This window comes from Callorhinchus milii, unplaced genomic scaffold, assembly GCF_018977255.1.
Source record: "Callorhinchus milii isolate IMCB2004 unplaced genomic scaffold, IMCB_Cmil_1.0 Scaffold6, whole genome shotgun sequence".
Lineage (NCBI taxonomy): Eukaryota > Metazoa > Chordata > Chondrichthyes > Chimaeriformes > Callorhinchidae > Callorhinchus > Callorhinchus milii.
This window is the reverse complement of record NW_024704747.1, coordinates 828149-897638: the sequence shown is the minus strand read 5'-3', so window position 1 is coordinate 897638 and position 69490 is coordinate 828149. Positions and strand designations below refer to the sequence as shown.

General features: G+C 48.3%; 6 protein-coding genes across 7 annotated transcripts; 4 read left to right on the top strand and 2 right to left on the bottom strand.

Annotated features, from left to right (window-relative positions):
- Nucleotides 1–536: 536 nt before the first annotated feature.
- Nucleotides 537–8693, top strand: LOC103172839 (desmin-like). The gene is made up of 9 exons (XM_042336043.1): nt 537–1317; nt 3102–3162; nt 3515–3610; nt 4265–4426; nt 4909–5034; nt 6791–7011; nt 7331–7374; nt 7919–8004; nt 8119–8693. Exons 1-9 carry the CDS (start codon nt 782–784, stop codon nt 8161–8163), a joined length of 1377 nt encoding a protein of 458 aa, XP_042191977.1. The 5' UTR covers nt 537–781; the 3' UTR covers nt 8164–8693.
- Nucleotides 8694–9609: 916 nt separating this feature from the next.
- Nucleotides 9610–11664, bottom strand: LOC103172841 (ferritin heavy chain B-like). Its single transcript, XM_042336046.1, has 4 exons — nt 11563–11664; nt 11036–11182; nt 10442–10567; nt 9610–9813 (listed from the first exon to the last, which is right to left on the bottom strand). The coding sequence occupies exons 1-4, from the start codon at nt 11662–11664 to the stop codon at nt 9658–9660; spliced, it is 531 nt and encodes a 176-aa protein (XP_042191980.1). The 3' UTR covers nt 9610–9657.
- Nucleotides 11665–14782: 3118 nt separating this feature from the next.
- LOC103189655 (transmembrane protein 198-B) lies at nt 14783–30644 on the top strand. 2 transcript variants are annotated; one of them, XM_042336044.1, is made up of 5 exons: nt 14783–14886; nt 27428–27702; nt 28027–28602; nt 28923–29083; nt 29900–30644. In XM_042336044.1, the coding sequence occupies exons 2-5, from the start codon at nt 27540–27542 to the stop codon at nt 30044–30046; spliced, it is 1047 nt and encodes a 348-aa protein (XP_042191978.1). In that variant the 5' UTR covers nt 14783–14886; nt 27428–27539; the 3' UTR covers nt 30047–30644. The 2 variants fall into 2 exon arrangements, with proteins under 2 accessions (XP_042191978.1, XP_042191979.1); XM_042336045.1 differs by having other exon boundaries at nt 28923–29119; nt 29900–29960.
- A 7356-nt stretch (nt 30645–38000) lies between these two features.
- Nucleotides 38001–43524, bottom strand: LOC103189656 (glial fibrillary acidic protein-like). The gene is made up of 8 exons (XM_007910118.1): nt 43196–43524; nt 42847–42907; nt 42137–42232; nt 41386–41544; nt 40240–40326; nt 39221–39414; nt 38325–38359; nt 38001–38098 (listed from the first exon to the last, which is right to left on the bottom strand). Exons 1-8 carry the CDS (start codon nt 43522–43524, stop codon nt 38001–38003), a joined length of 1059 nt encoding a protein of 352 aa, XP_007908309.1.
- Nucleotides 43525–45935: 2411 nt separating this feature from the next.
- Nucleotides 45936–50149, top strand: tmem169b (transmembrane protein 169b). The gene is made up of 3 exons (XM_007910105.2): nt 45936–46122; nt 47361–47719; nt 47930–50149. Exons 2-3 carry the CDS (start codon nt 47476–47478, stop codon nt 48550–48552), a joined length of 867 nt encoding a protein of 288 aa, XP_007908296.1. The 5' UTR covers nt 45936–46122; nt 47361–47475; the 3' UTR covers nt 48553–50149.
- A 3886-nt stretch (nt 50150–54035) lies between these two features.
- Nucleotides 54036–66983, top strand: xrcc5 (X-ray repair complementing defective repair in Chinese hamster cells 5). Its single transcript, XM_007910106.2, is given in 22 exon segments — nt 54036–54085; nt 54682–54795; nt 54943–55126; nt 55707–55755; nt 56172–56294; nt 56958–57073; nt 57076–57154; nt 57732–57846; nt 58643–58781; nt 59132–59244; nt 59976–60038; nt 60483–60620; nt 60933–61020; nt 61311–61438; nt 61938–62128; nt 62842–62929; nt 63767–63833; nt 64458–64567; nt 64735–64831; nt 65400–65467; nt 65912–65983; nt 66253–66983. Coding segments are annotated over 22 exon segments (2199 nt in total). The 5' UTR covers nt 54036–54043; the 3' UTR covers nt 66268–66983.
- The last annotated feature ends 2507 nt before the right edge of the window (nt 66984–69490 follow it).

The window sequence follows — 69490 nt, the reverse complement described above, 5'->3', positions numbered from 1 at the left end:
TTAATTATTATTAATATTATTACTATTCCACACTTGAGCCACCAGTTAATCCAAATTAGAATAAATGATCTGGAATCTAATCTGAGAGATCGAGGAGGAATTTATATATAGAATAACAGCCCCTTCCCCGCCTTACTCCCCCCCAGGAGTGAGTCACAGACCGGAACCTAACCTGGGTGTTGGGGGAGGGGGTTGTGTTATATATAGAATAACAAATATCCTTTATTCTTATTCAGTTACAAGTTTGTGAGTTGAGTTAACGAGTGCAACTTGTGAGTTTATATCTCGCATTCCCCGACACTCAACTCACAGAGGAAAGCCCTAAATCACCAGACAAAATCTCAGCCCATTTTCCTTGAATGTAACTCAGGGTTTGATGTCCACTCAGTAGACAGAGACTGAAATAAGATAACAGCGAGCAACTGGGTGGGAGGATTCAGTGCGAGAGACTGACAGCATTGAAGACCCTATAGTGTGGCTGAAAGGGGAAAGTGGGGGCGAGGAATGGAGTGGAGGTGGGAGGGGGGGGGCTGGGCTGTATTTATAGTAGGAGATTAGAGTTCTTCGTTGTCAGTCCATTCGGGGTGTTGAAGAGAGAGCAGGAGAAAGAGAAAGGCAAACAGAGAGGGGGAGAGAGAAAGAAAAAGAGACGTAGAGAGAGCGCGAGTGAGATAGAGAGACAGAGAGAGAGAGAGACGTTAGAGATAGAGAGCGATACACACAGAAGGATATTGTGGAGGAGGCAGTTTGATTGAACCCAAAGGTTTAAACCAGAAACATCATGTCTTTCGCCTCCAGCTCCAGCACCTCCAGCTCTTACAGGAGGACGTTCGGTGGGAACGTGATGAGTTCCCCCCAACTGTCCAGAGCTTCGTACTCCAGTGGGCGCTTTGGGGGGGGCAGCAACGCGGCCTCCAGGGTGGTGATGTCTAAGACCACCACTGGGTCACTGCCCAGCTACACCAGCTTCCGTGCCAAGGCTCCGGTCAGGAGCTACGAGGTGGTGGACTTCAACCTGGCAGACGCCCTCAATCAGGAGTTCCTCCATACCAGGACCAACGAGAAAGCAGAGATGCAACACCTGAACGACCGCTTTGCCAGCTACATCGAGAAGGTCCGCTTCCTCGAGCAGCAGAACAAGATGCTGGTGGTGGAGGTGAACAAGCTGAAGGGGCAGGACACGGGCCGGGTGGGGGACCTGTACGAGCAGGAGATGAGGGAGCTTCGCAGGCAGATCGAGGCGCTGACCAACGAGAAGGTCCGGGTGGAGGTGGACAGAGACAACTTGGCCGATGATCTGCAGAAACTCAAACAGAGGTAAAGCCAGGCCGCAGAGCTGTGCAGGGAGCCACCCCCCCCACCCCACCCTCCCTCCCTCCCTCCCTCCCTCCCCGCTCTCCACCCCCTCCTGATCCCAACCCCCAGCTCGGGTCCAAACCCCTGACTGTCCAGCGCCTTGGGACGTCCTCCCGACGTGAAGGTCAGGCGCTGTGTAAATGTACTTTGTGGTTGTTGTTTCCAATAACAACAATAATCCCGGCATTTGACACAGTGCCTTATCACGCCTTTGAGACGTCTCAAAGCGCTTCACAGGATACACCGTAAAGTGAATTGACTGCATTTTATGGGCGAAAAACAGCAGCCAATTGTGCACAGCGGCGTCCCCACAAACAGCCGGGGATTAAGTGACCAAACACACAAAAATTTTTTTTGGAGGGTTTATTCCCCTCGGAAAGCGATCCACCAATCGACTATTAAGCGGGTTCCTACTTACTGCTGGTAATCAAAGATGTGTGGAGTAAGGAAACTTGCCTGAGGTGTCGCCCCGCCCTGGAATTAAACCCAGGTCCATAAAACGGGCGGGGTGAGGGGTGAGGGGTGGTGGGGAGTGGGGGAGGGGGGAGGGGAAGTGCCAGTAATGAATCAATGCTCTCGTGACCCCCATTCATCAAGAGATAAAAATAACGAAAATAATCCTTGCCTTTGATCTGGCGCCTTCCCCCCTGTCAAAGCGTCTCAGAGCGCTTCACGGGATGTTATAGTCAAGTGTAGTGACTGTGTATATTGTGGGCGAAACGCGGCAGCCAATTGCGCATAACACTGCCCCACAAACAGGAGTGGGATTGAGGGAATCCACTTATATTGTGGAGTCTTTATTATCCGGAAAGTGATCTGACAATCGGCTAATACCCGAGTTCCTAATTACTGCTGAAAAACAGAGCTGTGTCTGTGTGTGTGTGTGTGTGTGTGTCTGTCTGTGTGTGTGTGTGTGTCTGTCTGTGTGTGTGTGTCTGTGTGTCTGTCTGTGTGTGTGTGTCTGTCTGTGTGTGTCTGTGTGTGTGTGTGTGTGTGTGTGTCTGTCTGTGTGTGTGTGTCTGTCTGTGTGTGTGTGTCTGTGTGTCTGTCTGTGTCTGTGTGTGTCTGTGTGTGTCTGTGTGTGTGTGTGTGTCTGTGTGTGTGTGTGTCTGTGTGTGTGTCTGTGTGTGTGTGCGTGTCTGTGTGTGTGTGTCTGTGTGTGTCTGTGTGTGTGTGTCTGTGTGTGTCTGTGTGTGTGTGTCTGTGTGTGTGTGCTGTGTGTGTGTGTGTGTGTGTCTGTGTGTGTGTGTGTGTGTGTCTGTGTGTGTGTGTGTGTGTGTGTGTGTGTGTGTGTGGTGTGTGTGTGTGTGTGTGTGTGTGTGTCGTGTGTGTGTGTGTCTGTGTGTGTGTGTGTCTGTGTGTGTGTCTGTGTGTGTGTGTGTGTGTGTCTGTGTGTGTGTCTGTGTGTGTCTGTGTGTGTGTGCGTGTGTGTGTGTGTGTGTGTGTGTGTCTGTGTGTCTGTCTGTGTGCCTGGTGTGTGGAGTGAGGAAACTTGCCTAAGGTTTTGCCCTGACCTGACCCGCCCGGGAATCAAACCCGGGTCCTCTGGCTTACGAGGCGAGTGTCTGATCACTGAGCGACAGGGACTCCACATTTTAAGACAGAAACGGATGCTCACCCGGTGTGAGGGGGGAGAGACGGGTGGGGGGAGACGGAGTGGGCGGGTGGGGGGAGGGAGACGGGGGTGGGGGGGGTGGGAATGAGAGACGGTTGGCTCAGTTGACGAGGCTGCGTTTGCGCCACAGGTTACAGGAGGAAATCCAGCTGAAGGAGGATGCCGAGGGCAACCTGGCAGCGTTCAGACAGGTGAGGTTCACGCTTGGTCATGGGTAACGTATGTAGCACACGGAGAGCCATGATCCTCTCGGCACCGGGTGGTCACGGATGGACGTCAGGTGATCCTGAGGCAAAGCGAAGACGGGGCTCGGTGTAAAGGTGGCCACATGGGGTTTGGGGTGGGGTTTGGGATGGGGATTGGGGTGGGGATTGGGGTGGGGTTTGGGGTGGGGATTGGGGTGGGGATTGGGGGTTGTTTCTAATTGTACCCGCAGTGGGTGGTACGGTCTCTGTGCCCTGTATCTCGCTCGATCGCTGACTCCCTGTGAAACCCGCCTCTCTCCCCCCCTCTCTCTCCCTCTCTCCCTCCCCCCCCCCCCAGGATGTGGATGCTGCCACCCTCGCCCGCATTGACCTGGAGCGTCGCATCGAGTCCCTGCACGAGGAGATCGCTTTCCTGAAGAAAATCCACGAGGAAGTGAGTGAGGGGGCAGAGTAGCGCATCCCCCCCACCCCCCCGGGCCCCCCCACACCTCCACTCCCTGCTCCTTACGGCCCCCCCACCCCACGTTGCACACCCTGCCTCCTGTCCTGTGTGGCAGCCTGGCACAGTGGGTAACGCTCTCTCTCTCTCTCTCGCGCTCGGTGTCCTGGTCGACAATCCCCCAAATAAAATCGGTCGCTCGCTCCCAAGTCCCTCCCCCAAAAAACAAACAAAATAATAATGTGGTCACTCAATCCCCGGCTGTTTGTGTGGGGGACGCTGCTGTGCGCAATCGGCTGCCGTGTTTCGCCCACAAAATACACAGTCACTACACTTTACAGTGTGTCCTGGGAAGCGCTTTGAGACGTCTCGAAGACGTGATGAGGCGCCGGGTCAAATGCCAGGATAATTATTATTGTTATCTCTTGATTAACAAAGTAATGAATTAACATTAAGAAACAGTATCCAATGGCGGCCTTTAACATAGGGATTGCCGGACGAACAAGAGACCAAAAGTCCACCTAGTTCTCCCTGTACCCCCTCCTGGTAGTCACAACAACAACAACTTGCGCCCTTCACGCGGGACAGTGCCTCAGAGCGCTGACCTGATCACGTGCTGTAACGAGACGCTGTGCGCATTGGTTTCAGGAGTTGAGGGAGCTCCACATTCAGCTCCAAGAGCAGCAGGTCCAGGTGGAGGTGGACATGACCAAGCCAGACCTCACCGCTGCCCTGAGGGACATCCGCTCCCAGTATGAGACCATCTCAGCCAAGAACGTGCAGGACGCTGAGGAGTGGTATAAGTCAAAGGTAAGGAATCGTTCTTCGTCAAACCCATGGCTCAGCATTGGCCAAGTAGCGTCACCGTGACCGGCCGGGTGGCTGACACACACGGAAACCCGTCACCGTGACCGGTCGGGTGTCTGACACACACACACGGAAACCCGTCACCGTGACCAGCCGGGTGTCTGACACACACGGAAACCCGTCACCGTGACCGGCCGGGTGTCTGACACACACGGAAACCCGTCACCGTGACCAGCCGGGTGTCTGACACACACACACAGGGAAACCCGTCACCGTGACCGGCCGGGTGTCTGACACACACACACAGGGAAACCCGTCACCGTGACCGGCCGGGTGTCTGACACACACACAGGGAAACCCGTCACCGTGACCGGCCGGGGGTCTGACACACACGGAAACCCATTGTCGTGATACCAAAGCCTGGAGGGAGGATCCTGTTGATGGTGGTTGACCTTTAAGCCGAGTGCCTTGCGATGTGTTTCCAGGTGGCGGATCTGAACCAGACGGCTGTCAAGAACAATGAGTCAGTGAGACAGGCCAAACAGGAGGCCATGGAATACCGTCACCAGATCCAGACCTACACCTGTGAGATCGATGCCCTCAAAGGCTCTGTGAGTGTCCGCGGAGGTCACACCCAGCCCCGCCTTCCCTCTCAGCCCCGCCTCAACGACGACAACAAATTACATTTACACACTGGGAGGATGTCCCGAGGTGCGGGACAGAAAGGGATTTGCCCCATCAGAGGCAACGGAGCACAGGGAGGCCATTCGGGCTGTTCTGCCAGTTTATTAGATCATGGCAGATCCTTTAAACCCATTTCAGTGCCTCTTCCCCCCATTCCCCCAATTCCCCCTAATTCCCCCCATTCCCCCATTCCCCCCAATTCCCCCCATTCCCCCTAATTCCCCCCATTCCCCCTAATTCCCCCATTCCCCCAATTCCCCCCATTCCCCCAATTCCCCCCATTCCCCCCATTCCCTGACCAACACTGTAAATGAGCCAATGTGCAGTGTTATCAGTGCAACACTGACATCTGGTGGTCACACACGAGTACTGCACTGTCTCCAATTCCTATAATGCCCATTGCTCCAATGTTTAAATAGACATCAATCTCTCACACACAGACACACACACAGATAGACACAGACACAGACACACACACACAGATAGACACAGACACACACACAGATAGACACAGACACAGACACACACACACAGATAGACACAGACACAGACACACACACAGACACACACACAGACACACAGATAGACACAGACACACACACAGACACACACACAGACACACAGATAGACACAGACACAGACACACACACAGACACACACACAGACACACAGATAGACACAGACACAGACACACACACAGACACACAGATAGACACACACACAGACACACAGATAGACACACACACACAGACACAGACACACAGATACACACAGAAACACACACAGATAGACACACAGACACACACACACAGACACACACACAGACACACAGATAGACACAGACACACAGACACACAGATAGACACACACACACAGACACACACAGATACACACAGACCCACACACAGACACACAGAGACACACACACAGACACACACACAGACACACACACAGACACCCACAGATACACACAGACACACAGATAGACACAGACACACAGATAGACACAGACACACAGATAGACACACAGACACACACACAGACACACAGATAGACACAGACACACAAACACACACACACAGACACACACACACAGACACACACACAGATAGACACACAGACACACACACACAGACACACACAGTTACACACACACACATACACAGACACACACAGATACACACAGAAACACACACAGACACACACAGACAGACACATAGACACACACAGATAGACACACACAGATGGACAGGACAGGCTGAGGACACGTGTCGATGCGTAATACTGAGGGACATGTCTCAGGACGCCACCTCCAATGTTTTGCCCACAAACTACAGTCACTACACTTTGCAGTATATCCTGTGAAGCGCTTTGAGACGTCTTGAAGACGTGATGAGGCGCTGCATCAAATGCCAGGATTATTATTATTGTTATTAATGAGTGCTCTCCCTGCACTGCACTGGAGTGTCAGCCTGGAGTGGGAGCTCTAAGTCCCACCGTGAGTCTTTCTCTCGTCTCTCTGCCACTCTCTTCCCCCTCTTTCTTTCTTTCTTTCTTTCTCTCTCTCTCTCCCTCCCTCCCTCCCTCCCTCACTCACTCACTCCTCTCTCTCACTCTAATTTTCCTCTCTCTCCCCTTTCACTCTGTCCCTCCTCCTCTCTCTCGTTCCCTCTCTCCGAGCAGAACGAGTCCCTGATCAGACAGATGCGGGAGTTGGAGGAGCGCTTTGGCCACGAGGCCGCTGGCTACACCAACACCATCGCTCGGCTGGAGGAGGAGATCCGCCACCTGAAGGACGAGATGGCAAGGCACCTGCGGGATTACCAGGACCTGCTCAACGTCAAGATGGCCCTGGACGTGGAGATTGCCACCTACAGGAAGCTGCTGGAGGGAGAGGAGAGCAGGTGTGTGTCCAATGGCCCCCAACAACAACAACAACAACTTGCATTTACACAGCGCCCCTCACGCAGCACAGGGCAGCGTCCCAGAACACTTGACAGTGGCGGAGCTCAACCCCAAACCGGGGGGAGGGAGCGAGGGAGGGAGCGAGTGACCTTAGGCACTGGTAGAAGAGGAAGGTCTTCAGACGCGATCTGAGGATGGGGAAGGAGGGGCCGAGGCGGAGGGAGAAGTCTCATTCTCGATTGCCTGTACTCCTGCGATGACATGTTTCTAATTAAGTTATGATTTTAATTACTTTTTTTTTCCACACATCGATCGCAGGATTACTCTCCCGGTGCAGACCTTCTCATCGCTGAGTTTCCGAGGTAGGTACCTGACCATCTGGTCCAAACCTGGGGAACAGTCAGGTTAGACGTCTCACCATCCTCTCAACATCAAACTCTGTCCGGCTAGACTTGAGATCAGGGAATGTTTCCTCCCACAAAGGGCGTCAGCGGAGGGATTGAGCAGACTGGGATGGACTACAGGGGCAGAGAGTTGGAATGGATTGAGGGTTGTTGAGAATTGCAGAGGAATTAGATCAAAATAGGAACATAGGAACAGGAGGAGGCCATTCAGCCCCTCAAGCCTGTTCCGCCATTCTATTAGATCGTACCTGATCTGTACCTCAACTCCATGGTCGCCCAGGACACTGACTCGGTGAAACTCCCTTCTCCTTTCCAGTACTTTTAAAGATGGGAATTCCAAAATGTAATAAATACGGTGGAACAGGCTGGTTGGGCCAAATGGCCTCTTTGTGTTTTTCCCAATTCCCATCCTCTCTGCGTGCAGAGTTGGGGTGGGGGTGGTGGGAGGGGGTGGGCGCGAGGCTCACAGATTAACGCTAGTCGCTGTGTGTTCTTCCTGCAGAGACCAGCCCAGAGCAGCCCCGTTTCTCTGAGGTTCACACCAAGAAGACCGTCACCATCAAAACCATTGAGACGAAGGACGGAGAGGTGAGTGTGTGACCTGTTCACGATAGTGACTGCACTTCTTGTGTGATGCCTTCTCATCTGAGCGTTGACTGTTCTCCTGGGAATCCAATCCCCGTGTCTCGTCTTTTCTTGCAGGTGATCAGTGAATCCACACAGCAACAGCAGCAGGAACTGCCTTAGAGCCCCCGCCCCGGGGGGCGAGGGATGGAGAGGGGGGGAGAGAGACCCAGCGAGGGGGCCGAAAGTCAACGTATCCCCTTCACCCAGCCCCGACCGACTGACTGACTGACCGACAGCCCACACGCCACCCATCAGTGCCTCCGAGTCGCTCACTGTAAACTCCGTCACCTGATGACAACACTGTAATGTCATGTATCACTAGTCTGTAACGGTAGCCAGTAATACTGGCTGTAATGTCATGTAATACTGACTGTAATGTCATGTAATACTGACTGTAAAGTCATGTAATACTGGCTGTAATGTCATGTAATACTGACTGCAATGTCAGGTCATAACGGTCTGTAATGTCATGTAATAATGGACTGTAATGTCATGTAATACTGATTGTAATGTCATATAATAAGGGACTGTAATGTCATGTAATAATGGACTGTAATGTCATGTTAACACACACGTAGCCCTGGCTGACGAGTCTCACTGATAAAAACCAAACACGAGGAGGGAATGGAATTAAAGCAAAATATATTTCATCCTCTGCGGTTTTTCCTTGACACGTTTGTGTAATTTTCAAGAACGACAGATGCACATACATGTTTACATGTTGACACAGCGCCCGACATGCGTGGTGAGCTCTCGCGGCGCCTTACAGTGGCTTTGGGGGGAGAGGGGGTGAATCCCGAGTGGGTGGGGGGGGGGGGGGGGGCAGGAGCCGGCAGTGCGGGAGGGTTTTGTTTGCTGTCAACAAGGCGGTCAATGTCACAGGCGATAATTAGCTTTGATGGTGACATCAGAGCTTAAATTCCACCCTCCTCCTCCCCCCACTCACCCCCCACCCTCTGAAGGGTTTCAAATACCGTCAAGCCAGTTTTTTTTCGGGGGGGTTTGGGGTTGGGGGGGAATTGTTATGGTTAGTCTTACCCCCATTTTTTGTTTCCGATGTGGGCGCTGACAGTGTCTGTCTATGAGCTTCGGAACCCAGTGTCCATAGAGTGTGGACCAACCTGCCAACCAATGTCAATCACAGAGCCAAGGTAGGAGGCTCACTCGTGTGTGCGTGTGTGTGCGTGTCTGTGTATGTGAGTGTCTGTGTGTGTGTGTGTGTGTGTGTGTGTGTGTGCATCGGGACAGGACAACAACAGCAACATCAACACATTACAGTTACAGTTACAGCCTTCTCACCTCGGGAGGAACGTCCCAAGGCCCTGGACAGTCAGGGATTTGGGCCCGAGCTGGTGGTTGGGATCAGGAGGGGTGGAGGGATGTCAGGGAGGGTGGGGGGCGGGGTAGGAGTGCGACCTAAGGCACGGTCAAAGAGGAGGGTCTTGAGATGGGTCTTGAAGGAAGGGAGGGAGGACAGGATCTATCTTGGCTGTGTGGTTGGAGTTGGACAAGCTGGATCCCAACATGCAGCTCGTAGTGTTGTGTGTGTGTTCCCCCCCACCCCCCCTGCTACCACCACCCTCCCTGCTAGGTCCAACAATCCCATGGCTGGATCTAGCTGCTCTCTGCCAACGTGTGTCTGTCGAACAGGTACTCGGCCATGCTGTTGGCGGGGGCTCCCAGCCTCTCCAGGCGGGAGATGTAGCCCCCCAGGGTCTTCATGGTCTCAGCCTGCTGTCTCAGATAGTCCGTCTCCAAGAAGTGACATAGCTGTAAAGCGAGAGAGAGAGAGAGAGAGAGATTTTTTGGGGGTTCTGACACACGTGGAAACCCAACACTGTTGCTTAAGAGTTTCCAACTGAGAATTCCCGTGTCCCACTTACACATGGAAACCCCAGAGATAGATTGTTGGAAAGGAATGCGCTCGCTCTCTCTCTCTCTCTCTCTCTCCCTGGAGGGACGACCACCCCCCACCCCCCCCCGCTTACCTAATTCTGAAAAGTATTAGGCGCAGGTTGGCAAGAGCCAAGGCTTGGGTTGGGGGGGAGCCCAGAGTGTGTGTTGGGGTAACTGCTGGGGTCTAACCAGCTAAACCCACACAGCTCGGCCATTGATATCGCTGTCTCGCTTACTTGTTGTTGTGTTAGACAATGTAAATCGCAGCACTAGAAAAAAACAATAATAATAATCCTGGCATTTGATACAGCTCCTCAACACGTCGTGGAGACGTCTCAAAGTGCTTCACAGGGTACTCTGTAAAGTGCAGTGACTGTATATTTTGTGGGTCAAACGCGGCAGCCAATTGCACACAGCAACGTCCCATAAACAGTCGTGGATTGAGTGACCAAATTATTATTATTGTTATTATTTTGGAGGGATTATCACCCCAGGAACTCACGTAAGGGTCTTTCTTATCACAGCCCAGTTTGTGCAGGTCCAACAGACACTGGTTGATGCTCTTCTCCAGCTGTAGAGCACACTGCATCGCTTCCAGCCCGTTGCTCCACTCATCATTCTCTGGTTTCTGAAGCCACACAGCAGATAGCAGTGAGCAGTGAGCAGATAGGAGTGAGCAGTGAGCAGATAGGAGTGAGCAGTGAGCAGATAGGAGTGAGCAATGAGCAGATAGGAGTGAGCAGATAGGAGTGAGCAGTGAACAGAGAGGAGTGAGCAGGGAATGAGAATCAACTAACAACAACAAATGGCAGTTACCCGGCACTTTTCAGGTCAGGAAGACATCCCGAGGCGCTGGACAGTCAGGGATTTAGACCCGAGCCGGGGTGCGGGAGAGGGGACATGAGCTGCAGAGTTCTGGATGATCTGCAGCTTGTGGAAGGAAGAGTTGGGAAGGCCGAAAGCAGGACCCCTGAGCTAGAGGGAGAGTATGAGCTGAAGGGATTTGGAGGGAGCGAGGCGAGGGGGGGAGGGAAGTGGAAGGGGAGAGGAAGGGGGGAGAGAGGGGGTGTTAACCCAGAGACTCCCACACACTGACCTTGATGTCCTGCAGAATGATGCGTCCGCCTCGCTGGTTCTGGAAGGTCATGAGCTTCTCTGCATTGCTTCTCTCCTTGTGAGATCGTTCCTTATAGAAACCCGAGAAGTGTGGGAGAGCAACATCGTCCCGGTCAAAGTAACAGGACTGGGAACACACACGTACATACATGTCATACACATATCACACACGTATCACACATGTATCACATACATGTACACATATGATACACATATTATTAGAGCATACACATTTCTACATATCGAGGACGTGATAAGGCACGATGTCAAATGCAAGGATTATTATATCGCACCCGCATACAGTAATCATAATAATAATAATCCTGCATAATAATAAGAGTCCCACAGGACTCCACAGACACAGAGGTGGGGGAGGGGGTGGGTAGGGAAGGGGTGGAGATGGGTGGGGTGGGGTGGGGGGGGCGCGGAGTTATCGGGGTTGGGTGGGCAGGAAGAATGCTTACATTTGACACAGTCCCGGAGCGAGAGGAGATGGGGAATGCTCACCATTGAGAGATACACGTAGGAGGCGCAGAGCTCCATGTTAATCATACAGTTGACGGCCGTCTCCAGGTCCCTGGTGTAGTTCTGACGGATGTGTGACTGCATCCTGGTATCCCTTGGCAACCGGCCAGCGGAGATGTGAGTCTGATTCATACAAAGCATCACAGTCATTAAAATTACTACTGGAGGCCATTTGGCCCCTCGTGTCTGTGCTGGGGCTCGCTCCCCCACTGGCGCTCTCTACTCTAACCCCATTCCCTGCTCTCTCTCTCTCTCTCCCCATGGTGTCTGTGCTGGGGCTCGCTCCCCCACTGGAGCTCTCTACTCTAACCCCATTCCCTGCTCTCTCTCTCTCGGTCCCCCCATGGTGTCTGTGCTGGGGCTCGCCCCCCCACTGGAGCTCTCTACTCTAACCCCATTCCCTGCTCTCTCTCTCTCTCTCCCCATCGTGTCTGTGCTGGGGCTCACTCCCCCACTGGAGCTCTCTACTCTAACCCCATTCCCTGCTCTCTCTCTCTCTCTCTCCCCATGGTGTCTGTGCTGGGGCTCACTCCCCCACTGGAGCTCTCTACTCTAACCCCATTCCCTGCTCTCTCTCTCTCTCTCTCCCCATGGTGTCTGGTGCTGGGGGTCGCTGGAGTGAGCGGAAGTGGAGGGTGTTACAGATACTCACTGGTATCTGGGACTCTCAGAGAGAGAGTGACTCCCTGACCTGAGCAGACAGGGTACCTGAGGGGACGTCTCTGGGGACGGGGGAAGGTCACACAAACTGATGGGCGATTGAAGATAAACAAGGGATCGAGATGAGACGTTCCAAGTGACATCACTCTGTTCCGTGGAACCTCAACACGAAGACAGAGCCACAGGGGGCGGCGTATGATGTTCTGAGACGCCTCCCCACGTGAAGGGCGATGGGTAATAATAATAATAATAATAATCCTTGCATTTGATATAGCGCCTCATCACGTCTCAAAAGTGCTTCACAGGTTACGGTGTAAAGTGTAGTGACTGTGTACTTTGTGGAAACGCGCCAGCCAATTGCGCACGGCAGCGTCCCACACGCAGTCGTGGATCAAGTGACCAAACTATCATTATTTTATTGTTTTGGAGGGACTATTACCCTCCGGAAAAGCGATCCGCCAATCGACTGACAACCGGGTCCCTACTGACTGCTCGTAAACAGAGGCGTGCGGGCGGGAGTAGGGAAACCCGCCTGAGGTTTCGCCCTGTCCTGCGGAATCGAACCGAACCCGGGTCCTCTCGCTTGCGAGGCGAGCGCCTGTGTGGGGGGGGTCTGGGTGAGGCTGAGAGAGAGAGAGAGGAGTTTCAGGTCTGTCTCAACCGACCTGGACACGACAGCCGGTCGTTCCCCTCTGCCCAGACTTGCAGAAGGGAATCATCGGCTGCGGTTACAGGCTGTACGCACCGTGATGCTGGTGTGTGCCAGGAGGGGGCGATGGCGCGCCCCGGCCCCAAGCCATGGGCACCAAACCGGTTGTGTTAGCGCAGAGACATGGCCTCGCTGCTCCTCACCCCCAGTCGCTCTCCTTCTAGTCTTCACTGTAACAAAGCGTAGTGACTGTGTATTTTGGGGGCGGACGTGGCAGGTGACTGGGCCCCCCCAGCGACGTCCCGCGGAGGGCCACAAAGCGTGTTTTTCCGCTGTCCCACAAAGGAAACCGGCATCAACTTGAGAAGCTTCGCGCAGGGCGCCTCCTCCCCCAACACTGCCCTGGAGTGTCAGCCTGGACATCCCGTCTGTCTCCGGCCTCACGCCTGTCCCTCCGAGCCTCCGCTCCACCATCGGTAGCCGCGCTTTCAGCCACTCTGTCGCTCTCACCCTCAATCCCTCGGCCTTACCCCCTCCTTCCACATCTTCGGGTTGTACCTGAAGACCCTACTCTTTGACCAGTGCTTACGGTCACCTGCCCCCCAACTCCCCCCCGGCTCGGGGTCAGGCTCCGCCACTGTCAGGCGCTCTGGGACCCTGCCCTCTGTGAGGGACGCTGTTGGTGATGTTGGCGAGGTCAGGGTTTGTGTGTAAAGGAAGGTTATTGACCGGCCAGAAAGGCAATACTTGGCATCACATTGACGAGGGTCCGTCACTGCTCCAGACCCAGGAATAGAGACACCAACAGTGATCATAAAGAGATTTTCTCTCTCTCTCTCTCTGTCTCTCCATCACTTCTGTATGAATTGCTCCTCAGAACCTCTCGTGGCTCAGTGGCATTGTCACTTTACAAATCTCAATTGTGTTAAGAGTTACAGGGATGGGGGGAAGGAGAGAGAGAGAGAGGCAGAGAGACACACAGAGAGAGAGACACACACACACACAGACACACAGAGAGACACACAGACACACAGAAAGAGACACACACACACACACACACACACACAGAGACACACAGAGACAGAGAGACACACACACACACAGAGAGAGACACACAGAGACACAGAGAGACACACAGACACACAGAGACAGAGAGACACACAGAGAGAGACACAGACACACAGAGAGAGACACACAGACACACAGAAAGAGACACACACACACATACAGAGACACACAGAGACACACAGAGAGAGACACACAGAGACACAGAGAGACACACACAGAGACACAGAGAGACACACACAGAGACAGAGAGACACACACACAGACAGAAGAGAGGCAGAGACACACAGACACAAAGAAAGACAGTATGAGAGAGAGAGAGACAGACAGAGAGACAGACAGAGAGAGACGTACACAGACACAAAGAAAGACACAGAGATACGAGTGAGAGACACAGACAAAGAGAGAGAGAGAGAGAGAGGCACATCCACACACAGACAAAGAGACAGTGAGACACACAGAGACAGACACAGAGAGAAAGAGAGGTCTATACACACAAACCAGACGGAGTGAGACAGACACAGACAGACAGACAGTCAGGGGGTGTGGGCTCAGATTTGGTTGGAGCCACAATGTGATGGCGGCTGCACAGCGCCGCTCTCTCTCTCTCTCTCTGTGCTGTCGGCAGTTGGTTGGACCCAACAGTGAGGTCATGGACAACATTTGGAGGTGTAGAGGGTGGGTTTGAGGAGCAGGAACTGGGAGAGGAGCCTCCAACCCCACAACCCCACACAGGACCAGACACAGCCCCGGGCTGGGACAGGAGAGCACAGACACAGGCACAGACAGAGGCACAGACACAGACACAGACAGAGGCACAGACACAGACAGAGGCACAGACACAGACACACAGAGAGCATTTGGTCTCCAGTGAATGGAAAGGGTGACATTAACTAACAATGAACGAGAGAAGGGGAGACCTGGCAATGTGGGTGAGTACAGGTTTGCATCTGCATTCACACAAATACAGCTGTTTATAGTGTGTGTGTGTGTGTGTTTTGGAAGCATTTGTGTGTGTCTGTGTGTGTGTGTGTCTGTGTGTGTCTGTGTGTGTGTGTGTCTGTGTGTGTGTGTATGTGTCTGTGTGTCTGTGTGTGTGTGTCTGTCTGTCTGTGTGTGTGTGTGTCTGTGTGTGTCTGTGTGTGTGTGTCTGTGTGTGTGTGTGTCTGTGTGTGTGTCTGTGTCTGTGTGTCTGTGTGTGTGTGTGTGTGTGTGTGTGTCTGTGTGTGTGTCTGTGTGTCTGTGACAATCTCTTTTAACAATGGAGGGAATAGATTTTTTAAATTCCATTTCACTCATAAAATATACATTCTTTACAAGATACCGCATTCCGTGAAGCGCTTTGAGACGTCTCGAATGCAATGATTATTGTTATTATTATTATTATTATTCCACCCCTTTAAATCAATGCTCGGTTGGGTTGCCATTGATGAACAGTATTTTGGTCAAATTGGATTGATTCCGTGTAGCCAACAGTGTATTGTTTGTGATGGAATATCTCTAATGGGAAGGGGGGGGTTTGTGAGATGGGGGAATGGGGAGATTATGGCTTATATTGAAAGCCACTGAATCTATATATATACATATATTTCTGGTCCTGAGTATTTTTGAGGATGAAATTGATGGAGGTGCTGTGTTGTGTAACAAATACAGAGGCTGGAGAATTTCATAGGGGGACAGAGAGGGGTGGGGGGGGGGAACATAATTCCAATTAGATGGGGTTCTTTCAGGGAGGGTGGGAAGAGAGAGTGAGAGAAAGAGAGAGCGTGAAGGAGTGTGTGCGCGCGTTTTATTTACATTAAAAACAGGACTTCACATCAAAAATAATCCACTGTATTTGGTTCCGTGTATCAGGCGATGTGGGAGCGAACGGGAATGTCGATTTTTATTTGTTTGTTGAGAATCCTGTTATCGTTTGCACAGCAAATATCCATCTCTTGGCCTCTCAATCTCTTTTGTGTTGTGTTTTTTCTCTCTCTCTTCCCACACCTCCCTCCCTCTCCCTCCCTCCCACTCACTCACGCTCTCTCTCTCTCTCTCTCTCCACACCGCCGCCAAAATATTAATTTTTTAAAAATTATGTAACTGAGTAAAATTATTTTACAGGAGCATAGAGAACGATCCGAGCGTGAGAACAGAGAGAGAGAGAGGGACCTTGTAATAACAGGCGGTTTAATAATAATAACCCTCGCATCTCATACGGCGCCTTATCCCGTCGTTGAGACGTCTCAAAGCGCTTCGCAGGATACACTGTAAAGTGTAGTGACTGTTGTGTTTTGTGGACGAAACGCAGCAGCCAATTGCGCACAGCAGCGTCCCCCACAAACAGCCGTGGATTGAATGACCACATTATTTTTTTTTGAGGGATTATTACCCCCATAAAAGCCAATCGGCTAACAACCGGGTTCCTATTTACTGCTGGTAAACAGAGCCGTGTCGCCGATGTGATACGCCGCTATATCAAATGCAAGGATTATTATTAATAAAATAAGAATCAAATACAATTTACATTTACAGAAGTCCCGAGAGGGGCGTCTCGAAGCGCTTCCCGGAGCTGGACGGGCAAACCCGGGGCTAATTTGCAGAATTCTTAAAAGGGTAACGGGAAATGAACGGAATTCCTCGTTTTCCGATCCGGAAGAAGATTGGGTCGGGCGGGAATTCCTCCGGGATCGGAGTGACGTGCTCCCAGATCCAGGAAGGAATCCCCTCCTGTTGCCTGGTTCAGGAATACCGTTAAGGAACACCGCACGTTAGTTAGTTAGTCCCCTGATAAAGCAAGGGCTGAAGGCTTGGGCGCTGATGCGGGGAAACGTAGACCAGAGTCTGAAGAGTGCAGGGGATGGAGAGAAGGATAATAACAATATTAATAAATAATAAGAAAAAAATTGGTCACTCAAACCACAGCCGTTTGCGGGGGACGCTGTCATAACATGATAATGATAATAATAATACTCCTTGTGTTTGATACAGGTTCTTATCACGTCAAAAGTCTCAAATACGACAGGGTGTCATTTCTTTCCCTAAAGTGTAGTGACTGTGCGTTCTGTGGGCGAAACTGGCTGCCAATTGGGAGGGATAATTACCCCCTAGAAAGCAATCTGCCAGTTGACTAACAACCAGGTTCCTACTTACTGCTGGTAAACAGAGGCGTGTGTGTGGAGTGACCCGGGTCCTCTCGCTTGCGAAGCGAGTGCTCCAACCACTACACTGCAGGACTCCGCCAACACAGCACCTCGCACAGGACAGAGGGAATCACTGTGTCTGTAGGCTGTTATAGTCTTATTGCTCCTAACAGGTCGAGCTGTTCCCGTCATCTGCCCTCTAACTGGATTCAGTTTGGTTTTAATGCTAATGGAGTCTTTTATTTTTTGGAGTCCTGTAGCTCAGTGGTTAGAGCTCTCGCCTCGCAAGCGAGAGGACTTGGGTTCACTTTCCAGGCAGGACGAAACCTTAGGCAAGTTCCCTTACGCCACACGCCTCTGTTTACCAGCAGTAAGTAGGAACCCGATATTTGGTTGATTGACGGATCACTTTTCCGGGGGTAAATAATCCCTCAAAAAAGAATAATGATTTGGTCACTCAATCCATGAATGTTTGTGGGACGCTGCTGTGTGCAATCGGCTGCCGCGTTTCACCCACAAACTATACAGTCACCGCACTTTACAGTATATTCTGTGAAGCGCTTTGAGACGTCTTGAAGACGTGATAAAGCGCTGTATCAAATGCAAAGATTATTATTATTAAAGGGAGCGATTGGAGAATTGTCTGGAATGAATGAACAGGAGGATGACAGGTGTTTGTTTTATCCTCACCTGAACCCACGCAGAATTAGTTCCTCCAGAACCGTGAATTAATGAGTTTGAAGGCCAGAGTGTGACTCATTGTCACTGAATATTTAACCAATTCTGCACCTGATCACAAGCTTTGGAAGAAAGAATTTGCATTTCATGGAGTCCTGCAACTTAGTGGTGAGAGCATTTACCTCGCAAGCGAGAGGACCCGGGTTCGATTCCCGGCAGGACGACACGTTGGGCGAGTTTCCTTATTCCCCACACCAGCAGTAAGTAGGAACCCGGTTGTTAGTCGATCGGGGTAATAAAAAAATTGGTCACTCAATCTATGACTGTTTGTGGGGACGCTGCTGTGCACAATTGGCTGCTGCATTTCGCCTACAAAATACACAGTCACTCCACATTACAGTGTATTCATGTGAAGCGCTTTGAGACGTCTCGAACGACGTGATAGGGCTCTGTATCAAATGCAAGGATTATTGTTGTTATTATATTCGGATGCCCTGGTTCAAGATCAGACCCTCTGCTTCCAATGCCCCCCCTCCCCCCCCCTACCCATTGCTCGCCTCTCCAGACGCTTTCACAGTTAATGGATGTCATTTGGAGGCTGAAAGGGAGAGAGAGAGTGTGTAACAAAGAACCAATTGTCATGGTTATCGACTCCTGTTCACGTGACAGCTCCAGCTGTGTTGCTTGCCTCACACTCAGGACACCAGACACAGCAAACCCAACGCCCATTGACCTGGGACAATGTGAAGCGCTTGGAGACGTCTCGAAGACGTGATAAGGCGCTATATCAAATGCAAGGATTATTATTATTTCACTCCTGACCCCCCCCACCCCATGTTAAAGATGAGAGAAAGATGACCCTTCACAGCCCCCCCCTCACTCGGCTGGTTCAAACATCTGACAAGCTTTCCTCGGGGTAATAATAATAATAAGCCTTGCATTTGAAACAGCGCCTTATCATGCCATTGAGACGTCGCTCAGAACTTCACAGAATATACTGTGAAGTGCGGTGACTGTGTGTTTTGTGGGTGAAACGCGACAGCCAATTGTACACAAACAGTGGATTGAATGAACAAAATATCAGAATTTTTGGGGCAAGGGATTGTTACCCCCAGAAAGCTTTCCTGCTTAGCACCTGGATCCCCTTTACCGCTGGTAAACAGAGGTATGCGTGAAGTAAGGAATCTTGCCTCAGGTTTCGCCCTGACCTGCCCGGGAATCAAACTCTGGTCCTCTCGCTTGAGGGGGTAACAGGACATTGTGAACACTCAGTGCATCATATAATAGCATTGCCTTAGCCCTTTGTATGTGCTTGAGATCTGATAAGTTAGCTTAGCCAAGAGGGAGGGAGTGGGGGTGACTCACCAACAAACCCTGCGGGGGTGGGTAGAGGGGCCGGGGGGGGGGGTTGCGGGGGAGGGGAGAGAGTTCCTGCCAGGATTTAGTGCTCGCTGTGCGTCTGTGGTGTACACACAGCAGATTGAGTGTGAGAAGATGTGAGTTGGCTGGTGACTGCATGACTGGGCTGTGTGATTGTTCGTGGAATCCCAGAGGAACGTGGCTGCAGCTGAACGCGTAGGAACAGGAGGAGGCCATTCAGCCCCTCGAGCCTGTTCCGCCATTCTATCAGATCATGGCTGATCTGTACCTCAACTCCAATTACCCGCCTTTGCCCCATATCCCTCGATCCCCCGACCTGACAAACATCTATCACCTCAGTCTGGACAATGTGACTGGATCCAGCCATAATCCCCAGCCTTTTGGGGGAGAGATCGAGAGATTCCCACTGGTCTTTGGGTGAAATAAAGGAGAAAGTTATACAATAATAATAATCCTCGCATTTGATATAGCTCCTTATCACGTCTTTGAGACGTCTCGCAGCGCTTCACAGAATACACTGTAAAGTGTAGTGACTGTGTATTTTGTGGGCGAAATGTGACAACCAATTGTGCACAGCAGCGTTCCCACAACCAGCCGTGGAATTGAGTGACTAAATTATTATTATTTTTGAAGAGATCCGCCAATCAACTAACAACTGAGTTCCTAGTCACTGCGAGGTAAACAGAGGCGTGCGGAGTAAGGAATAATGCCCCAGGTTTCGCCCTGCCCGGGAATCAAACCCAGGTCCTATCACTTGCGAGATTTATTCACTTTACAGTATATTCTGTGAAGCGCTTTGAGACGTCTCGAAGACTTGATAAGTCGCCATATCAAATGCAAGGATTATTATTATTATTATTTATGACTGAATCCGTTACAAGGTACAGAGCCTTGTAATCAGAATCGAGCTCAGAGGTCAGGAAGCATTTCCTCACGGAGAGAAAGAGAGACAGAGAGCTGGGAGGATGTGACCAGCTCTACCCCACAGAGCTGTAGAGGCGGAATCAATAGGGATGTTATAAAGAGAGGAAGACAGAGACTCTGTATTTGTGGAGTCCTGCAGTGTAGTGGTTCGAGCACTCGGCTCGCCAGCCAGAGGACCCGGCTTTGATTCAGTTCAGTATATTCTGTGAAGCGCTTTGAGACGTCTCAACGACCCGATAAGGCGCTGTATCAAATGCAAGGATTAAATACATATATATTATACATTATCAAAAAATGCAATTATTATTATAATATACCTTATACTAAGGGGTATAATAAGTGGACCTGGTATTGAGATTAAAATAGTGCTAACACGCAAAAGGACACCTTCCCCCCTCTCCCATTCCCCCTCCCTCTCCCACTCCAGACATTGTTTTCCATGTGAGTTAAGCCGGAATGTCACAGCTGAAGCTTTTCCTTTTTATCTGGGTTTGCCATCATGTGTCTGACTCTCTCCAGCAACAATTATCAATAGAGCCCCTGACCTTTCCCATCCATTCAACACTGCCCTTGAACTCCCTCTGAGGTCAGAGAGACACTTTCTCACACACACAGTGATGCACACACACAGTGATACACATACTGCACACACAGCGTCGCACACACACAATGATGCACACACACAATGATGCACAGTGACACACACACACACACACACATACAACCCACCCAATACTGATGCCCACCACACCTATTTATTTCTAAGTGCTGACGTGTCTCATTGGCACATTGTGTTCAGTGGGACTGTATACATCCTATGTGCATCTGGCCTCACTCGCAAAAGCACACAGTCACTACACTTCACAGTAACAAGCCTGCGAAGTGCGTCAAGGAGTCCTCCAAACTCTTAACGGAGCGGCACGATCGTGCTTTTCCCGCTGCTTGCCCAGCTAGGACCATCCGATCTGTTAGGGCTTTGGCTTGCAGAGCTGGGGCTGTGCACTGCGGACCTGCTTGCCCCAGGAACCGGACTGGAGAGACCATCGCAAAGGCTGGGTTCGATTCTGACGTTCCGTTGCCAGGCATGTCACCTTGGAGCCGTTTCAGCTCCGAGGAGACCCCACTTAAAGGGGAGCCCCACCTATCATTGTCTGGTCAATGCTGCAGTTCACTAATGGAACAGACTCTCTAATGTGATCAATTAGAAAGGATTCACTGGCAGACTCTGAGCTAATATCCTCTCGTACCTAATTATATCTTCCTTGTTCCGGCTGCTTCTCTCTATTGCTTATCAGCAATTAAACAACTCAGCAATTAACAGATATCCGCCCCCCACCCCCCGCCTCACAATTGTACTCCACACGGCGGACTTTAAGATCGCAGTCCAGGTTGATATTCCAGCGCAGAGCAAAGGAGAGCACTGCAATGTCAGAGACATCGTCCTTTGGATGAGATGTTAAACCTCACTCCTCATATCTGTGCCCCGTTCAGGTGGATCTTAAAGATCATTTTCATATAATAATAATGATGAAACCTTAGGCAACTTTCTTTACTCCACACGCCTCTAGCAGTAAGTTGGCGGATTGCGTTCCGGGGATAATAATCCCTCCAAGAGAGAAAACAAATTTGGTCACTCGATCCACATCTGTTTGTGGGACACCGTGTGTGCAATTGGCTGCCGGCTTTCGCCCACAAATGCACAGCCACTACACTCTACTGTGTATTCTGTGAAGCGCTTTGAGAAGTCTCAACGACCTGATGTGAGAAGGCGCTGTACCGAATGGATTAAGGATTATTAATGCTATTATATTGTAATAATGGTTTTCCTGTACGCAGGAAGTGACGATGACAGTGGCCATTTTACAGGAAAAGGCAATCAGCTGCACTTCCTGTGTCTGCGTGGTACACCAGAAGTGACACGGGAGATGGTGACCATTTGGGATTTGAGCCCTATTGTAGCAGAAGGTTTGGGTTTAAGGACCCCAGACAATAATTAGCAGCAGGAAGTCCACCTGCCTTGTTTATGAGCCGATTTCCTCTTGAGGCCGAGGAGAGAGAGAGCGAGAGTGGCAGCATTTAATCTGCGCTGAGATGAATGCCGATGAACACTAACTTGCTCTGCCAAGGAAACATTAAGCAGAGATTTCTCACAATCTCTCTACATGGCAGACGATGAGGGCTCAGTAATTCTCATTCCGAGCACAGTTCCGAGCAGTTAATCTCCGTACAGACAGCTAAACAACAGCATCGCTGGACATGACTGTGAGCAAGAAATCCCAGTGTTGATATGAATATAGTATAATAATATATTTAGAGGAACAGGAGTAGGCCATTCAGCCCTTCAAGTCTGTTCTGCCGTTCTATAAGATTATATTATAATAATTTCACCCACAAAATACACAGTCACTGCAGTTTACAATATATTCTGTGAGGCGATTTGAGACGTCTCAATGCTACATCAAGCGCAAAGATTATTAGTATTGATATCAATAAAATAATTACCTTACATTTGGTATACAAGGACATCCCAAAGTGCTTCACGAGATATACTGTAAAGTGGTGTGTATTTGTAGGTGAACGATGCAGCCAAATCGCGCACAGCAAAATCCCACAAACGGCCATGAAGTAAGTGACCGATTTTATCTGTGGGATTGTTGGCCAGGACACCGCGAGTGAGAGAGAGAGAGAGAGAGAAACTCCCTTTATTTCTGGAATAGCGCCGCGGGATCTTTAACGTCCACCTGAACAGGCAGGTGAGACATGATGGGGAGAGAGCAGGGAATGGGGTTAGAGTAGAGAGCTCCAGTGGGGGAGCGAGCCCCAGCACAGACACGATGGGGAGAGAGAGAGAGAGAGCAGGGAATGGGGTTAGAGTAGAGAGCTCCAGTGGGGGAGCAAGCCCCAGCACAGACACCATGGGGAGAGAGAGAGAGAGCAGGGAATGGGGTTAGAGTAGAGAGCTCCAGTGGGGGAGCGAGCCCCAGCACAGACACCATGGGGAGAGAGAGAGCAGGGAATGGGGTTAGAGTAGAGAGCTCCAGTGGGGGAGCGAGCCCCAGCACAGACACCATGGGGGGAGAGAGAGCAGGGAATGGGGTTAGAGTAGAGAGCTCCAGTGGGGGAGCGAGCCCCAGCACAGACACCATGGGGAGAGAGAGAGAGCAGGGAATGGGGTTAGAGTAGAGAGCTCCAGTGGGGGAGCGAGCCCCAGCACAGACACCATGGGTGAATAGCTGTAATTTTTTAATGACACTGAACTGCTGCAATTATGAAGACTTCCTCTAATGGCTGGTGTCTTGGGGGAGCTCTCTCTCTCTCTCTCTTTCTGCGAATAATTACATAATGCCTAAGTCTCGACTGGTTGTCTACCTTGTCATAGTCATGAGGTGTAGTGCTTAGAGCAATTGCCTCACAAGCAAAAGGACCCAGGTTCAATTCCTGACCAGGGCGAAACCTTCGCCAAGTTTCCATGCTCCACACACCTGTTTGGGTTAGCAGTGAGTAGGAAACCCGCTTGTTGGTCAATTGGCGGATCGTCTTTCCGGGGGTAATAAGCCCTAAAAAAAATAATGATTTGGTCACTCAGTCCACGACTGTTTGTGGGACACTGGCTCATGGGACAATTGGCTACCGCGTTTCGCCCGCAAGATACCCAGTCACTACACTTTACAGTACATCTTGCTTTGAAACGTCTCGAACATGTGATAAGGCGCTGTATATATGAAACGCTCCGGGACGCTACCCCGTGTGAAGGGCGATATATAAATGCAAATTGTTGTTGTTGTATATCAAATGCGAGGATTATTATTAATATTAATATTATTATGCCGGGAGCTGACCGTGTGGTGGAGGTTGCTGTGCGGGGCGGTTGCTAGTGACTCTCTTTCCTATCCGATGGAAAGCAGATTAAGTTCAGTGCCGACACCATCTGTCGTGTGTTTAATGCCCTTGTTTTGGAAGGACGATCCTAATGTGATTAACCTTGACGGGTGCTCCCTTTGTTAACCCTCTCCTGCCCTCAACCTGAGCAGGGGCTGAGCTGATGCCTCTAATGCTCCACTGCTCGCCTGTGTTCGTGGAGTCCCCGTAGTGTAATGGTTAGCGCACTCGCCTCGCAAGCCAGACGATTCCTGGGCAGGGTGAAACCTTAGACAAGTTAGTTTCCTTACTCCGCACACACCTCTGTTTACCAGCAGTAATAATCCTTGCATTTGACACAGACGTCTCAAAGCGCTTCACAGAATATACTGCAAAGTGAATTGACTGTGTATTTTGAGGGCGAACGCGGCAGCCAATTGCTCACAGGAGTGTCCCCACAAACAGTCATGGATTGAGTGACCACATTATTATTATTAGTCTACTGCCGGATCACTTTCTAGGCATAATAAACCATCGGGGAAAAAAAATTACAGAACATTCTGTGAAACGCTTTGGTTTACTGTATATTCTCTAAGACGCCTCAATGACATGAAAAGGGGCTATATTATTATTATGATTATTATGATTATTGCGCTGGAGGAGCAATCTATATTAAGGCTGAGAGAAGCCGTGCACGCAACAGATTAGACACTTAACGGTGGGCGAGGGATGGAAATATTGTCAGCCTGAAGCAGTAATGGTCATGTGAAATGCTCAGCGATCGATAGACACCCAACCAGCTGTGGCCAACCTCCACCAGCAATCACTCCAGCAAACGACTGCTTTCTGTACATCAGTGATTAATCTGCCTTCCAGGCTCATTGTTATGCTCATCAAGATAAAGGATGTCAGCACCAGATAGATAAAGCTCCCTCTGTGCTCCCAATGTCAGGGTTAGAGACTCAGCAAAGCTTCCTCTTACACTGACACTCCCACATCAGTGACAGCACAGGTTACAGATGGAGATATCCTCATTTCAGTCTTAAACAGATCCAAAGTTAAGATTGAATTTTAAAAAAGTTCCGTGACGTGCTTGATGGGCTGAATGGCCTCCTCCTGGTCCTGTTTTCCTTTCGGCCTATGAGGACGAGTGGGAGAGTGAAAGCTGCTGGGAGTCTGGGCTGGGGAGCGGAATCCAGATCAACATTGACCCTAATCTACTCACTAACCAGATCAGGGTCAAACTGCGCTTTTGGTCACACTCGTACCCCCACCCTCCCTGCCCTCCACCCCTCCTGATCCCAACCCTCAGCTCGGGTCCAAATCCTTGACCGTCCAGTGCCTTGGGACGTCGTCCTGACATGAAAGGCGCCGTGTGAATGTCACCTGTTGTTGTTGTTGTTGTTGTTGTGATGCTCCGTGAGTGTAAGCCATCAAACAGTTAATTTAATCATCTTAATTAGAAGAATAACGAAGTTCTTCATTACTCCGGGGTCCACGAACACGCGAAGACTTTGATAAATATCTTTATTCTCGTTTTACTACAGTTGTCGCCAGCTGATGTTGATCAGCCCCAATTAACTTGTGCAAATTTATGCTAATTTGTGCAATTGAATGATTCGCCTCCTCCCCCCGCACACAGCCTGTAGACGTGGTGTAGAGAAGCGAGGAACGTAGGAAATGGAGGAGGCCTTCAGCCCCTCGAACCTGTGCCACCATTCTATTAGATCAAGGCTGATCTGTACCTCAACCATATTTACAGATCAGTCAGATCAAGAGAAGCTTCTGGATTGTGGATCTCATAGATGGTGTCCTGTAGTGTAGTGCCTAGCACTCTCGCTTTGCGAGCAAGATCAGCCGGGTTCGATCCCGGGGTGGTGGGTGAAATCTTAACCTTACTGAGTCTCTAACCCTGACCTGGGAGTGTGGACGCACAGCATAGAGGAGCTTTACTGTGTCTCTAACCCTGACCTGGGAGTGTGGACACACAGTGTAGAGGAGCTTTACTGTGTCTCTCACCCTGATCTGGGAGTGAGGACACACAGTGTAGAGGAGCTTTACTGTGTCTCTCACCCTGATCTGGGGAAGCCTTTGTCAAATTTCCTTAATCCACAGGCCAGTTTACCTAGCTGTAAGTAGGAACCTGGTTGTTACTCGACTAGCGGGTCGATCTCCGGGGGTAATAAAAAAAATTGGTCACTCGATCCACGAATACGGGTGGGACACTGCTGTGTACAATTAGCTGCACCGTGATAAGGTGCTCTATCAATTGCAAGGATTATTATTATTATTCTCTGTTGGCGATTGCTGTCAGAGATGTTGTCCTTTTCAGATGAGAATTAAACCTCACTCCCTGTCTGTGCCCTATTCGGGCGAATGTTAAAATTCCCGCGACACTATTGGGAAAAGAGAAGGGAGTTTCTCTCTCCCGGTGTCCTGGCCAACAAATCCCCAGATTATTCGCTTGTTGACCTAACAGCTGTTTTGGGGAGTAAATGCCAACATGTATTTCCTGACAAATAAACAGTCACTACACGTGACGGGAATGAAACGTCTCGACCTGAGACGGGTCAAGGAAAAAGTTCTCGTCGCTGAGCCGGGGCGCAAGGTTTCTGGCACAGATTGACTGCTGGGTTTGTGCACAACATTCACGTTGCTCTTCAAAGCTCTTCAAAGGGTTGGTGAGATGCCATGTCGTAAGCAGGACAGCTGCAGGAAGTCACCACAGTTGGGTATCTCCACCTGGTGGCCTGACTCGGACATGTCACTAATGTTCGACCCTTTCGCCTCATCCTATTTCCACCCGGTGGACGGTAACGGACGCGATCAGGCGCTATATCAAAATTTGCAAGGATTATTACAACTGTGTTGCGTTCAGCCCAGCGTTCCAGGAGACGGGAATTCTCAAGACGTTTGGAAGCTCTGATCTCCAGACGCTCTGAATGAGATGATCGTTCTCTTCCCGTTCTCTGTAATCTCTGGATTCTATCCTAATGGCTTCTTACACACAAGCAAGGTTCCCCCCCCCCAGCCCCCAAGACACTGTGGCAGGGCTGCAGCTGTGTTGAGATAGTTACTAACTCGTCCTCAACTCAGCCCGGCTCCTCCACTCGCACGCTCGCCTCTGAGTTGGGAGGTTATGGGTTTGAGCCCCCCACACCCCACCTTCCCCACCTCTGGCAACCTCTCCGCTCAGCGGTCTGCTCTGCGTCCCCCCTTCTGCTCCATCATTATGGTCGGACTTTCAGCCTCTCTGCCCCCACCCTCTGGACCTCCATCCCACAGTCCCTCCGCCTCACCCTCTCCCTTACCTCTTGCCCGTCTCAAGACCTTACTCTTCATCCATGCCTTCGGCCATCCACCCCTCCTGATCCCAACCCCCAGCTCGGGTCCAAATCCCTGACTGTCCAGCACCTTGGGACGTCCTCCTAATGTGAAAGGCACCGTGTAAATGTCATGTGTTGTGAGACATTACTGAACCGTTCTCATTTGCTTGTTTGTTTTTCAGGCACCGTGGGATTGAATGGAAGGTGATCCTTGAGCCAGCCTCGAGCTTCCCCCCCCGCCCGCCTGCCCAACCCCCAACTCAGCCCGGCCTCTGCCCCCTCCCAGAGAAAGCCATGACCTCCACACTCCGTGCTCTGTACACTGCCCGCTCCCCCCTGGGAGCCAGCCCTCTCAGCCCCCACTCCTGTGAGAGGGAGATCGACAGGAATTATGACATCGTGCTATCCGTGGTTTGTGCCATGTGCTGTCTCTTTGGGGTAATTTACTGCTTCTTTGGTGAGTGTTCAACAGTGGGTGGGGCGGGGAGGGGGGTGGGGGGGTAGATTCACCGTGTGTCTTGAAAGGCGCTGCATAAATGTAATTTTACTTTTGTGTGCTTGTGACTCTTTCTCCTTCTCCACTCTCTTTCCGCACTCTTTCTCCGCTCTGTCTCTCTCTCCACTCTCTCTTTCTGTAACGCTCTCTCTCTTTCCCTATCTCCGCTCTGACACTCACTCTCCCCTCGTTCTGACACTCTCTTTCTCCTCTCTGACACCCTCTCTCTCTCTCCGCTATCCGCTCTGACACACTCTCTCTCTTGTTCTCTCTCCGTGTCTCCAGGCTATCGCTGTTTCAAGGCTATCATGTTCCTGACGGGATTGATGTTCGGTTCCATCGTCATCTTCCTGCTGTGCTACAAGGAGCGAGTGCTGGACACACAGCTGAGTGTCGAGGCCAGTGTTGGGATTGGGCTGGCCATTGGCGTGCTGTGTGGGCTGGTCACCATGCTAGTCCGCAGTGTGGGCCTGTTCATGGTGGGCCTGTTGCTTGGGCTGCTGATTGCCGTGGCGACACTGGTCGTCATGGAACAGTTTTACCACCCCCGCACTGTTTGGGTGCCCATCGGCCTGCTGCTGGGCACCGGAATGCTCTTTGCCGTGCTGACGCTCCAATGGCAGAAGTTCTTCACGGTGCTGTCCACCGCGGCCTTCGGCAGTGCCATAATGACCGTCACAGCTGATTACTTCATCGAGCTCTCGCTCCTGGTTCACTACGTCTACCAGCGCTTGAAGGTGGCTCCACCGGAGCCCATCTGCTGGTACAGTTGGGTCATCCTCGGTGTCTGGCCGGTGCTCACCGCCCTCGGTGTCCTGGTCCAGTTCAAGGTCACGGCAGAGGGTTACTCTCACACAGAGGGTACGTCAATGCAGCTCTCTACTCTCATCCCATTCCCTGCTCTTTCTCTGTTGCCCCCACTGGAACTCTCTACTCTAACCCTGTTTTCTGCTCTTTCATTCTGTTCTTCAATATTGTTTGGAAATATTTATCGACCTCTTTGTTGGCGGGATGGGGGGCGTGGAGGGTGGGAAGAGTTGAGTTTGATTTGCCATTGAAGGTCCATCTTCGGGCAAGTGTGCGGAAAGGCAAAGTCCTGGTGAGAGAGAAACTGACTGTGATGCTCTTTCTCTGTGTCTTTCTCTCTGTTTTTCTCTTGCGCATTTCCTCGGTGGCTCCAGTGATTATCAGCCGACAGCAGAGGAGAGTCCAGCTGATGAGAATCCGACAGAAGGAGGAGAAGAGGAAGAAGAGAAGGAGACATCACCGAGCGTACCAGGAGCCGGGGTACCGGAGAAAGCCTAACCCAGTGAGACGATACGATGGAGACGTGCTTTCTCCGGTGAGTCCCTAAGCTATCTTAATTCCCATCACCAAGGTAACCAACTGGTACACTCTCATCTTCATATCTGTTTTTTCTTGCTGCGATCGGTGTGAATGAGCGCCATCATTTTCATAATAATAATCCCTGCATTTGATATAGTGCCTTATCACTTCTTCGAGACGTCTCTAAGAGCTTCACTCAATATACTGTAAAATGAATTGACTGTATATTTTGTGGGTAAAATGCGGCAGCCACAAATAGCCATGGACACGATGGGGTAGATAGAGAGCAGGGATTGGGATTAGAGCAGAGAGCTCCTGGTGGGGGGGTCGAGCTCCAGCACAGACATGTGGGGAAGCGAGCAATAGTTCAGACACGAGGTGGGGAGAGCAGGGAATGGGATTAGAGTGGAGAGCTCCAGTGGGGAGCGAGCCCCAGCACAGACATGATGGGGGGGAGAGAGAGAGAGAGCAGGGAATGGGGTTAGAGTAGAGAGCTCCAGTGGGGGAGTGAGCCCCAGCACAGACATGATGAGGGGAGAGGGAGGAGGGAATGGGGTTAGAGTAGAGAGCTCCAGTGGGGGGAGCGAGCACCAGCACAGACATGATGGGAAGAGAGCAAGGAATGGGATTAGAGAGCTTCAGTGGTCGGGGAAAGGAGCACCAGCACAGACACGATGGATCGAAGAATAATAATAATAATCCTTGCATTTGCTATAGGGCCTTATCGGGTCTTCAAGACGAATGACCTTCTCCTGTGCTATAAATGTTGTGTGTTAGTTGTGCACAATGGAGGTAACTGCGTGATAATCTAGAACATCCCTCTTGGTTCCAGAGTTACATCCAGAGTTTCCGAGACCGCCAGACGGTGACCTCGCTCAGCAGTCTGAACACAAACACGCACACGGTCATTGACATAGACTACGAGTGTGGCTCCACCGTACCGCTGACTGCTGCCGCCGCTCCAGCCGTCCGCGTGTAGGGGAACAGACAAAGGGACCGCGTTTCGTTCTGTGTTTTTATCTTCCCGACGCGATGCCCGGGAGAGAATCGAATCAGCGGCCATATGGGTGTGATTCTGTGTTCAACAAACATCCTCTCATCTCCTCCTCTGGAAACTTTTCTCCCGGACAGCACTCGCCTTTTCTCCTGCTCCTCTCCCCCACCCCCGACCGCTGCTCGTCTGCCTTCGAGAAAGCAAATGACATTGAGACATTGAGAAGCGAAGGCGGGCAGGGACTTGGGAGAGTGGTTGATGTGATGAAGGCAGCGTGGGTCGATGTCCTCCCATCTTATCTCTCACCCGTCGAGTGTAAATGAAAGCATGGAGCCTCATAAGTAATTGCTGGACTTCAGTGCCGAGGGACGTGTGTGCTCCTCTCTGCCTTCTGCCTGGCAGCACAGAACAATGCGATGCTTACCCTTTGCAGAACTCTACAGGAGATGGAAGCTAGGAGCCCCATCAGGTCACGGGGAGAGGAAGGGGTGAGATGGGGGGGAACCTCACTCCCAGTGATTGGAGATATGTGACCCAGCAATCGATACCGCTGGTTATTTTTCTTCCTTCCTCCCTCCTTACTCCCTGCCCTCCACCCCCCCCCACCCCCCAAACTTCCGACAGACAATTCTGCATGCAAGGAGCTACTCTGTGCGTGTACAAAGCAGTACAAAATGATCTGTGAAGAAGATTTTAAAAAAAAGTGAATCTTTTTTTTAAAAAGAAGAAAAAAACTCCCATCTGTTTGTCTTAACGTTAACGAGATATTTCCGTGAGCTGTGACATTGGCGCATCTGTGTATAAAAGTATCAACATCAAGATTTCATTCTATTATTAACTAGGAAAGGAGGGAGGGAGATGGAGGGATGTATTGTGGACGCATGGGACTCTCTCCTCTCCTCCAGTCTTTGGGGGAATTTGTGCGACACAATGTGGACGGAATGGCGTGCCTCGCAACTGCTCTATTGTGGGATGAGGTCCTCTTAAAATGGTAGGCAGTGTTAGTTGGGGAAGAGAGTTACTTTGCATGTGGGGTCGCTGTGTTTACATAGGGAATGGTTGTGTTGGTGGAGGAGGGGGAAGTTGCCCAAGATCAAGACAACAATATGGGTAAGCAAGTTCTCCCCCCGTTTTACCACACACACCCTCGTCCACACGCCAGCTCCAATGAGCGAAAATCTGCCAACCTCAAAGTAAATTTCTGATGACTGAAATTCCAATGGCCAGCATTGTGGTTGGTATTATTTGGAAGGGTGAACCTCAAGGTCCAAGAGAATCTTCCAAGACCTGGTTGCTCCCGAGATTGGACTTACAGACACTCTGGGGATATGTGTGCATCAGGCCCCAAAATTCCACCTGGAATTCAACCCGACCCATTTTATCTTAAGAGTTCAAAGTGGCCCCAACATTGCAGAAACAAATTCTTGAATCCTGCCTTGATTTGAAAGCCATTTTTCCCACTGTTCTTAAAAAGAAGCCAGATCCCCAATTTTGCGGCTGGATTTAAGAATTCTTCAATGTCTCTGCGCCACCTTGGAATTTTCGGACTAATTGGTCTCACAGGCAAAGAACGGGTGAAATTTTGGGGCCTGCGATGGTGAGAAGAGAGCGCCTCTGATTTTAAAAAAATGTCAGTGCATCTGAGGAGGATCAGTGGCTGGAAGGACAGCCATTGCCAAGTTCTCTGCAGTGGGCAAGTTGAGAAATTGAGTCCTCGCTCTCTCTCTGCTGTGTAGAATAAATGGGTGAGCCGGCACCAACAATATGAGCAGTGCGACACACAATGCATCCCTCCATCCCTCTGTTCATTTTTGTAGGTATCAGCATGCACTGTTTTGAGACGCGTCGCTGGGTTCCGAGACGCTCGTGGAGTTAGCACTTCTTTGTCAATTGTGTTTAGGTCTGTCTGTCTAACTTTGTTTTTTGAATGTGCCAAAATACTGGAAATAGTGCAAATGTTTACTAAATGTCCATTAAAAAATATTATTTATTTGAACTACCGTCTGGCTTGGTTGAATTTCTACAGATTAGCCCAGAGTGTGGGAAAGTACATGGTCAGGAAAGAGCATTTCAATCTGTTTCCTCTGGTGGGTGGGGAATCCAGAACAAAGGGGGGCATCATCTCAAAATGAAAGCTAGGCCATTTAGGAGTGGAATCAGGAGGCAGTTTTTCATCCAAAGGCCAGTGGAAATCTGGAACTCTCTCCCTCCCCCAAAAGTCTGTGGTTGTTCAATCCATTCACGTTGCCCAGACTGAGATGAATAGATGTTTGTTAGGTCAGGGATATGGGGCAAAGGTGGGTAATTGGAGTTGAGGTAAAGATCAGCCGTGATCTTATAGAATGGCAGAACAGGCTCGAGGGGCAGAATGGCTAAATAGGTTCCGATGTTCCTAACCTCTCTGAGTTTTATTTTTCCATCAGACTTGAGTACAGAATCCAGGCTGACATTCCAACCAACGACCATCCTCCTTCAGATAAGACGGTAAAGAACCCATAATGCTATCGTAAAGGAGCTTCTGCCAGTGTTCTGGCTGACAAAACCCCAGATGAATTAGTCACAGCTGTTTGTCAACAAAATAAACCCACAAAATGGCACAAAATTCCTGAGTAATGAAGCATCTCTGGTGAGGCGCTATAAAAAGGCAAGTTCTTCATATCTTTAATTCCGAGTCCCTTTCTGCGAGAATCCATCTGCCATCCATTTTTTAAAAACGTGATTTTACACCTTTACACAAGTGACTTATCTCATCTTGCTGATAACTTTAGTTGCTCAGAAACCTCCCTTTAGAAAACCATACATTCAAGAGGAAATTTGGTATACGTGAGGGAGAAGGATTTAGGAGAGATTTAGGAAGGATTTAGGAAGGGTTGGGGAAGCTCGTGAGGAGTCTAAACAGCGGCACGGACCAGTTGGGCTGAATGGCTTGTTTCCATGCCTTATCATTCTATGTAATTCTATATTTTAGTGGTTCTGTATTAGCTTAAATCTGCACACGTCACCTGGTTACCAAAACCAAATGCCTTGATCTCTTCAATGTATTAAGTCAAGAATATGTGAAGGATTAATTGATAAGAATCTGGATTTTCTGGACTCCTCTCCCCTCTTACCTTTCTGCTGGGGCGATTGTGTGACTCTGGGGGTGCGGTTCCACAGGTGTCCTCTGGTTGGTGCGTACTTCACTCTCAAGGCTCTCTCACCTACGATTCACACACCAAACTTGTCAATGCATGTCAGCCGGGCACTTGAGGTTAGATTTTCTATCCTCAGTTATATTTCCTCAGTTCCGAAAAGGAACCAACTTCCAAATGACGATTGACGTTTTCCACAATAGTTCAGCACCTTGAATTTGATAGTAAAATAAAATGAGGAGGAATAGGGAGCTCCTGGCTGAGGGTGAGATTTGTGCCTCTCTCCTACACGTTCGGAGTTATGGTTGGGTGACATGGTTGGATGGAGTTCTCCAAGCTCTGATAGAGTTCAAGTACCTTAACCCAAGTGACCAATTGTTCAGTTGTGTGAGTAAATGGGGAGCTAAGCGGATGAGACATCTGCAGTAATGAAAAATCTGGGATTTTGCGTTGCGCTCTTTGTTGACCTGAAGCAGAATAAATCATTAGAAAGGTGAAGACACTAATTAACACAATCTGTGCTTTCCCTTGCCTGCTGAACCATCTGCTCGGCATGACTTACATCAAGCGATTGCCCTCCCAATCTCAATTACTGGAGATTTTCAAATGAAGTCAACCTACAGTAAATAAATGAAGCCAGGTTTCCCCCCGCCCCACCCCCAAGCCTGCCGAGCTGTCCACAGCCACATTTTGGTGGCAGGTGGATTGTGCGGTAGATGCTTTTGGCAGCTCATGCATCTATTGAGAAGAGAGAAGAGAGGAGAGAGGGAGAGAATAAGACAAGGATATGAAAAAGGAAAATTGAACTTGAATGAGTTATTTTACCTGTGTAAAAGAGCCGATCTGTAGATGATAAAACATTTAGTCAGTAAGGCACACTATTATTTTTGTAAACAACATTTAATTAGATATTATCTTTGAACCTTGTGTATGTAAACTGTTGTTACATTGTTCCCCAATCCTTGTTCCCCAATCCTGCAAAATACATCTTCACAACATTTCTGTAGGGCAAGACATCCAATTTATTGAACATCTGCATATGAATTTTCAAAATTAAGCATTTTATGGATGTGCCTTAAATGAGAGAATATGATCAATATTGGTTACATTCAATGAATTATCAATAACACCAGCATCAATATGGAAAACAGGTGAAAACATAAAACAGTAATGTTACATATGTTTATGTTGGCACAACAAAAGTCTAATACCACAACTATTTGTAAATACGACAAACACTACAGGTTTTACCAGAAGGAAATTATCAATATTAATATATTCAAGAACCAGATAACTGACAGATTTGTGGCTGAATCTTTAAAGATTGGCTTATTATAATATGGCAATTAAACCAGGTTGATGTTCTGAAGACACATTTTATGGTGGTGTTTTCAATGTTATAAAAGATGTGCTACATTTAAAACATTTTCAAAAAAGAAATCTCTTAATGCATTTAATATAACCAAATAATGAAACTTTAAACTGATATGAGAATGATTTACTGGAGCGTTGCACTTATAATGGTTTGTGACAGATTTGGAAGGTTTTTATAAGCAATACTTACTGCAATAACATAAATAAGAAATTGAGTAATGTATAGAAAGTATCAACTGAATTTGTTAAAGTACTCTTTTAAACATGTTATAATTTATTGGTATGGAACACTATTATCCTAGCTTTGCTGTGTTGGTTCTCTATAATCCGCAGTGCTTTTATTCTTTATTATTTTTTATTCTTTATGACCTACAGAGAATAAGAGTAATCAAGTAAATTCATTTTTGCAACTTTTAAACAATCTGCATTGTCGTACTATTAGCACTTATACTAATCCTTGCATTTGATTAGCACCTTATCATGTCGTTGAGAAATTTCAAAATGTATACAGAGTATTTCACAGAGTATACTCTAAAGTAGATTGACTGTACAGTTTGTGGGTGAAACTTAATTACAAAGCAGTAGTTTAGCAATGATACATAAGTAAAAATGTAGGTCAGGTACCAATCATGAAGCAACAGTCATTTTTCTAATAAAGCTGCTTTCCACATACCACTGGGTTAGCGAAATCTAGCAGTCCAAATGTGAACAGCCATATTCCTACATCTTTTTAAGAATTTTGTACAACAAAATCACTAATAATTTGATTTGCTTCCTGCAGTCCTATAAATAAACATAAGGACCTACTCTGTACAGTTTCAAGCTGAGGTATGTGTTACTATTAACGTATCTTTTTTTTATCAAAACAAATACCCGGTACTAAACCTCACTTTAAAAATCTTTCATAGAAACTGATTGAAAAGCGAAAGCTATGACTGATGTATTGTGAACCCTGGGAAGTTCCCAAGTTGGTGGATTTGTGCAATGTAAAATCAAATCCTATTGGGTCTTCATAATGTATTTTGTCGGTAGCTGTGAGTTTTGCATTATCCTCTTCAATGCTGTCAGGATGTTTTCCCTTCTCAAAGCAGAGACAAGTCAATGCCATTTTAGAAGCAGATAAAGAGTTAACTAGCAGTGTATTATCTATCCTTAAGATCACTGTCTCGGAATTTACGATCGAACAGAATTCTTAAATTCAGACTTATCATAAAAGGAACTGTGGAAAACTCGGTTCCAGGCTAAGACTAATTGAAACAATTTTCCAACATTCTGTGCAAATTTAAACTTTAAAACAAAGTAGTTTTATGGCTAAAATAATGAGTAATTTCTGGCCTCAGGCGCTTATCCAGGGTTTATGTTGTAGGGGGTGATTGGTATTGCATCAGCCATTGTTGACTGAATATCTGAGTCACACATCCACTACTTTCATAGTCAAATGCCCTTAAATGCAACCTGCTATTTGATTAGCTGACATCAGCTTCACATTGACTTGAAAGGTTCCAAGAAAGATCAGTAATCACACCTGAACCCTTCTCCTTCCCTACTATCTGTCTCTTCTTCATCATGTACACATGTTTACTGTTTCCTGTTGTATAATTAATTAGCTTCTGTCACAAGTCAAGAGTACTGTGTACCTATCAATCAGACAGATGGGTTTGTCTTTCTTGTTTAAGATCAAAGAGGTGTTAGAGGACTGAATTGAATTAAACAGTAGCGTGGTATTGAATGCCAAATTACCATTCGTTTTAATAAGCCACTTATGTGTTAATTATGCTACGGCTAAGTTCTTCACTCAGTCTGGTGAGAAATTGCCTGGATCTACTGCAGCAAACACACAAATGTAAGTAAGCTTTTGACTTGGAAACATATCATTATGTTTTGAAATAGAGTCATTCTAATAGGCAGACTGGGCTTGCAGACTCTAGGCAGAATAGGCAAGCCTCTAATATTGCAGATTCCACTCTGCGGACTCTCATTGGCAAGCTCTATTTGAGTGTCTGATATAATATTGCACTCTACCCTGTGGAGAGTGCTAGAATTGTCAGAAGGGAGGATGGTGTATGAAATGGAAATATCTGCCTCAGACTCCCAGCATTACCTGGAAAATCAGTCAAGCTTTCACTGCAGGAATGACGATATGAATCGTACCCGTACACACTTTGTCTCAAGAGCTGTGGCACTCTTGCTATGCATGACCATGGTCCACATAGTGGAAGGACGCAATTAATCCGGAAAACCCCATCAGAACTCAGGAGACTAAGGATATAATCAAGCCACTAAACAAGCTCCTCTTAAAGGCAACATTCTGCCTAAATCCCATCTGAGAATAAACTGCTCAAATGTAATGCTCATTCCTATGAAAAGGCTTCAAATCCAAATTCAAATAGATAGTTATCTTCCCCTCTTCTTGGTCAGAATCCAATTTAAAAGCTTTGAGTTCTGTTTTGGTTGTCAAATGAGAAGGAAGTTTCTACTGGTTTTAATTAACCCTAACCCTGATGTTAATTTGACTGAGTATTATTTAACATGTTTAGCTCATATTTGCTTCAAATATGTAAACGGAATGCTATCTGCATTGATCAGCCAAATTACTGAGCTAATCAAATGGTATGTAACTGATAACAATTAGAGAAAAATAGGGTATTTACATACCTAATTAATATGAATCAAATCATTAGAAAATACTTTCCATTAGTTACGACATTCACATTTACAATGAGAAAGATTTTACTTACTAATGATGGATCTGCACTCTGAATGGAAGACGGCTGCTGCAATGGAGATGGTGAGTCACTTGATAAAAGGGCAGCAGCAATGGTACTGAGGTCTGCAATTCACCATCAAAAGTCACGCCACTGTCTCTGTTGTGAGATTAGTAGGAAAGGGATATTACATTATATTGGCTAGATCTAATATTTTTCCAGGTTAATCCCCATTAATATCACTTTTAGATCCATCCAGCAAGGACAAGATAAAGAGTTCAACTCAACAACTGCCTGAATATGACATGTTATTCAAAAATCACAATTTATAGAATAAAACTCACATAAATCACATAACATTTAATATGATTTTCACAAAGTCCGAATTCCAGGCAAACTGTAGAAGTCGTAAAAAATCCGATTTAATCAATAATCTACCCTGCAAGTGTGTAATTTAATGCAGCCGGTAAGTGCGCATGCGGTGATGAGGTAAGGCTACATTTCCCGCGATTCAGTGCAGCCGGACGATAAGTGCACATGCCTCAACGGGACGGGTAAGGATGTCATTCCCCACGATTTGGTACAAGAAAAGGCCTTTTGGCCCATTGATCTCACTCCATTAGGGTTGAGGTTATGTCCTCTTGTGACCAACTGACCAGGGGAGATTTTCATTTGCCCTGTTAGCTGACCTGTGTTAGCTGACCTGTGTTAGTTGACCTGTGTACAAATCTAATCTTCAATCCTCACCTCGTCGTCCAGCCCTTCGGTGTTGCGGCAAATGTCATCATCGTCATCATCGTCGTCATCCTCATCATAGCTATCATCTTCTAAAAGACAGAAATTATTTCTTACATCTGATTCAGCAAACTGCACTGAAGGTTTAGCTGTAAAAGTACATACCTGCTACTTGTAACTTACCTGTTTTGAGCCCTGCTATGAAACATTTTGGAGATTCTATTCAAATGAACAAACAGACGCAAAACAATTAATAAATGATTAATAAGTAATTTTACATTTAGTATTGTACTAAAATTTAATTGTAAGGATACCCACCTGTCTCAGGTGTGCAAGGTTGCGAGGAATAATCTCTAGAAAGTAAGAATAAAAAGTGTCATTTTTAAAAAAAATCCTGTTTAACGTTTGCTTGAATTCAAACAAATTCAATCTTAATCACCGATGGGGAGAAATTATAGTAATAATCCTTGTATTTGGTATAGTGCCTTATCATGTCATTGAGAACAAATATAATAATAATAATCCTTGCATTTGATATGAAACCTTATCACGTCTTCAAGACGTCTCAAAGCGCATCACAGAATATATTGTAAAACTGTACATTTTGTGGGCGAAATGTGGCAGCCAATTGTGCACAGCAGCGTCCCACAAACAGTCGTGGATCGAGTGACCAATATATTATTTTATTTTTATTTTTTGAAGGAATTATTAGCCCCGGGAAAATGATTTGCCAATCAACTAACAGCCGGGTTCTTACTTACTGCTAGGTAAACAGAGGCATGTGGAGTAAGGAAACTAGCCCAACATTTCTGCCAGGAATCTAACCCAGGTCTCTCGTGCATGCAAAGCACAGGAAATGACATCAAGGGGCAACTTGGAAGTTAGACTTTTTTTGTGCTCGGTTTCAGCGTGGATTCTGAGATAGATGGACCCAGATGCCTATGTAACAGAGTTACCCACTGTGCGATCATGAGACAAGGTCCTCCTTAAGTGAGATGGAGGAATATTGTGTTCAAGGAGAAATCACGTCGTTAAAGAAAAATAAATATTTTATGATTTCCACTGCTGCAAGCTATGTAGATGACAAAGTGAAAACAAAATAAGTAATGACATTGCTTATTTAAACTAGAATTAACTGAACGCAAACCATTTAAAAGCAACTGCATGAACACCTCGAGTAATGATAACTGATGGACTGCTCGTAAATACTGTACCTTGCTTTTTTTTCCACCTGACTCAGGAGGTTCTTGTAAGTCGCCATTTCTTGTTCAATCCGAGCCTTAACATTGTGCAATTCCTGATATTCATTGGTGTAATTCACAATTTTCTTCTCCAGGCATTTGCTGGCTTCCTTTTGCTTAGCGATTTCTCTATCCTTTTCATGCACCGTATTTATCTGTAGCTCATCCTTAATAAAACAGACAATTTCCACAGAGACAAGTTATATATGTGTTACATATAAGTATATATTTTGATATACTACGTAAAATATGATGAGACAGTGACATAATATGCAGCCATTATTTTTTTATTTTATGTTCTTGTGTCAGTCTGGCTCAGTTGGTAATACTCTTGCCTCTGACTCAGTGGGTTGAAGGCCCATGTCAGGAGTTTAAACTCTGTCTAGGTTGATATTACGCTGCAATACTGGGAGGGGGAGCTGCATTGTTAAACAGATTAGATGTTAAACCGAGGTCCCATGTTTGTGACATTGCTTTGCACAAATTAGCTGCCATGTTCACCTACAAAACACAGTCACTCCACTTTACAGTGTATCATGTGAAGCGCTTTGAGACATCCTGCTGACATAAGAGGCACTATACCAAATATAAGGATTATTATTCATTTGGGTAGAGTCCCAGGATTCTGACCCAGCGAAAATGAAGGAATAGTAATACTATAGTAATATTGTATATGCCTGAATCAGGGTGTTGTACGTCTTGGCAGTGACCTGAAAAGTATTGCCGCTCAGTATGATATACAAGCATGGTATTTTACCACAAAATATACAGTCAATCCACTTTATAGTATATCCTCTGAAGTGCTTTGAGATTTCTCAATGACGTGAAAAGGCACCGGCTATATCAAATGCAAGAATTATTATGATTATTATTATTATTAGCATCGCTTTACTAAAATGTAGTTCAAAGATTTTATTTGAGAATGGCTTCAACCTCAATAGGTAATTATTTTGTCACAATGAATAAGATACAACAGATAATCATACACTTACTTTCAGTTTCAGCTCATTCATTTCTTTGCGGTAACACTCGTTTTCCTTCTTGACCTTTTGCAGGGTTGAAGAATTTTGTTCTTCAAACTGAGAACAAAAACATGTTTTAAAATTGAGGTGATTTTTCCTCAAAAAGGGACTGATGTACTGTAGCTAAAGAGTATTGTATATGTGATGTAACTTTGTTTGAACGCCACTTGCAGTGGAACAAAATTATGGTAACAGGTATGGACTCTCAGCAAAGACTAAAATAAAGAACTTTTGACAATTTTGCATGATCTTACATTTTAGGATAAACTGGTCTAGCAGGATGGAATTTCCAGCTTCAGGTCTCCATGAACCTTCTGTTCCATCTGCAAAGCTAATTCTATATAATCAGGTACAGGAAATAGGGAGTTCTTTGAAGAGATTTTCTATCCCCTTGGTATTTTTAAGTAGTTTGCCAGGCACCTAACTATTCCCATTGTGCAGTGAGATCTAGTGTTGGAGCCTTGAATGTGTTTTTCATTGACAATCTTGGAAGATCAGGTTGTAGGGCAGAACACTGAGGAAAATTGGGATCTTACTATATTTAAAAATGCATTAAACAAGGTTCTGGAAAATACTTGATTTTAAACCCATAGATTCCTACCTTATGGGGGAAAAACAGAACCAGAGTCTTTTGTGAGTCATGAGTGTCATGACTACACAAAGAGTAAGATGATACAAAGCCAATTGATTTCAAGGCATGTAATTGTTTTAGATATGTTTAGTATGTGTGACAATCTATTGGTATCAACAACAATTAGTACTTATGCAATATCTTTCCTGTAGGACAAACATCTCAAAACACATTACAAAGACTATGGGAAAGGAAGAGAAGTGTGATGGTTTTGACTAGAGCAGATTCAAAGGTATTTTTAAAGAGGATTTTGAAGGCAGGGCGAGAGGATTTGAGGTGAAGGGATTTGGGGAGAGAATTTTAGAGAGCAGGGGCATGCACGGTGGTTGAAATTTTCATCATTGATTGGAGATGGAGGGAGGAAAGAATCAGTACAGTATTAGACCAGGAAGGGAAGAGCAGGAGAATAAGACTGGAGGAGATTACAAAGATAGGAACATGGGGCTTTGTAATATCTAGCCTTGGTTGCTCCTTTCCGAACAAACCTTTTGTTTATATCTTTCTATTTGCTCTTTATTCTTTTTAGCAATTTCTTCATATTCATTACGAATTTCTCTCAAAGACTGCTCAAGGTCGGCTTTGAAAGTATCAATCGATTCCAGATTTTGGATATGGTCCACTTTATGCTTCCAATAATTACGCTCCTGCAAAATAACAACACAAAGCTTGTAATTGGGGTTTTGCTTCTATTAAGTATTTTAAAAACACTCTGCAACATTTTTAATCTTAGTTGCATTATCTCAGTAACTTGCTGGTGAAAGCTATTTCTTCACAAATCTCCCCTCTAAGTCACCTCCATCGACCACTTTACTCTGTTCTCATCTTGTAAGGAGGTCTGTGGAGCGGTGTGTCAGCTCATCACTGAATGATGTCAGACTCACTAAGTGCTGTACTGTTTATTCTCTCAGCTAGTGAGATTAAAACCAGCTTCTAGAGTGCACTAAAAACTCATAATTGACCGGGATAGCCAAGCGTGGTTTGCGCAGAGTTAACTGGTCTCATTAGTAGTGGTGCAATTGGTCTCAATGTGTAGGTGTGGAGGAGAGAAAAATCAGAAAAATACTGAAACATAATACAAATGTAGCTATCTATTGGTATATTTATCTTTGGGATGTCCTCCCGAAGTGAAAGGCACTACACAAATGTAATTTTGTATTGTATTATCTCTGAACTACAAACTGTTGATGCTTCGCTGTACAAGACAGCAGAAACAACAGGGTACTTGGCTGTACTTACTCGCTCCCGGACATCTTGAAGTTGGGTGAGATTTGCTTCCATAAGTTTAATCTTACGTTGAAGTTTATCTAAGGTAGAACTGGTTTCATCGTATTTCTGTAAAATTAACATGACTGAATTAATTCACTCTAGCTGCAATAATAGGGAAATCTGGGGAGAAACTCAGCTACATAGAGTAAAATTTATAGTATATCCTGTGAAGTGTTTTGAGGCATCTCGAGAATGTGATAAGGCAATATATCAAATACAAGGATTATGTATTATTATATCAAGTGCAACTATTATTATTTGTATTTCTGCAAGCACCAAATAATATACTACTTTACTAGTTTGTTAATAATTAACCTATGATTTTCTTACAGTATTGTACTAATTTTGAATTCTGAACTGAAGGCATTTTGTTGTTATTAATCTGCTCATTGTACATTACGATGGCTCAATCGGTAATTTTCAGCAGTTCAACTACACAATGGTCATACAGTTCCCCTCAAAGCTGCTTCTCCCTCTGTCTAATTTTCCCCTTTAAGGTAGTTCCTTTTATCTCCATCTATTGCCCATAAAATACACAGTCAATCCACTTTACAATATATTCTTTGAGATGTCTCAATGACTTGATAAGGCTCTGTATCAAATGCAAGGATTATTAATGTTGTGACTGGATTTTTATTTCCACAAAAATAGGTTTTAAAAAGACATTTGAATACACCTGCCTTTCTCAATTCCTCTAAATCTTTCTCACACTCCTTTCTCTGATGGCACTCCTTCTCAAAGCTGCAAATAAAGCACAAAATAAGAACTCTTTCTACTTGATAGCATCCTTCATGGGGTGGGCGGAGGGTATCGTGTTGGATCGCTTAACAGTGGCAGAGCCTGACACTGAGCCGGTGGGAGGTGACTGTAAACACGGTCGAAGAGGAAGGTCTTCAGTCGTGATCTAAAAGAGGGAAAGAGGGGGCAAGATGGGGGGGGGGGGGAATTGGGGGAGAGAGCTACAAAAGTTGGGGGTGTAGCGGATGAAAGCTTGGTTTTATCATCTGTAAGCACTGTATTTTTGTTCACCATTTTTTAAACTTCTCCTTCTCGGCTTTGAAGGCGTTGACCTCTTTCTGGTGGTCATCCAGCCTCAGCTTGAAGTCGCACTGAACCCGCTTGTAGATGGCGCTGGATTTGTTGTACTCCTCTTTCTCAGCCAGCTGCAGCTCCTCCTGCAGCTCCCTGTTCTTGCGCTGCAGCGGGAAGATGGCGTTGTCGATGTACTTGGCGAAGCGGTCGTTGAGGTCCTTCATGCGGTCTATCCCCTCTGACAGGGTGTCGTGGACCTCCCGCTGCCCGCTCTCTCCGGGGAAGCATTTCTCCATGGCGCTGCCCTTGGTATGGCTCCCGTGCATCTTCCGCTCCTCTGGTCGAGTGTGTTTGTGTGTAAGTGTGTGGATAAAATTGTTTGACAGGGAAGGGGAGGATATGGGAAGCTCTCCACCTAAATTATTGGCTGGCCAGCTCCAAACAATATCATGGATGGAATAAATAAAAGATCTCAGAGCTGTGGCTTCTCCGACTCGGTGATGCCTCCCCACAGCTCGGAGCAACCGTCGACGCTTGTTTCTGTTGCTTCAACCGCCAGGAACCGACGACAAAATGGCGCCCAACGGCTGAGGCGAGGCACGCGGCACGGGGAAGAAAAGCGCGGGCCGCGCCTGCGCACTGCCAGCCCACCTTCCGCGGCGCCTGCGCACTCGCTCTCTCTCGCCCGCCTCCCCCGCCCCGCCCCGCCCGGCGCCTGCGCGCTGACGACCTCCTCTGCCCCGCCCCCTCCAACCGTCGTTTGGTGGCGCGCGCGGTGGCGCAACGTGGGCTCAGTCCGACGGTCCGACTGCTTTCCACGTGGCGATTCTCTCGCCCTCCCGTCGTGGTCGTCTCCCCCCAGTGGTGGCCGAGTACCGTTCAGTGGCAGACTGGAGGTAGGCGGGGGCCAAGCTCTTGAGGAGGAGCCGCCGCGCTGACAGTCGGTTGCGCCATTGCCAATGCGGGACACGGGGCGCGAGGCAAACAAGGCCGGCGGCCATCTTTGTAAAGGAGACACCGACTGGAGCCCGCCCTGCATTCATTCTGGAAGGTGTTCGGTTCTCGCTCACTCGTTATAAACATTGAAGTCATGTTTCTGATTGCATTTCCCCCTTTACGCGCAGATAGCGTCGTGCACGGCATTGTAGATGAATGTTGGATGAGTAAACCCGAACACCAAACCGTCTCCTTTACGAAGATGGCCGCCCCGTGGCATTGGCAGTGAATGTGGGGTGGTTTAAAGTTCGCCGCCTTTCATTCCAGAAATTGTGAGGCCGAAACCCTTGCGAGACAAGGTGCTCGAAGGTGGGGAGAGACACCTCGAGTTTGCGAGCGCTCCCATTTCTCTCTGTCTGAAAATGGATGTTCAGGCTTACTGAAGAAGATATTTCATAAACGGAATGTGCAGTGGAACATAATTGAAATAAAACTACTAAAAAAAAAGAGACCACCCTTGTTGAAAGGAACCGTCTCAGGGTCGACTAGTACAAGAGTGGTGGGTACATTAATCAATAATGTCCAATACATTCAATTTCACAAATCCAACACGAAATTACGGATACCCACAGCTTTACTATGCAGCGCATATAAGCATTATTCTGTTGTATTTGAACTACCTATAACCATGATTAATCTGAATTAATAAACATTTTTTAAGATAGGATTTGTGTCAGTCTTTGCTTCAAAGCAGCGTTAAAATGGGCATTTTCAACGATGAGGACTTTTGATAAGGTAAAAGGGATACACTATTTCCACTGGTCACTAGTGAGTCCGTAACTAGAGGTCTTCAGTTTAGGATTATTTAGAACTCATGCATTATTTAGAAGCACTCTAGCTTCCGAGTCAGAAGGTTCTGGGTACAAGCCCTACGTCCCCCTTTTCTCATCTACTGGCTGGTTTGGTCTCATATCCTTGAAGCACATAGAGCATAGAGGCCACAATCTGATAAAACTGCAGAATTGTTTATAGAACAATATCTTCAAGCCTTTAGCCACAACAAACAAGGTTCAGTAGTGCTCTCCCTTTTTGGAGTTGACACCACATGCCCATTTAACTTATATATCCCAACAAGAGTGACCATGCGTTTCATGGTTTGTTTAATTGGCATTAGCATACATTGCTTCCCAAGTCAGCTTGACATTTGTCTTTAATTAGTGGGTGCTACAGCACGTGGTGCAGAACTGGCTGATTTCCATCAGTTTGACTCAGTTGATTGTACTTTTTTCCTGGTTAGAAGGTCAGGGTTCAAGTGGGAATGTTAAGATCAGAATGTAAGATGACACTGCAGTCCAATACCGGGGGAGTGTCGCACTGTCAGAGACGCTGTCCTGTAACTCAAGTGATGTTTTTGTAGGTAAATGCAGTGATGTCCCCAAACATTGAAAACAATTATCTGATGTGCTTCGAGAAGTTTTGACATGATAAGGTGCTATAAAAATGTGAGTTCTTATTGTTATTTGTTTCCGACGTACAGGAGAAACAAGAGCCGCTGTGGTCAATCTAACCAAGAGCTTAGCCGTTGAATTGTGCTCACAGTGGCGTGCGGGACAGTGCTGTTGCTCCTGTGCACTGACAGTCTCCTTTCCGAACATGGCCTCCCTGCGGCATTGTTAATGTGGGGGTTCACCGACGCGGTCTCCTTTACAAAGATGGCCGCCCAGCGCCTCGTTCCTGAGACCCGCATGTCAATCACGCAGCCGAGTACCAGCGCATGCGCGCGGGCGCCCCTGCAGCTCCGCTAACAGACTGGCAATTAGCTGCATTGGAGGCTTGCAGCTGGAATGTAACCTCTGCACACACACACACACACAGCACCGGGGGGGGAGGAGATGCAGCACCAGCTGGACCAGCGCACCTTGCCTAACCCTGTGCAACAAGGAGAGTTGGTGATTGCAATGAGGGTTTCAAGCCGGATTTCACCGCAGGTTAGTGGTGGATGGCAATGATTTGTGTGCTGCTTTACTGGGGAGGATCTGAGGAATTCCATGGCTGTGGGCTGTGGACGGAGCTTTGCATTAGGACCCCACCCTGTGCAGAGGGCTGCTTTGAACCCCCACAACATCCCTGGCTAATCCGAAGATCCCTTTAAACCTCAACCCATCCCTTTTTATCAGAGTCTGATTTGCTGCCCCCCCCACCCATCTCTCTTGTACGGACTGGTTTAAAGATCAACTCCAGCTTTATGCAGGGTATCTTTAACTATTACCCCCCCCCCCCCCCCCCCCCCCCCCATGTGTAGTCATCTTTACACACCACCCTTCCCTTGTTTGGACCACTTTAAACCCCACCTTCCGCCCTCCCTAAGTATGGTATCTTTAACCCTTACTACCCTTGCATGGTCAGTTTTAACCCTCACCAATCTTGAATGGCCCCTGTGCATGGACAGACTCACTCCTCTCCTCGCGACCCCTCAGATGTTTTAAACATCAATCTCTTCTCCCATGCAATGACTCCTTTAACCCTTCACCTGACCATTAACGCAGGAAAGGTGTTAATCCAAAACCCACAGAGGGAACAAATAAATGACCCAGAAGTACTGTGTGTCATTTCTTGTGTGATAAGCAAAAGCTGTGCTGATTCATTTTCTTTCCTGTTCCTCAATAAATAAACACAATGCCCATTTGTTTCCTCCCAGCCTGACGATTTTCTCCCCTCCTTTTTTGAAGGTGTTTGACTACTTTTTCTACCCATCGTGGGTCGGTTACATGGGTGTAGTCTGGTTCCTCGCCCACGTGCTTGCTATTCACGGCTCGTGTTGTCCAGGCAGTTCAACAACATGGAGGGGGCATCACAGCCAAGCCAGATGCTGTCCTTGTTGGCATCTAACCCTTCTGGGGTGTAGGCGTGTCTATAATAATAAGCCTATAATAATCCTTGCATTTCATATAGTGCCTCAGTACATCGTTGAGATATCTCAAAGTGCTTTACAGAATATACTGTAAAGTGGATTGACCTTGAGACGAGAGCTCAAGTGGGGGAACACAGGGAATGGGATTAGAGTAGAGAGCTCCAGTGGGGGAAGGAGCACCAGCACAGACACGATGGGAGGAGAGAGAGAGCAGGGAACGGGGTTAGAGTAGAGAGCTCCAGGGGGGGGCGAGCATCAGCGCAGGCATGATCAGGAGGGAAAAGCACACAATATTTTTTCTTTCATGTCTTCCAGTTCCCAGTGGTGAGTGTGTGTTGGTAGTTTCAGCGGCTCAAGGGCATATGCAGAGTGAAGGTTGGCCTCTCCGTCAAAGTAACGTCTCTGGTTGTGTGACGAGCGGCAGGTGGGGATGCCCCAAAGCAGTGCCAGCCCGGAACCAGCCTCCCACCGCAGAGCTGGCCAACCGGCAGTCAACCTGGACCAGCCGGGGGAGGCCATTATGGAACGGAAGAAGAAGAGGAAAAAAGAGCCCAGACCTGAGTCCATTATAATCTACCGCTCGGAGAGTGAGAAGGTAGAGGAAGATCAGGGTGACCCGGACTCCACAGCCAAGAGCACAGAGGAAAGGACCAACTTTCTCACTCCTCCTGAAGGTACTTGGGGCTGACTTATTTGGAGTTGAGGTACAGATCAGCCATGAACTAATAGAATGAATAGTCTCCTCCCTGTTCCTATGTTCCAGTGTTTCTATATGGCTCTAGATGGACAGTGTGGAGGGCGCTGTATAAATGAAAGTTGTTGTTGTTATCTAGCCCTCCCCATCTGGTGATCCAGTGTAATTAACAATCTCTCCTTGCATGCAGGTGCCTGGAACATTCCCGCAGACAGTAGGTACGTGACCCTGACTGGGACCATCACTAGGGGGAAGAAGAAGGGGCAGATGGTGGACATCCATGTGACACTTACTGAGAAGGAACTGCAGGAGCTGGCCAAGTGCAAGGAGCCTCCGCGGAGCAAGGAGGAGAGCGAGAGGAAACCATGTGACGTGGGGCCCAGGCGAGGGCCACACGTGGTCCTGTGGAGCCTGCTTTGTGCCCCAGTGATCTTTGTCCTCTCCTTCGTCATGTCCTTCTACTACGGCACCATCGCCTGGTACAACATCTTCCTGGTGTACAACGAGGAGCGGACCTTCTGGCACAAGGTGACCGTGTGTCCGCTCCTGATCATCCTGTACCCGGTGCTGATCGTGGCCACCTCGGCTTCACTTGGGCTCTACACCATGGTGACCCAGGTCTCCTGGTCCCTGGGCGAGTGGTGGCAGGCCGTGCGGGACCTGGAGAAGGGCTTCTGCGGCTGGCTCTGCAGCAAGCTGGGCCTGGAGGACTGCTCACCCTACAGCATCGTGGAGCTGCTGGACTCCGACAATGTCTCGGGAAGCCTGTCGGGCAAGGGTGGTCCATCTTTGGATCAGACGTCTGCTGTCTAGAGAGAGCGAGAGAGGAAAGAAAGAAAGAGAAAAAGAAAGAAAAGTTTAGCTCAAAAACTCTTCCAGAACTTTGAGGGAGAAGAGAGCCTCAGTAAGTCTTGTGCTTGTCTCTCGGGGTCCGTTTTGTTACCTCGTTCAGATGCCCGGGGAGGGAGTAATTTGTAAGATCAGCAAATTGACGTGTAAATCGTAGGTTCCTAGCCGTGTCCTGGGCTTGGAACTCCCACCGGATGGTTGGGAGCTTCCTGCGGGCACAGTCCGGCTTCACAGAATCCAGGGATGAGCTGGGCGACAGAGCGGGTACTGGAAGGTCAGCCTGAGAGTTGCCGGGACCCACAGGAGTCTTTGTATTTCAAATGCCTCATTTGTAGGAAACCTCCCCAATGTCTCGCTTACATCAGTGTCCATGAGATGTGCAGACAGGCTTGAGGGGACATCTGAGTGAAAGCAACTCCCAGCTTAGTGTGTAACTGTGGTGACTCCCAGACCGATTGCCAGTCAGTCCTAGTTCCCGCAGCCTGTCCTACCCGCGTTCCTACCCTTTCCCTCTTGTCTTGTTGGAAGCTGGGCCTCCATACCAGGGTCTAGTGTACTGAAACGAGCAGTGGGTTCCCCCCCGAAGCCAATCACAAGCATTTGTTTTGAGGTCCAGATTTCGGGTCAGTTCAATGGTTCTTGATATCAACTTAATTTATTTTATCTTCCAACTTCTGAAAGTGCCGAGCTGTACAATTGAGCACTTTCCTACAAGCTTTCCTACAGTTTTTATTGGTTTAAAGAAATTGTTTTTTGTGTGTCTGAAATTTTAACAACTTTTATTACCAAGACACACGGCCTTAAGTAAGAGTGAGTGAGTGCGTGTGAGTGGTGTGTGCGTAGAGAGGGAATGAGGGGAGGCAGGCTAAACTGGGTTAATTTTGTAAATAAAGGGCTTTGAAATGTCTTGCTATGTTGCGTAACCCTTTCCCCCCCTCCTCCCTCACTCTCTTCCATTACTCCTCTTGCATTTGCCCTCTCTGGACAGTGCATCAATCTGGTCTCACTCTGGAGTAGGAGGAGAAACCCGGAGTCTCTCCTTCCCTCTTTCTCTGACTCTCTCGGCTTTGCTGTCTTCCACTTGCTCTCGTTGCTTTCGTTCTCTTCGGCTCGGACCATATCACCTGCCCAGGGTCAGTCAGGTTCTGCCTCACGTTCCCCCAATGCCTCAGCTTTGCATTGCTCTGTCTAGCAATCGGCAGGTGAGGACACAGAGCAGGTTTGGGGAGAGACAGGAACAGCTCAGGTTCCAGCTTGCTTTATTGAACTGGCCTTCCTGCCTTTCCTTGAATGTCCATCACCCCGGGGGCCCATCACCTGGCGACATTGATCAGCAAAGCATCTCAACTGAAGGAAAAGTACTTTGTTCTTCTCATCTATGCAGCTATCTCTCTACTGCTCGGGACACACTGGCTGTTGGCTTCTCACTGACTCACTCCTCACCAATTCACCGTTCCCCTCTCCCCATACCCCTTGCGTATTTGCCCCCTTATTCTCCCCATCCCCGTTTGCATTCACCTACAAATACTCAGTCACTTCACTGTACAGTAAATCATGTAAAGCAAGCACTTTGAGACACTTCAATTATGTGATACCAAATACAAGGAATATTATTATTATTGTTGTGTGGTTACTTATCTTGTTTAGCGGCTCCACTGTTGGCTTTGGAAGATTGAATCTCGATAGTCCTATAGGATCCCACCATAGCAGATAGACATGGCAAACTGTGAGCATCTCCCAGGACAGAGAAGAGTGTTTCAATGAGGCTGGTGGGTGGTTTAGGGTACGTGTTGGCAGTGCGGTGCCCTGGGACCATCTTCTTACATACGAATGTCCACCAGAATAAGCAGAGAAGACCACAGTTTAACGTCTCATCCAAAGGATGGCCTCTAAGGATGTAAGTGATTTCAGTGCAGCGAAAAGCAATGTGAGAGTGAGTGTATGTTTGGTGAGCGAGTTCCATTGGTGTACGAGGGTGCATTGTACTCTCAAAGTTATTTCAGACTCTGCACTAAACAGACATTTGCACAGCCTGTTAGGTTTCCATGTAAATGCTTACAAATAGTTGTCACATGCAATAGGTTGACTTGACTTGATGTCTCCTGCCTTTGCAGCGTTCAGCAGCCAAAGACCATGTCCTCACACCCAGAAACCTCTCTCGCTCTGTCTCCATCGCAGCAATGCAGCTTCTCATTGCTTTGCCACTGAAAGGGTTTCCGTTTTCGAATTCTGCTTAACCAAAAACAGTGGGGAATCTATGCATGGCCTGGCCAAACTTCTTGTCCCAAGAGTTGTCTTCCCTTTCTGTCATCCCCTTATCTCCCTCTCTCTCTCTCTCTCTCTCTCATGTCTTCACTGGCCTGGTTTAGACCATTCTTTGTACCTAGTTCCCCCGTGGAAACTTTGAGAACACCACATATCCCAGACCTTCACCAAATCGCACTCAAAACCTTTGGACTCTCATTAGGAAGTTGACTGTATAGGAATGGAATAATGATTCCCCCCTTTGTAACTGAAGGATTCTCTTATTTCCCCTCTCCCTCAGGACCTCATCTTTTGTAGTCCTGACTTCCTTTACCCCACCTGAATGTTTAGCTGATCCTGAATAAATACCCCCATTCTCCTACCTTGTCCCCCAACCAACCCTTCACTCAGTCAGTTTAAAGGTGGCCTGTTTTGGATGTGTTTTGTATGTTTCTCTCAATAAGGTGTGTTATTTTATCCAAAATGCATTTTGTAACCCTGTTTGCACATCAGTGAATGACTCTGATCACTAGTAATAAACAATTTTACTTCACTGTTCAACTTTCATCTCTATATCTGATCCCTGTGGTGTCTCCTAGTGCTTGCCTTCTCTTGGATTACCTCTTGGTTGTTGTATGAGAAGCTTACACTGTTGATGCCTTGAAGTCACTTCCTCACTGCCACAGCCTTAAGCTTGTGCACAATCAGAGCTCCTTATTACATCAGAACGTCTCACCGTGGTATACAGTGATTGTAGTCAAGTGTAGTGACTGGATAATTGCAGGCAAATAAGGCAGCCATGAGATGAGTGACCTTTAGATCTGGAAGAGCATCCTCCACTTCTCTCTTCGAACAGCATTGCAGGATCTTTAACGGCAGGACATTAATTTAATCTGGCAGTGCAGTGCTTGCCTCCTCCGCCTCACACTGAACTGGGAGCTGCCAATCTAGACTGTGAGATATTACCCAGATGTCTTGACCCAGAGATAAGAGCGCGATCGAACGAGCATTGACATACAACAGCTAGCATTTATATAGTGCTCTTCACGAGGGGTTAGCATCCCGGAGCGTAAAATGGTTCTAACAATGAAGGGGAAACCTGAGGGGTTGGAGATTGTGAATGCCATCCTTGTGTACTGTACCAGCTGCAACTGATTCCTATTCTGGTCTGATCTGTGTCTTATTTGCTCTGCTCAGTCCCATCGCTCCTGCGGACACAAGGTGGAAGATTGTGCTTTGTCTCTCTGTACATCTCCCTCTCCCCGCCCGCCCTACCCCCCACTCCGTAAACTGCGATCAAATTACTTAAAGCAGAAGAAATCCCCCTTAAAAGATGAGCACTGTCTGTGCGGAGGGAAGTAATTGGTTAACTGTTTAACATGGGGAGTGGGGGGGGGGGGGAGAGAAGAACAAGGATTCATTTTATCTTTAAGGGTGAAAGAGCTTTTGCATTCTGTGCTTGCAAATAAAGCACAGCTGAACGAACACTTGCTTCATGAAGTGAACACAAGTCCCCTTTAATACTGTTAATCATTGCATCTGATACAGGGCTTGTCACTGCAAAACGTCCTAAAGACTTCATGGGGTATTGCTATCAAGCTTAAATTTTATTCTTTTATGTATTTAGCGCCTGAAGACTTTCCTCTTTGACCATGCTTACGGTCACCCACCTCCATCCCGAATGGTCGGCGCTCTATAAATGCAAGTTGTAGTAGTGGTTCTATTTACAAGCAGTCGCGCCAGCTAACATTGCATGGCAGCAAGATCCTGCTCTCAGTCAGAAAGTGATCGACTAATCTGGAGGATTTTGGCAGATTGGGATCTTTGATTGTTGGCGTGGAAGCAAATCCATAGTCTAAAGAAGATGGGGAGAGAGGAAACTGTGCACTCACTCACTCTGGTGAGATTGATGATTTATTTTCTCTATTGTGAGGCCCCTGGCTTTTTGAGAGGACCTCGTTCAAGCCTCGTTACCCTCCCTGGAAAAGGGATAGCTTCCGCAAGACTGCCAAGTAATGGGATAATTCCCCTAAGGGTATTTGCAGCCGCTTAACTCCCAACTGAAAATGAAACAGCTTCACAACACAATCAAGTTTCAGTCAATAGAGATCAGTCTCTCAGGAATTAAAGATGACTCTCCTGGACACTGCTGCGAGTGACCCGGGAGAACAATCCTTGGGAATCCTCAGAATAAATATTGAATGGTGAATCAGATTTACAACAACAACAAAATTACATTCGTATAGCACCTTTCTCGTCGGGAGGACATCCCATTTATCCTGTAATCGGCTTCTCATTTGTTTCATACACACCTGGAGAGTATAATCTAGTTTGAAATGTCAAAGCAACACAGGCTTGCCCTCTCTCAACCATCTTATTGGTTTAATGATGGTGTACCTTATCTAACTTCCGTAAAGCGAATGCTGTCTCATTTTATGATAGTGACCAAACGTAACCCTGGCTCACAAGCAATCACAGTGTTTTGCACTTTCCAAAAGGAACAGAAGCATTTTTCGAAACGGATGATTTTTGTGTCGTTCCGTCGTGAGTTTTGTTTTGGAGCAACTCAGTTCTTGACAGGATCACGTCCTGGGATTAAAACCTCCCGGAATATTCCAAACAGAGTTGACGACCCCACCCCACACGCCTTTCACGCCTCTCAAGCCTTCATGTTCTGGTCTACTTCCCTCTTGAAACCCCCAAATGGACTCTGCCTCCAGCACTGTACTTTGCGTCCCAACAAACGCTCTGGGCGAACAAAATAGGTCAGGGTTTGGCAGAAATTAAAATAGGTTTGTAGCCCAGAGCCAACCAGGATACGAGCCCAAAGGTCGCCCAATATCAAGCAATGCCTCCAGTGGGTAGCAGACTGGCCAATTTAGGCTCAGTGCTTTCGAAACTACGGAAGAAAAGATCTTAAAGAAAATAATTGGGGCGTTAAATTCAAACGTTACCACTCCCAACGCAGCCCGTGGAACAAAAACCCGCCCAATGGGGCGTGAAGCCGCCCAGTCTGGCCACACCGCCTTGAATAGGGTGGGGTTGGACACTCTCCTTGACCAAGATGGCGACCGTAGGACGTTCTCCTTTAGAAAGATGGCGGCGGCGGCGGCTGGGCCGGGCGCTCCTTTACCAAGATGGCGGACGCCGGGCCTCAGTGGAACGGGAACCTTTGTTCGGCGGCGGCGGCGGAGCCCGGACACGGCCGCGGATGCACAGGATGTGTTGGTGGAAAATGGCGCGAGCGAGTAAGGTGGGGGACACCTCCAAACAGTCAAACTTTTAGTTGGTTTTTCTTTAAAAAAAAATGTACTTCAAAGATGTTTTTCGGTGATGGAGGCGCGCTCTGACGGTGGTGGGGGGGAGGGGAGTGAGGGGGAGGAGGGGGAGTGTGGGGGGGGAGTGAGGGGGGAGGGGGGGGAGTGAGAGGGGGAGTGGGGAGTGAGAGGGGGAGTGGGGGTGTGAGGGGGGAGTGAGTGGGGGGGAGTGAGGGGGAGTGAGTGGGGGGGGGGGGAGTGAGGGGGAGTGAGTGGGGGGGGAGTGAGGGGGAGTGAGTGGGGGAGGAGGAGGTGCAGCTGCTGCTAAGACTTTTATTCCCGGCGCCAACTTAGCATTTTGTTAATGCGTTTTAAAAAAATCCGTATTTATCTGTTATTTGTATATTGTGCGCCGTGTGCGCTGTGGCTGGCGGCGTATTGGAGGTGTCGCTCACAAAACGCACAGTCACTACACTTTACAGTGTGTCCCCGTGAAGCGCCCTGAGACGTCTCGGCGGCGCGATCAGGCGCCGGGTCGAACGCCGGGATTATCATTGTTGCTGTTGTCAATCTTGCGGTTGTGTTTCCTCAGTCCGCTGTGGTTCTGTGCCTGGATGTGGGTCACACAATGGGCCACGCGCCACCAGGGCACGAGTCTCCGTTTGAACAGGCCAAGAGAGTTCTGTTGATGTTCGTGCAACGACAGGTAACCAGTTATTCTCCCAATCCAGTCGCCGGCTATAAAACCCGTTAAGGTGATACAGCAGTGAATCAGCCAAAGCGAGAGGACTGTGATTGTTCCGGCGACGACGTGTCTTTATGGATAATGTGCGCTCGCTGCGTTTTGATGCAGGTGTTCGCTGAGAGCAAAGATGAGACTGCCTTAGTGCTGTACGGCAGCGACGCAACCTCCAACCCTCTGGCTGGGGCAGACCAATACCAGCACATCACCGTGCACAGGAACCTGATGATCCCCGACTTCAGTCTCCTGGAGGACGTGCAGAGCAGGATCGAGCCTGGACTGCAGCAGGCAGACTGTATCTTTTCAGCAAATAAGAATATAACAACAACAACAACGACTTGTACTTGTACAGCTTACTCCACGCAGGGTAGCGTCTCGGAGCACTTATGTATTTGCATAAGAATTTGCCGCACGAAAGAAGACCAAGGTCCATCCAGTTTGGCTTCCACTATCCTGGCAGTCGCTTGCACATGTCATGTCCCATTCTTTACACGGTCTCCCCAGATATGATTTCTTCACGCGAGATAGTGTATAGCAGGAAACAGTAATACTGGGTATCCTCTTCGACCGACTGCGTCTTCGATCACTCTCCTGCCCTCACCCTCCCTGCCCTCTACGCCTCCTGATTCCAACCCCCAGCTTGGTGCAAATCCCTGACTGTCCAGCGCCTTGGGATGTGGCCTGAGGAAGCAGCCGGGAGGAGATGGGGGTCAGAATGATGTGCTGGAGAGTCGGCCTAAGATAGGATACCCCGAGGACCTGCTATTTCTGAAGAAACATTACCAGGTCCTGAACATGAGGCACAGTTTAACAGCTACGCGTGTAGCACAGTATAAGAGCTTTCTTTCTGATTTTTTCCTTGACTCTGGCCTCAGTTCTGGATGCCCTGGTGGTCTGCATGGATGTGCTTCAGAAACAGACACTGTAAGTGTTAATGGGTCAGAACTTCAGCTTTCACCAGCAGTATGGAGGGAGGATGTCGCTGCAGGGATAACCATGTACACTTGATTACAAGAATTCCCCGATATTTTTGCCGAGGCCAGGCTACTGGATTTTGAGCAGTTCTGTGCGTGTGTGACGAGGCTAGTTTACAGGAGGGGTTCGGATGATGCTGGTGGGTTCGGGGACGGGGAATGCTTCTAGTTTGGGAAAGCGGGGCTGCCTACTTGGGGGTGGGGCTTTTGGCAGGGGGCTGGGTGGGTGGGGGGGGGGGTCTGCCAGCTCTGGGCTGGTTTTCTGTCCCGAGTGTCAGTAACTGTGGAGGCTAGAGTGAAGGGCAGGGGTAGTTGGAGACGGGCCTATGGGGGCTGATACACTGACTTGCTGTCTGCTCCTCTCAGGGGGAAGAAATACGAGAAGCTGCACATCGCGGTGTTCACAGACCTGAACAGCCCCTTCAGCTCCGACCAGTTGGACATCATCATCGCCAACCTGAGGCAGGCCGGCATCACTCTGCAGTTCTTGTAAGTGTTTCATTCAAAGGCTGTGGAGACGTCTCAAAAGCGGTTCACAGGATACACTGTAAAGTGGAGTGGCTGTGTGTATTGTAGGTGAAACACAGCAGCCAATTGCGCACAGCAGCGTCCCACAAACAGTCATGGATTGAGCGATTATATATTTTTTTGGAGGGATTATTACCCCCAGGAAAGCGATCCACCAATTGACGAACAACCGGATTCCTACTTATTGCTAGGTAAACTGAGCCGTGTGGAAACTTGCCTAAAGTTTTGCCCTGTCCAGGAATTGAACCCTGGTTGCGAGGGCTATAACCACCATGCTACGGGATTTGCCAAGGAATGAGGACCACAGGACTCTTGTCTAGTTTTCTGTCACTCGGGAGAACGCCTGTCTGTGGCTTGGAGTCTGCTCGCAGTGACTGGCTGAAATGTGTGACTGAGCAGCACGGTGGGAGTTGAGGTAGAGATCAGCCATGATCTGATAGAATGGTGGAACAGGCTTGATAGGGCTGAATGGCCTCTTCCTGTTCCTATGTTCCTATATGCGCTTGTGTAACTCAAGCCTTTACTAAAACGTGCATCAAAAGTTCCCTCCAGTGTGAGCACTACTGCAGATTCCTTGCTGCACTATCCAGTCTGCAGCCTTCAACACATCATTCCTCCCTGCAGCCTCCCATTCCCACTGGATTCGGACGGTGAAGGAGGCGGATGCGGGGACGCTGACTCGGGAGTACAGGCAGATAGAAGCCGGGGCCATCCCCCGGGGAAAGGGCTGACCACGCAACAGAGGAAGGAGTCAAGATGGTCAGGAAGGTGATGACAGCCTTTGATGAGGAGTTTGGTCTCGATGAGGTCTTCACCTTCAGGTAAGGTGTGGCTGAATACGGGAAACCAAAGAGAGAGGATACCAAATGCAAGGTTAATAATAGTGATACTGATTATCATATAATAGTGCTGCCATTGGATATAGTGAAAATCTTAGGAATGTAAGACGCCTGGGCCTGCCTGACTCTTTTTTCACCCGTTGCTCTATCTCTTCTTAATATCTCTCTTCCCTCTTCATTCCTGCTTTGACCCCTCTTTTGCTGTCTCTCTCCCCACGTCTTTCTTTCTACCTCCCCTCTCCATAAATCTATTCTGTTTGCTTACAAAACACATTATCACTGTTGTTGTATTATCACTACACTTTTCTCTCCCCTTTCTCGATGCCCCTGACTCTCCTTTCCACCTCGCTCTCCTATCTGTTGCTCTCTCAGTGTTCCTCCACTCACTCGCTAGCACGTTGTAGGATCTGCCGTTTCACTTGATCTGTTGCCCTCGGCTGGATTCACTGCTTGCTGTGTGGGAGGAGAGAGAGAGGTGCTAAGGGCTGACTCACTCGGGATGTGGTGTGGGATATACATGGATGAACCGGCTGAATCTGGTTCCTGTCTCCTCTCGCAGTGAGAGTGCTGAGCGCCTTGGCCTGTTCAAGAAGCTGGAGAGGAGACCGATGCCTTGGCCCTGTCAACTGACCATTGGGTCCAATATCTCCATCAGGATTGTGGGCTACAAGGCAGTAAGTGTCGGCTGCAGCTTCTCTGTGTGTGTGCCTGTTACTCTCAGCCCGTCAGTCAGGGCAACAATCATCCGCAGTTCCCCTTAGGTCAGGGAGGGAGGGAGGGGTATCAGACAGGGTTCTGAACCTATGCCTCCACCCCCCACCTCCACCAAATGGGAGACAGTACATGTGGGGAACTTGCAGCGTCGAACTCACAGAGGAGGATGGAAAACTATAGCCAGATATTGTGATGGGCAGAAGCTTCTGTTTACTAACCAGCTAGATGTCAGTGTGTAATATTGGAAAGCATTCCCCTTCCAGATCACCCCACCCACACGCACCGCCTCATACATGTTACATACAGGGTGTCCACAAAGTCCCGTTACCCCCTGTTACAAAACAGCCGTATGAAACTATGGAGGAGCTGAAACAAGCTGAGAGGCATTTCACCTCCTCACTCCATCCATCCATGTTATGGAAGGTGTGGCATTGAACATGGCGATACATCATTATCTGCCATGAAAATGATGGCGCTCACACACACACACGACACTCACTCACACACAGTCACACACACGCCACTCACACACCGATCCTCTGGACGTCTGAATACAGTTAAACACTTGTACTGAATGCAATTAAGTACTTTCTAAATACAATTATCATCATTCTTCCACATGTTTCAGTTGTTGGTCAGTATACTGTAGGGAAGAAAAAACATGGAGGTAATAGGGCTTTGTGGACACCCTGTACATGTCTTGTACACGCACACATGTGTCGTCTTTTACACCCCCAATGTAAACTCTTGAACCAGATGTGTGAGGAGAAAGTGAAGAAGGCGTGGATATCTGTCGATGCCAAGACACTACAGAAGGAGGACGTGAGAAAGGAGGTGGTTTACTGCTTAAACGACGATGATGAGACAGAGATTCTCAAGGATGAGACCATCCAAGGTACAGCCCAGCCCCCAGCCCCCACCCCCAGCCCAGCCTTCCTTAACCGAGGAAGTGGTTGTCATTCTCATTGTTGATCTAGTTGAGATCAACAACAACAACACATTACATTTACACGGCACCTTTCACATTGGGAGGATGTCCCAAGGTGCTGGACACTCAGGGATTTGCACCTGAGCTGGGGGTTGGGATCAGGAGGGGTGGAGGGCAGGGAGGGTGAGGGTAAGAGGGTGACCAAAGGTGTGGTCTTTGGTGACCAAAGAGTCTACTCTGCTCTAATCCCGTATCCACACCCTTTAATGATACGTTTCCTGGTAAAGCTAACCAATTCCGTGCCGTCTTTCCCACAGGATTCCGCTACGGCAGTGATATAATCCCGTTCTCCCGCATTGACCAGGATCAGATGAAATACAAGACGGACGGGAAGTGCTTCAGTGTGCTGGGATTCACCAAGTCCTCACAGGTAATAATCATAATCATCATAATAATCACCATCATTATGATCACTAGCAGTTATACAGTTTGTGGAGTTTGTGGAGTCCTGTAGCTCAGTGGTTAGAGCACTCGCTTTGCAAGCGTGAGACCTGAGTTCAATTCCAGGCAGAGGGCGAAACCTCGGGCAAGTTTCCTTACTCCACACAGAGCCTAATAATAATCCCTCCAAAACCAAAAACAATAATAAATTGGTCATTTCCAATCTACGACACTTTGTGGGACATTGCTGTGCGCAATTGGCTGCCGCGTTCGCCCTCAAATATACAGTCAATTCACTTTACAGTGTGTTCTGTGAAGCGCTTTGGGACGTCCTCCCGACGTGAAAAGCACTATATCAAATGCAAGGATTATTATTATTATTATACTGAGCCTTTCTGGGAAAAATAATCATTTCGAGGCACTTTACAAAATACAATTAATTAGAAATGTAATATAGTATAATAATGACTCACTCCGCTTTGTGAATGGAATAGAACTTGCCGAGGGGGAAGCTGGAAGAGATTAAAGGCTGCCACGGGGGCTCGTAGTGTAGTGGTTAGAGCACTCGCCTCGCAAGTGAGAAGACCCGGGTTCGATTCCCGGGCCGGGCAAAACCTAGCAGTAAGTGGGAATCGGGAATCGATTCCTCTGGTGGGTCCTCTCACTTGCTACACTAATTGCTTCGCTACAGGACTCCACAGTGTCTGCTCTACCTTGCAGGTATTGAGGCATTACAATATCGGGCGGCAGACGCTGAAGGTCCTCCCACCAAAAGATGATGAGGTGAGAGCTGGGTTCTGTCTAGGGTGGGACTATCCCATTTATTCTATTAGATCACAGTTGATCTGCACCTCAACTCCAATTACCTGCCTTTGCTCCATATTCCTTGATCCCCTGACTCAACAAACATCTATCACCTCGGTTTGGACAATGTGAATGGATCCACCTTGTTCTCTTTATCTCTTCCCCTCTTCCTGTCTTCCCTGACTGTCCAGCTCCTTAGAACGTGAAAGGAGCTAAACAAATGTAATTTGTTGTTATCCATCCCTCCACCACAGTCCTCTCTCTCACGTGTGTGTGTGTGTCTCCCTCTCTCTCCCTGTGTGTGTGTGTGTGTGTGTGTGTGCAGCACACTCAATGTCCTCTCTCTCTCTCCCTGTGTGTGTGTGCAGCACATTCAGTGTCCTCTTTCTCTCTTTCTCTCCCTGTGTGTGTGCATGTGTGTAGCATGCGGCGGTGGCACTCTCAGCACTGATCCAGGCTCTGGAAGAGATGGACATGGTGGCGATCGTGCGCTACGTGTACGACCGGAGATCAAACCCGCAGGTGGGCGTGGCCTTCCCTCTCATCAAGGAGGAATACCAGGTAACAGGACAACTGAAGGTCAGCGGGGGAGAAGGGGGTGAGGTGGGGTGGGAGCAGTCGGGTGAGCGAGGGATGACTCCGGAGGCCGTGAAGAAGGAATCACCAGGACGGCAACATAAAGGACAGATTGACAGCGGCTGTTGAGCGAGATGATGAAATGGCTGGGATTAAAAGATCTGCCGCGATCGAATAAACTGGCCGAGCGGGCTGGCTGGCCGGCTGATCGGCATTGTTGAACCCTCCTGTTTCCGAGGGGCATGTTTTTAGGGGGGGATTTTAATTTTTTTCTCTACCCCCCCCCACCCCCCCCAGTGCCTGGTGTATATCCAGCTACCCTTCATGGAGGATCTCAGGCAGTTCACGTTTGCCTCCCTCAGCCACAAGCGATGGGCAGCTTCCGGTGAGTGGCTTGGCGGGATCAGAAGGACTGGTGGGTGTGTGTGTGTTTGTGACTGGTACATGTGTGTTGTGCTGCCGTGTGCGACTGTGGGTGGGTGGGTGGGTGAGTTTGGGGTGGAGGTGGGGGGCGGGACCTGTGTGTGTGTGGCTGGGGCTGTGCCGTGTGCGAGTGTGTGGGCGAGAGCATGGATGTTTGTAGATGAGAGCGTGAGTGGCTGAGCCGGGTTGGCGTGGTGCCTGCTGATCGCTGCTGTTGGGGAAAGTTCAGCCACTCTCTGGGCTCTGTTACAGAGGAGCAGTTGGCTGCTGTGGATTCTCTGATCGACTCCATGGGGCTGGTGCAGGAGGACGGGGAGAAAACCCAGGATCTCTTCAAAGTCAGTAAAATCCCCAATCCACATTACCAGCGTTTGTTCCAGGTAAGATAGTGGCTGGTGTGGGCGCCTGTGTGTGTGTTTGTGACTGACTGACTGGCTTTAACATGCCAGCCAGCCTCTACTGTGTATACTCTAAACCCAGGGACCAGAGCCAATATACTGTGGAGTCCTGTAGTGTAGTGGTTAGAGCACTCGTCTCAGAAGCGAGAGGACCCAGGTCCGATTCCAGGGCAGGGCGAAACCTTAATTTTGTCACTCAATCCACGACTGTTTGTGGGGACGCTGCTGTGCGCAGTTGGCTGCTGCATTTCAGCCACAAAATACAGTCAATTCACTTTCCAGTATATTATTTGAAGCACTTTGAGACGTCTCAATAGCAATATAAGGCGCTGTATCAAATGTAAGGATTATTATTGTTGTGATTGCTGAACTTTGCTTTAAATCTGATGACCAGTACAGACATTTGCTCCCTGGTTGGGGAAGGGTAAGACTGAGAAACGTGACCTGTGTGTGTTTTTTCCTTCGCTCTGATTACTGCCAGTGTCTCCAGTACAAAGCCTTTCACCCGGACCAGCCACTGCCCCCCATTGAGGCACAGCTGACAGCCATGCTGGAGAGGCCCCAGGAGGTGTCTGTCTCCTGCCAGCCAGCCCTGCAACATCTCAAATCCCTCTTCACTCTGCAGGATGCTGGCAAGAAGAAAGAGCCAAAGATCGCACAGAAAATCTTCAAGTAAGATCTGGCTGGCTGGCTTTTTTAACACAAAGATACTTGAGCTAAGTGTGTATAAAATGTTCACAGTCCAGGCTGACACTCCAGCACAGTCCTAGAGGGAGCGCTGCATTGTTGGAAGCGCTGTCGTTAACCCCCGCTTAATCCCTCACTCCTCCGCTATCATTTTATAGTGGGGGAGTGGGATTCAGTTGGACAGCTCTTTCAAAGAGGCGGCACAGACACAATGGGTCGAATGGCCTCCTTCTGTGCTATATGATTCTATGAATAATCATATCTTAGGTCCTGTTGAGTCCTGTAGTGCAGTGGTTAGAGCACTAGCATCGCAAGCGATACAACCCGGGTTTCATTCCTGGGCATGGTGAGACCTCAGGCAAGTTTCCTTGCTCCACACGGCTCTGTTTACGCAGCAGCAAGTAGGAACCCGGTTGTTAGTCAATTGACGGATCGCTTTCTGGGCGGTAAAAATCCCTTCAAAAAAAATAATAATAATTTGGTCATTCAATCCACGACTGTTTGTAGGACACTGCTGTGCGCAATTGGCTGCCGTATTTCGCCCACAAAATATAGTCATTCCACTTTACAGTGTATCCTGTGAAGCGCTTTAAGACATCTTCTCAACAGGGTGATAAGGTGCTATATCAAATGCCAGGATTATTATTATTATTAAGGCCGGCACTGACTGACTGATGTGTCTGTGATTCTGCTCTCAGTAACGTGGAGGAGCCCGATGCAAAGCGAGCACGACTGGATGACGAGGAGTTCTGTATCACTCGACTGGCTGAAGGCAGAGTCACCTCAGTGAGTACAGCAATATCTCCCCAGAACCCTCACAGCCTGACCAGGGGTAAAATAGCCCAGCAATCCAGCGAGAATCCCAGGATGTCAGTAAAGTGTATGAGGGAGAGAGAGAAACAGCAGGCGACCGGGAATTTAGAAGCCTGTAGGAGGGAGGGGAAAGTGAGGGAGGAAGTAAGGGAGGGAAGTGCTGCGAGTAACTTTAGCCTTGAATAGGGTGAGGAAAGCTCTGAGGATCGTGACTCGACAATGGGGATAACGGCGTCCAGGCATTTTTGAAGCATTCTGGAGCACCCTGGAGGCAGGAGGTGATTACCACACCAAAGCTTTGATTTTATTCTGTGTTGGTCACTAAACATTAACAATTGAGGAATATCGGGGAGATTTTATTGAAGTATAAGATCCTGAAGGGTGAAGAGAAACCGAACCCCAATAATGTGTTTAACATGGGTGGGGGCTGGGGTAGGGCTCGAGATCAGACGAGAGGCAGTTCAGATTGAATGAATTTAGACAGAGCGTGGCTGGTGAGCGCGTGGAATGGATGAGCCAGGGAAGCGGATTGTGTCAGCGTTAGAGAGGGAACTTGAGAAGCATCTGCTGCAGTATTGGGCTCAGCTTCTCTGCCCCCACCCTCTGGAACTCCATCTCACAATCCCTCCGCCTCGCCTCCTTCAAGGCCCATCTCAATACCCTCTTCGACAGTGCCTTTGGCCAGCCTCCTACCCCCACCCACCCTGCTTGCCCTCCTCCCCTCCTGATCCCAACCACCATCTTAGGTCCAAATTGCTGACTGTCCAGCACCTTCCAGCGTTGAGCTGATCTGCTGTCTCCTCTCCCCAGGTCGGCAGTCTGCATCCAGCCAAAGATTTCCGATTCCTCATCAGCCAGAAGAGCGACTTCAGAGAAGGTGAGTGACAGATCCGTCAGGAACATGCGATAATCCTTACGCTCAGTCACTGGGGACAGGGAATCTCCCACTCAGCTCCTGCTAACCCTTCAGCCAAAGCCCAAACGGGTAATGTGATCGTAGCTGGACAAGCAACGGGAAAGTGTGCCAGACAACACTCAATGGCAAGCTATGTGTGGTTTTAGCTGGTTAGACTCCAGGAATTACCCCCAACGTACACTCTGGGATCCCCCCAAGTTTTGGCTCTTGCCAACCTGCGCCTAATTCTCTCTGGAATCGAGTAAGCAGGAGGCATCCCTCCAGGGAGAGAGGGAAAGTGCGCATTCTATTCCAACAATCTGTCTGAGGGATTCCCATGTGCAGTTGGGAGGTATGAAATTCTCAGTTTGGTTTGGAGACTCGTAAGCACAGTGATGGGTTTCCGTGTGTGTCAGACACCCACCCGGCTGACCAAAAAAAATCCTTACTTTCAATACCTTGCCTTATCATGTCGTGGAGGGGTCTCAAGTGCTTCACGGGACTTTTACTGTGAGTGTAGTAACTGTTTAGTGTGCCAGGCTGTGTGGGGAGTGCAGGTTTGCAGCCCGACTCTGAGCTCTGTGTCTGTGTGTGTCTCCCCGGCAGTGAGCTCACAACTGAAGGAGCGTGTGTGGCAATTCCTGGCTGTGAAGGGACGAGAGTATTACATAAAGAGCATGGACTGTATCTCGGCCTTCAGGGAGGAGGCAGTGAAGGTAAGCCTGAGACTCGTCTACGAGTGAAACAGCTAAAAGGGTGTGGGTTCCCTAAGTAGAGCCAGAGACCCCGCTTAAACACCCCCCACCGCCCCACCTGAGGAGAGATCTTTGTTGACTGTAACTTGGTATATGTGGGGGACCCTCATCTTCCTGTTTCATTCCAGGCCGGAAAAGCTCAACTCTTCAACACCTTCATTAAAACTCTGAAGGAGAGTGTGGAGGAAAAGGGTCTGTACGACTTCTGGGATCTGCTGGTACAAGGTGAGGGACACCCTGCAGTCAGTGTGTGTGTGTGTGGCACGTGTGTCTGTGTGTGTCTGTGTGTGGCACGTGTAGCTGAGTGTGTCTGTGGGGGAGTAGCAACTAACATTTACGCGGCATCTTTAACGTGACAGAAATGTCTCTAATCGCTTCACGGAGTGAGATTACTTTGAAATGAAGTGAATGTTGTTACGGAAGAAAACACGGTGACCAATTTGTGCCAGAGACGCCCACTCACATCTGCCAGATATACAGGGTGTCCACAAAGTCCTGTTACCCCCCTGTTACAAAACAGCGATATGAGACTATACAGAGGAGCTGAAACAAGCTTTCAGAGATGTATTTCACCTCCTTAATCCATCCATGTTACTGAAGATATCACACTGACCCCACCGACCGAACATGGCGATGGATCATCATCTGCCATGGTACTCAGACCAGGAACCAGGCAATAACCATCCACTGACATCCTGCCATATGGTAACAGACTCAGGCTGCTGGTGATCACAATGTTAGGAGCTGATCTGGTGCTCTCCTGTGTTCTAACCCTTCTCTCTCTCTACTGCAGACGGAGTTTCCCTCATCACACAGGATGAAGCTGGAGACAGCGCGGTGACAGAGGATGAGGCCAAGAGGGTCAGATTAACATGATAATAATCCTCACATTTAACACTCGCACCTGTTACAGGCCTGATCCACTTCCCCCCGCCTTGCCCGCCCCACCCTCTGATGGTCAGGCCTTTAGTCTCTCTGCCCCCACCCTTTGGAACTCCATCCTACAGTCCATTCGCCTCGCCCCCTCCCTCGCCTCCTTCAAGGCCTGTCTCAAGACCCTCGTCTTCGACCGCATCTTCGGTCGCCCTCCTACCCCCCACCCTCCCTATTCCTGCACCCCCTCCCTTTCCCAACCCCCAGTTCCAAAATCCTGACTGTCCGGCAGCTTGGGGCGTCCTCCCAACATGAAAGTTGATGTGTAAAATGTCATTGGTTGTTGTGGAAAGGGCTGAGTGGGCTTCTGGTCTACATTGCTGTGTAACTATGGCTGAGCTCTGTCTCTCTCTCTCTCTCTCTTTGTTCCAGTTCCTGGCGGCAGAGGAGAGAGCGGCGGAGCCGGAGGCTGTGGCCGAGGATGGGGGAGACGTGGATGATCTGGTGAGTGGTGCCTCTACACAGGGCAGGTTATTTGTGTGAGAGAGAATAATATTAAAGGGCAACGGACAGGGGAGTGGGATTAGAGTGGAGGGGTCCAATGGGGGTGCAGTTGAATGAGTACAGACATGATGGGTGTGGTTGGGGGGAGGGCGGGTGAGTGGAACAAGGGAATGAGATTGTGTGTGTGTGTGTGTGTGTGTGTGAGAGGATCATGGAGTGAAGTTGTTTTGGTTCCATGCGAGGCTAACCTACCCTGTTTGGCTTTATAGCTGGATATGATGTAGTCTGCTCCTGTGACACTCTATACGGACTGGGCACGGGGTCTGGCCAGGACGGCGAAGCAGGGGACTCGTGGTGGGAGCAGCCAGCTGTCGTATATCCCTCAAAACCAGAGCTTTTCTTACCATTTACAGGCTGAGTTGAAACGATGGTAAACTCTAATTCTGTTTTTTTCGGTGCGTGTTGTGTGCTCACTGGAGCTGGCTCTGCAAGAGCATTTTCTCTTTTTATTTAAGTAAATCCCGGGGGGTGGGGGGGTAGGCAATTTTCCACAATTTCTTAAAGGATCTCTTAATTAAATACGCACGTCTATGACGCTGGCTCGAGGGAGTGATGCTAATTATTACCAGAGTGGGTATACTCCACACGGCATGGTGTATGTCATGTTATTGCTGAGTCTTAATTATAAATCAATAAGGAATCAAGTCTCCCTCCCCCCCCCCCCCACACCCACACATTGTGAACATTGAGCTCACAGTCCAAGTCCAAGTCTGGTGCTGCAGTGCAGTGCTGGGGGGCTGGGAGGGAGAGGAGCAGGGCTGGTGTCCTGTGGATGAGCTCCCTTCTATTTGCCTGTTCACGTGCCCTGCAGATTTAAGTGCAGAGCAGAGTTCCAACATTTTTTTTTGAGGGTTTATTACCCTCTGGAAAGCGATCCGCCAATCGATTAAAGTTCTATTGTTTAATGATGGCAAATACAATTAAAAGTTCTCTCGAGTTATTTCTTTTCATTGATTGGGGTTGTGTGGAGAAGAACAAGCCTGAGCTCAGGCTCTGGATCACTTGCAGGGTGGTCTAACAGGTGGCCCATGGGCCAATTTCATCCGGCCCCGAGCCTCCCCTCTTTCCATTCCATCTGGCCTGCCCGCTCCTCCATTACCTGTAAATGTTATGTTTATAAATATAAATAAACCTTGCATTTGATACCGCGCCTTCACACGTCTTCGAGACGTCTCAAAGCTTCACAGAATATACTGTAAAGTGAATTGACTGTATATTTGTGGGCAAAACTCGGCAGCCAATTGCGCACAGCAGCGTCCCACAAACACTCGTGAATTGAAGTGACTATTATTGTTTTTTCACGAGGGTTTATTATCAGAAGTGTGGAGTAAGGAAACTTGCCCAAGGTTTTGCCCTGCCGGTGATTGAACCCAGGTCTCTCGCTTGCAAGGCGAGTGCTCTAACCACTGAGCTACAGGATTCCATGTTTCTGGAAGGGAAACACAAAATTGTTGTTTATGGGGCCCGTGGATGTTTCTCAAATAGGGCATATGGCCCTCAGCAGCCAACAGGTGGCCCCCACTCCCCCGGTTTAGTGAATCGTATGTGGTTCACTGTGGTTATTCTGGGTTGTGCCTCCCGATGTGAAAGGCGCTATGTAAAATATGATGTGTTGTGTGTGGCACAGGCAGGAAGTGTCTTTCAGGTCAGTAAGAGACTGGTGTATAACACAGAGTCAGTTTTAATGTAAGAACATTTCTACATATTTACAATTGTAAACAAGACCAGCATCTTTCCTCCGAGCTCTGGGAGCATGGACAGCAGCTGCCGTGAAACCCGATTTCCTTTCCATTCCGGACAAATGTTCCCAGAGGTTTTTCCAGGTTCCAGAGGAACAAATCCGATCAGCTTTTCCTTCTCTCCCAGTTTAAGGGGCTTGTGTTAACCGCTTCAATAATAATAATAACTCTTGCATTTGATATAGCGCCTTATCGGGTCGTTGAGACATCTCACTGTAAGTGAATTGACTGTATATTTTGTGGGCGAAATGCGGCAGGTAATTGTACACCGCAGTGTCCCACAAACAGTCATGGATTGAGTGACCACATTATTGAAATAAGAAGTAAAATAATCTTCAAAGCTAATGGAGGCTTTTGTTAATACTAAGGGGTGATAGATGCTCCATTTCTTAATGGATTCAAGGATAATTAGCACTTTGAAGCTGCAAGAAAATGTCATATATTTCAACTCCCAAATGGGCAACTAGATTTAAAACCAATTGTTAGTTGCACTTTTATTTCCCTCTTCTATCTTTGCTTTTTCCCAAATGACCACCTCGGTTGGGAAGCTGGGAGGATGGATCATTCTCCATTTCTGAGCCTATCGCTGAACATTTCTTGGTCAGACCACAGCAACACAAGAGGGCTGCTGTGTTGGGAGAACATCTGTCTTAACACTTATCAGTGGGTCATCAAAATGTTTGCCTGCCTTAGATTTTTTTAGCAGCATGTTAGAATCTTTTTGCAAATGGCTGTGAAGGTTAAGTTATACTTCAGCATTTAAAAGGGAATTTGTTAAATACTTGAAGAAAAATAATAAGGGTAAAGAGTGAGGAATAGGAGAGTTCCAATGGGGGAGCGAGCCCCAGCACAGACACGATGGGGAGAGAGAGCAGGGAATGGGGTTAGAGTAGAGAGCTCCAGTGGGGGAGCGAGCCCCAGCACAGACACGATGGGCATAAATACATTGATGTTAATTTTCAATTGAAATAAGTATGACACCAGTAAAATGGCCTAATTGGTTTATCCAAGTCCTACTCTTGAAGTGATTAACAAACAGCTTCTCCCCCAACCCACTCCTTTGTTCTTTCGTGATCACATCTTTAAGCGCTCTGGGACGCCCCCCCTGCGTGAGGGGCACTATATAAATGCAACTTGTTATTGTTTAGAAGAGATGGTGGAAGTGCACTTGTGAGGAGATGGATGGTGTCCCATTCGGTGTCTCGCTGTGTGAGGTTTGAGTGGAATGCTGAGGGTGCAGTCACTGACAGCCACTGGACAGTGAGACTTGTTGCAAACAGGGCTTTTGCTGGGAGGCTCTGATCCCTCATGGCTGATGTTGGGGGTAAGGTACAAGCTGAATGCAGCGGTGGGTCAGGAGGAGAGGTGGCACAGCAGCTCTTGCCATTAACGTAGACATGCAACTTGGACTACAGCTCCATGAGAACGGACAGTTTAGTGACTTATACTGAGGAATATGGAGCACATCTCCAGCACTCCCAGGTCAGATATAGCACAGGTTATAAACACAGTAAAGCTCCCTCTACACTGTCCATTACACTCCCAGGTTAGGGTTAGAGAGACAGTAAAGCTCCCTCTACACTGCGTCCACACTCCCAGGTCAACAAATGCACAGTTTAGATAGAGAGTAAAACTTTGTATATAACACCCAGCAGTGTGGCTGATGAAGAGATTGTCAGTGCCAGCTATTATACCTTCTCTGAGTGTC

Bases quoted from the DNA above. Each gene is read 5' to 3' on its own strand.
- LOC103189656 (XM_007910118.1), bottom strand. From the start codon at position 43,524: ATGCACGGGAGCCATACCAAGGGCAGCGCCATGGAGAAATGCTTCCCC. The intron at 39,415-40,239 runs GTAAGTGTATGA...TGTTTTATTAAG, and splicing joins TGAATGAGCTGAAACTGAAA to GATGAGCTACAGATAAATAC. The intron at 38,099-38,324 runs GTGGGTATCCTT...TCTGTCTTTTAG, and splicing joins ACCTTGCACACCTGAGACAG to AAGATGATAGCTATGATGAG.
- tmem169b (XM_007910105.2), top strand. From the start codon at position 47,476: ATGCCCCAAAGCAGTGCCAGCCCGGAACCAGCCTCCCACCGCAGAGCT. The intron at 47,720-47,929 runs GTACTTGGGGCT...CCTTGCATGCAG, and splicing joins CTTTCTCACTCCTCCTGAAG to GTGCCTGGAACATTCCCGCA.
- LOC103172839 (XM_042336043.1), top strand. From the start codon at position 782: ATGTCTTTCGCCTCCAGCTCCAGCACCTCCAGCTCTTACAGGAGGACG. The intron at 3,163-3,514 runs GTGAGGTTCACG...CCCCCCCCCCAG, and splicing joins ACCTGGCAGCGTTCAGACAG to GATGTGGATGCTGCCACCCT. The intron at 5,035-6,790 runs GTGAGTGTCCGC...CTCTCCGAGCAG, and splicing joins TCGATGCCCTCAAAGGCTCT to AACGAGTCCCTGATCAGACA.
- LOC103189655 (XM_042336044.1), top strand. From the start codon at position 27,540: ATGACCTCCACACTCCGTGCTCTGTACACTGCCCGCTCCCCCCTGGGA. The intron at 28,603-28,922 runs GTACGTCAATGC...CGGTGGCTCCAG, and splicing joins GGGTTACTCTCACACAGAGG to TGATTATCAGCCGACAGCAG. The intron at 29,084-29,899 runs GTGAGTCCCTAA...TCTTGGTTCCAG, and splicing joins ATGGAGACGTGCTTTCTCCG to AGTTACATCCAGAGTTTCCG.
- LOC103172841 (XM_042336046.1), bottom strand. From the start codon at position 11,664: ATGCAGTCACACATCCGTCAGAACTACACCAGGGACCTGGAGACGGCC. The intron at 10,568-11,035 runs GTCAGTGTGTGG...GTGTGGCTTCAG, and splicing joins TCATTCTGCAGGACATCAAG to AAACCAGAGAATGATGAGTG. The intron at 9,814-10,441 runs GTGAGTTCCTGG...CTCGCTTTACAG, and splicing joins GTGATAAGAAAGACCCTTAC to CTATGTCACTTCTTGGAGAC.